This window comes from Nelumbo nucifera, chromosome 1 (assembly GCF_055504915.1).
Source record: "Nelumbo nucifera cultivar China Antique chromosome 1, China Antique-T2T, whole genome shotgun sequence".
Classification (NCBI taxonomy): Eukaryota; Viridiplantae; Streptophyta; class Magnoliopsida; order Proteales; family Nelumbonaceae; genus Nelumbo; species Nelumbo nucifera.
The window spans coordinates 79728925-79801013 of NC_142649.1; the positions used below are offsets into that span (position 1 = coordinate 79728925).

Here is a 72089-nt window from a genome sequence, read left to right on the forward strand (position 1 = left end):
GTGTGGTGTGCCTTTGGGATCTTCCATGGGTATCCATTTGTTTTGTAACGATGTTATCATTCCTTGCAAGCCTTTTTTCGGGATCTTCGAGTTATCTCCGATGACATTCAAGCTCCAAATGTATTGGCTTCTATAATGACATGGATGGGTGTTTTTTTTTCTTTTTTTGCACATTTTACGTCCCTACAGTTAAAAGTTACAACTTCTTTTGTGCATTTTTGGCTTTTTGTGGGGCCCATTCCTTGAATGTTTGGATGGTGGAGCATTAGGGAGAGTTTTGTAATAGGAGACGATCTTGGGCCTCTCCTGCTTTCACGTTTTCAATTATGCCATGGATTGGGTGCCATGGTCCTGTTTTCTCTATACCCCTTGAGGGTTTTGTGTAGTTGATTGCACGCCGTCGCACGTTTGGTGCATAGGGATTTCGCTGGTGATCTGGTCACTAGGTAAGGTTAGGGCTTGGATGAGAGAGCATGGGAGGGGAGTTTGAATGAAGCTTCCAAATCTTGTTTTGGAAGTTCATGGGCTGTGCCAAACCCTAGGCCCAACACGATGCACCGTGTCGTGCTGGTGGGCCTAGGGTTCGAAGTCCATGGGCCGGCATAGCATGTAAGCCCATAGAGGGTCGCGCTTGGCCTGCCTGAGAACTAGTCATTGGGGACCCTCCCAACATGCTAGTTTCAACTTTTTGGGTTTTTTTTTTATAGAAATATCCCTCCAACAGCTATATAACAACTATTTTAGGGGGCATTTTGGGTAAAATAATAAATAAGTTTACAGTAGTTAAAATACCCCTCCCAATAACTAAAAAAACGACTAGTTTTGAGGGTATTCCGGGCAATTGAATTATTTTCAATTCCTATAAATAGCTCTATCCTCCACCATTCTCATCACACCAATTCAACAATTCTCTTAATCTCTTTTCTAGTTGTCATACTCTCTCAAGTTTCAATCTCTCAACCTCTCAAATTCTCAATCTCTCATACTAATTATCTGAACTCTGATTGACTGAATCTCCAATTCTTAATTTTATTGAAGTTTCAACAAGAAGGCTTGCTCAACTGGCTCAAGTATATCAAGTTAGCAATTTGGGAGGCTTGGACTCTTGGAGTTGAAAGGCTTCGACTGTTGAAATTAAGTTGGTATTCCGAACCGACAATACGAGTAAGTCCAATTAAATTAATTTTTATTTTTTTAGAATTAAAAAAAATGGCCCGCTCCTCCTGAAACCAATTCTGCAACAAGTTCAATGTCGATGATATTTAGCCACATCATGATAATGTTAGCACCGATATGGATGCTATTGATATTGATGGAACTTCCACCCCTAGTACTGATACTAGGGGAAAGAAAAAGAGGGCCTCTAAGTTGATTAGCTTGGTTTGGAAAATATTTAAAGCAGAGATGTTGAAGGGAAGGAAAAAAGAGTTATTTGCCAAAAATGTAGGAAAGACTTTAGCTATTGTAGCAATGGTGGTATTGTAGAAGGGAGAGAAAGAACATAAATACAAATTAGGCGGGGGGTTGGTACATTTAAATATTCCCAAGAAAAAATGAGGCAAGAATTAGCAAAATACATTGTACATGCTGAACAACTATTTTTGTTAGTTGAAGATACTAAACTTGAAAAATTGTTACGTAGTTCTGTAAATCCACAATATAAAAAAGTTTCTAAGAATACTATTAGATTAGATACTTTAAAAACAATTTTATTCATATAAACAAAATTTAATTCATATGTTATCAAATCTTAATTCTAAAGTTGCAATTGCTTCTGATGTTTGGACTTCTAAATTTAATATAAGTTATATTTGTATTACCGGTCATTTTATTGATAAAAATTGGCTTTTAAATAAAAGAATTTTAAGTTTTACTAGGCATGAATGGCCACATGCTGGCCCAGCTATTACTGCAAGCATTTTAAATACCTTACATGCTTATGGAATTAAAAATAAATTATTTTCTATTAGTTTTGATAATTCTAGTAATAATGATTTAGCAATAAATATTTTAAAATATCAATGAAAACCATGTTTAAATGGTAAATTATTTCATATCAGATGTGCATGTCACATCTTAAATTTATGTATTCATAATGCCTTAAATATTATTTTCACTCATATTTCTAAAATTAGAAAATTGTATTATATATATTAAAAGTTTTGGAGTAAGAAAATAAGAATTTAAATATTTATTTCAAAATTATGGTTTAAAATATAAACATTTTATATTAGATGTTAAACATAGACGGAATTTTACCTATGCTAGGTTAGAAAGTTGTATTTCTCACAAACAAATTCTTAGTGATTTTTATAATGCAAAAATGCCTAATTATATTATATTTAAGGAAGAATGAGAAATGACAATTTGTATAAGAGATTTTCTAAAACATTTTTATGATGCAACTGATGAATTATCGGGTATTTATTATCCAACTAGTTGTAATTTACCTTACCAATTAATGGTGATTAGTGATTGTTTTGCAAAATATAGAAATAATTCACAAGTTAAAAGTATTGTTGAAATAATGGAAAATAAATTTAAAAATATTAGGAAACATTTCTCTTATTTTTTTATGGTTTAGATATTTTACTTGGAACATGTTGTGAAAATATGAATATTGAAATTGAAAATAAAAAAAGAAGAAATTAATAGTTTATTATTTGAAATATGTAGTTTACATGAATCTAAGTAATAGAAAATAATTTTACAAGTTATATAGTTGCATCTTCTACTTCTAAACTTGAGCCTATTAGCAGAAGAGAAAAATTTTTTTATTTAATAAGTAGAAGGTAGAAATCTCCTACCTCAACAACAAGTTTATTTACTAAACTTAATTTTTATTTATAAGCATTTTTTTTTCTACTTTAGGTGAGGGAACAAATAATTTTGATATTTTAGCTTGGTGTAGTGAACATTCAAAAAATTATCCAGTTTTGCTACCATGACATGTGATCAACTAACCTCTCTGGTGTCTACAATTCCATTAGTCTTGTTTTAGTGTAGGTACTAGGGTGTTGGACGACAAAAGAAGATCTATGAATGATGAAAGTATAGAGATGTGCATTTGCTTTAAAGATTGGTTGGATGCTAAAGACAGATTACAAGACAAAGGAGAGCATAACACTACACTCGATATTTCACTTGAAGCAGATGATGAAAGTCATGAACAAAAGGAGAAAATAAAAAAATGATGAAGTCAATATTTTTTGTATACTCACTCAATAGTTATATAGCATTTTTTTAAATTATTGTAAATTTTGTTTTAATTTTATTTAATTTATTTGTATTTTTTTAACCATGTAATTTTGTATTTTCAATTTGTAACTATATTGTATTTTTTATATTTTATTAATTTATTCCATTTTCCAATTTTCATATTTCTTTCATCCAAGTATCCAACCATTTTATGCTTTGTAATTTGTATCATTCAAATTTAAATGAAATAAAATTCTTATTTTTCTTCTAGTTTGTCATTCCATTCTTGTTTGGTTAAGTATTTTTTTTTCATTTATTTGTTAGATTTCTCATTTCTTATTTTTTCAAATAGTTCCCTAAGCCCAAAGGAAAGTTAAATATTTTAGTTTTACACTTTTACTTAGCAAAGAAATAAAAAAATAAAAAATGTCAAAAAAATAAACAAAAAATGAAAAAGATAAAAAACCAATCTGGCCTGGTTCAGCCCATGCCCAATGTCCAACATATGACCTAGCCTTACACGGCCCCGGTCCAACTTGGCCTAGACCCGCGGCACGGCACGGGCCCGCGCGGGCTTGAGCTGTAAGCCATGTCAAACCGATCCCCCAAGTTACCACAGGAAAAAGCGACACGACCGGTAGGCCAGCACGGCATGGCCCACACTTTGCACGGGCCACCCACGGCCCGTTTTAGACCTCTTATAATATGTAGTATCAAATTTAGTCACGGAAAGTCAAAGCATTTGAAAGACTCATTTTAACGAGAGATGTAACCCCTTATCTTTTCTTATTGTAATCAAGTTATCAATAGTTTCAACCATTCGATATTTCTTTGTAAACATCACAACTTAGTGTTAATTCCCGAAAAGTGGGCCATGGATTCATTGAATGGTACATTGATGAATGTTAAGTATCCATCTATATATACATATATAGAAATGTATAAATAAAGCCTCCAATCTATAAATAAACATGTATATCATATTTACTTATATATATGTGTGTATTTTATACTTGTATTAAATAAAATTTAGTGAAAACTTACAGATGAACCGGAAACTTCCTCCATACAAGATGAAAGATGAGGATGATATAGTGGATTTCATTGTTTTGTTATCTTTTCCAAAATAAATCATAAATGATATGAAATCTTCTAAAGTCCTTTTGTTCTCTTTCCTAAGAAAGGAAAAGTGATTAGAGGTATTAATTGGTAGGGTTTAAGATATGATTCCTTTTTGTAGAGATGGTCCCAATAGTCAACAAGGGACACCATTGTGAGGTAGCCCTTGTTGTCAACTTGTATGACCTGGGTCCGGAATATACTTTGTAAGGTCCTATCACTTCATCAAAGAAAATGACACTCCCATCTCCTCCACAAATATCTAAATTTTGGAGAAAATCAAGGTAAGTGTGGAATTGGGATTAAAGAAAACCAGATTTTTATTAAACCCAATCACATTTCTCTATAAGTATGGCATCTTCTACGACCCCAGATTGTGAATTACCGAAAAAAGAAACACTGTAAGCAACAATCCACAAAAGACATGCAACTGAGTAACAATTTGAATGTTTAGGTTCCATGAAATTATAAACTTTCATCTAGCTCCCACTTTACTTTTAAGCTTATAGCCTTTATAAAAAGATTTTTTTGCTTTGTTGTCATAGAAAAGGAAATAGTTAAGAAGATGAAATGAGAATAATACAGGAAGGGATTTGAGATTAATGCCAAAATGGGAAAAAGAAGAGTGAGGAGGATGGAATGGAATATGGAAAATCGTAATTAGGGATTAGTTCTATATTTCTCAGCTTGTTAAATCACAAAATGACATTGAATACCACATTGCCAATTGATCAAAAAATTATAAAAAAAAGTAACAATTTTCTGCTCTATACTTTCTTAAAGCAAGAATACCGTGGAATCTCAGGACGACCATCAATCGTGCAACAGAATCAATTATGCCATTTTGCGACCCTTGATTTCGTCTTTACAAATAACAAGACATAATATGATGCATAAGAATTTCACACAAGCTAATTTTTAATATTTTGTCCTTTTATTTTCATAGCATTTATCTTTTTTTTTTTTTTTTTGATTCATCTGAGAGAGTCTAAGAAAATATATATGTAGCTTCTTTGAAAACCAATCCATCGTGCAACAGAATCCATGTATATATGTCATTTTGCCGCCCTAGATTTGTCTTTATAAATAACTAGACAATGCGATGACTAGGAAATTAAGATAATTTAATCAACATAAATATATATAGCTTCTTCAGAAACCAAGCTTTAATTCGGCATGTAATTCGTAAATGGAAAGCATATTATTCGTTAGTAGATATATTTGAATTGTTCATGAATTAACACTACTGTTGTGTAGCCCCATGAACACCCCCCCCCCCCCCAAAAAAAAAAAAAAAATCACCCATACTAAAAAGATGTTCCCAACAGAATAAGGGGGCGTTTTTTTTTTGGTTGCCGGCTGTTTCAAAAACAAAACAAAATCGGTTGATTTGAAAACAAATTGGTTTATTAAAAAAACATGGAAAGCATGTTCTTGATTATATAATGTTATTTTTGTTTCCAAAACTGAAATCAAACATGCGTTCTTGAATTTATGGTTTAAACTTTAAACAACATGTTTTCATCTGATTATTTAATATCATATTTCATGAATCATACAATTTTTTTACATCACAAAATTTGTTTTTATTTTAAAACCCATTATTAAAACATGTATTGTTTTGAAACAAAACCAACTTATTTTTTCCTCTCAAAACAAAAAACAGAGTTCAAGAAAATCTTTTTGTTTGTTGTTTTTTTTTGTTGATGTGGCAAATTCAAAAACAAATGGTAACAATCTAATTAAAACGTAATAGATTAAATGTCTTAGGTGAAAGAAACATCATACCTTTCTCTTGTTATTTTGTAAAACATTGTATACTTGGTATATGATTGTTTATAGACAATGAATACTAAATACCCATAAATTGAACTAAACTGGGTGCTTGCTACTGGTATGCAATATAGCCAATAAAAACAAAAGTCAATATAAACATATATGTTGATGCAAATAGACTAGTCTTACAGATAACCATGCATCACTTATTACCTGAATTAGTGCCCTTACCATCCCAAGTTGTTTTACCAAAAGATCAACCATCACTTTGAATAAAAGAGAAGTATAGATAATTACACAATACAAGTAGTAGTTGATACTGTGATTGCTGCATTATGCATCTGTGGAGAAGAACTATACATACTAGAAGTGCAGCTCTCTTAGCTTCTCCTCCTCCCTAAAGCCTTCAAAGAATCTTCATATTAAGTATTACTAATTAATAACAGTAGTAATATAATAATTAATAAATAAATATGTATAAAGTACAAGCCTAAGTGTGATGTTTATGACCTCACCTGGATTTTGCTGCAACAGACCAACAGTTACAGTAACACAACCTAAGAGCTAGCCTACTTCCTTTCTTTTAATTTCCTTTTCCTTTGTTTCCTTCTAACAAGTCTTGTATCTGACAGACAGAATCTATGACACTCAATCAAACGGTACTTAACTAAAAAGCTCAGTTGTTTGATATCTATTATCAGTTTATGGCTCTGACATATAACACTCTCCTACATACAGGGGGGGGAGGCGGGGTGTCTCCCACTTGATCAGTTTGTCTTGATTCAAGCTTGCGTATCTAGAATTCGAGTGGATTAATATCGAACTCACCACGGTAAACCAAACTAGGAGTTCCAATTCATGCCTGAGAACTGGTACGGTTGCCGGAAAACGCCATCACCCATAGGCCCAAGAAGCGGGCTGTGGAACGGAGTGGCTTGTGGGAGCTGATTGAGTAGCAGCGTGGTGATGGGACTGTTGGCATTGGTGGTGTCGCTGCCACTGTTGTTGTGATTATTAGCGTGGAATCTCTTGGCTGATGAGGGCCCAACAGCAGACACGTCGTTCCAATATGGAGATGGGAGGGTGCGTTTGAGAGGTGGGAGGGAAGCAGCTGGAACCATGGAGAGCTCTGTCTTTGAACTTGCTGAGCCTAACTGGGTAATGGAGGTGCTGTTGACACCATCATCAGTCAATAGACCTTCAAAGAAATTTTCGTCAGTTTCAAGCAACGAGCCATAGGTGGCGGTCCTCTGGGTCGGCTGCTTGGAACTCTGCTGCACTTCCATAAATGATGTTGAGGTTGGCAGACCCAGCATGTCATCCATAGAATCTTCCTTGTCCCGTTCCATGGGCCTGTTGGAGTTGTTCTTCTTGTAGATTCGGCATAAGACCCAGTCATCAAGCTACACCCAGAAAGAATTATTACAACCTCCCCTTGTTAATTAGTCTGATGTGTTAATTGTGGCCTTTTAATAAAGAACAATGGCTGTTTTGTTTTAATTTTGAGCTAGATTTTCAGGCTAAAAGACCTTAATTGAGACTAGCGAGTGCAGTTAATTACCCGTAAGGAGCTCTTTTTGTTGGACGTGTCGGCGCCGGGAGGCTTATTGGAGGTGGTATTATTGTTATCGGCTAGCCTGTATTCATGCATGATCCAATTGGTTTTGATCCCTTTGGGTGGCCTTCCTCCATAGAAGACGAGGGCCTTCTTCACTCCCACCTTCTGGGTTCCACCGGAGGTTAATATAGGTTTATCCGTTCCGGTAGCTTTCCAGTAGCCAGACGTCGCTGCTCGGTTAGGCCGGGCGCCATTCGGATACTTGCGGTCTCTGGGACTGAAGAAATACCATTCCTGATCACCGAAAGTCGCCTTGCCTGAAAAGTATTTCCAATTCAAGATGAATACTGGAATTTAATTAGAGAGTTATTCCATCAAAAGGATAGATAATTGATATGAGATTCAACAATTGAATATATATTTATATGGAGAAATAATTGTGTACATATATATATAATATACCTGGGAGTTCCCATGGATCGAACTTGTAGAGGTCAACTTCAGCGATGATCGTAACAGGGAGGGGTGCAGAGGAGGCCTTCTTTTTGAGATAATGGACTACCAACTCTTCATCGGTTGGATGGAAGCGAAAGCCGGGTGGGAGCTGGGGCTGCTGCTGTGAGCCCGACGAGGAATCGGTGCTCTCCATGGATATATGTTTGCAGAGATACTGAAGGAACTCAAGGTTGTAGTATTATTGGTTCTGGGTTTTGTAGAGATTGAGAACTGATCATGGAGAGGAAGAGAGAAAGATAAAAAGGCAGAGAGAAGGAGATGGGGTGGTTGGAGGCGTGGAGGTGAAATTCTGGGGAGTCCAGAATGGTTTGCAAATGTTGCAGAGAGGTGTGTAGGCTATTTTCAACAAGGGGAAGGAGAGGTGGGGATGCTGACGTAGGGTAGAGTCGCGGATACCGCTAATGCACCAAACTATCAGTTCTGATCATCGTACACTTGTAATTCCCAAGCATAAGAGATGTTGACACGTGGCAGTCTAAGTATGGGGACCACACCCAGCACAAGCCAACAACAAAAAGCAGGGCTGGACTGTTAAGTCTGAGGGTCGGAAATCGGAACTACCTCTACGGTTTTGATGTCACGCTTTTCTTATGCCATGCCATTCCTCCCTCGCCCTTCCCCTCCAATCGTTCATTCATATACAATCGAAAAAGATGGCCCCGCACGTGCGGAATCTCTCTCTCTCTCTCTCCATTTTTTTCACAGAACCAAACAAATTAATGGGGGAGGAGGCCGTTTCGCGTCTACATCTAATAAGAATTGACCAAAATGTGTAAAAAGTAAATGGATTTTACTGGAAGGATCGGGAAAAAATCGTTTCCTTAACATGAGGAGAGAGAGAGAGAGATATGACATCACCAACTTTAATCGGCAGTAAATCCTGTAAAACCATTGTTATGGCTTATGGTCCTTATGAAACCCCAAAAAAAATTCAGACTGAAACTAGCTAAGACCCATAGAGGTGGGGTTCCAATTCCTTGAATGTAGGCCCATTCCCGTCGCCACCACTCACCAGCACCCTGATTCACTACTTTCCGTGTCTTTTCACATACCCTGTACTTACCCAAACTCGTTGAGTCGACTCGACCCAGTTCTCCATTGACCTTGATCACTAATCAGTAATCACCTATGTTAGGAATTAATAATAAATAAGGACATTTCCATATCTGTTAAAGGATCAATTATTCTTGTAGCTTTTTTCTTTTTTTTCTTTTCTTCCAGTTGGTTGGATGTGAAGACGAATCCAGATCAATTTCTCCCAGAATCATGACTTTGCCATAATAAAAACCGATCCCTCACAATTCACAAATATATTGCAAGGAGTGGCCCATCAAGTTTGTTTCTATTCAAAACGTTATATATTATATATATGTCAATTGCTGGACAATTGGTTTCAGATTTAACCAATTGTCTGAAACAGACTGCATCTGTGCCCTCTCCTCTCCTTTCCTCCCCATCCATTATTAGGAATTGCCAACTTGAAATTAAGTGTTTTTTTCTAAGGTACCACAACATTGACATATTCCTAGCAACTATCAGCCCATTGCTAAGGTACCAATACAGCCCAATCGACGTGTATGGCTATATATATCTTGTGTCATCTACATATCGATACTTTGAACCCTGTATATATTGAACTACTTGGGAATAAAAACTAATAAAAACAGGCATTAATTCATCATTTTGAGCCCATATGGAACTATATGGTTAATTAGCCAAATTAGAGAATTAGAGAAGATAGAACCACAACATATGTCAGCATGGCATTTGCAACAGTTGCTTACGTGGTTCCAACTAAGAGATACTAGGATAAAGGCGAGGGATGGTTGTTTAATGCATTCAGGTGCCTTACATTAATTTGAGACAAAGTTTTGATATAATATCCTTCAAGTATGGTATCAGTCTATTTCTATGCTCAAGGACATATCACTTTGGAAAACCTAATTTACACTTTATCTTTTTGCTGAAATGGGAAGGAATAAATGATCCATGCATTTCTACCTTGTATTTCTTTCTTGCACTTTACCTATTAAAGGATGCCCTCAACACATGTTGTAGCCTCTTTTTGCTATTTAGTTTTATTAAGGTGTAAAACCCTTCCCCACCCCCATTTATTCATGGCTTCTGCATGCGGCTGTGGTCACAGCATTTTCTTGCAACTGCCAATAAAACACTAACATGATCTCTTTTTATTAGAAATCAAAACATTGACTCATCTACTTCTGGATTGGTCGGTAGCATGCTTATATTTTATTGGACGATCACAAGAAAGTCTACAACCATGGTTGCAGTACATATCGATGCCCTTTCCTTTATGTTTTACTAGCAGGGGTAAAATTTAAAAATGCCATTTGGAGGGATACAATATTTTTTTCTGCCTATTTGGAGATACAATAATAAATTAGGTTATATTTTTTAAAATAAAATAACTATATTATTATGAATAATAAATAACCACGTGGAACTAGTCTTGAACTGATTATTTAATTGGGATCAAATCATAGACCTCATTATATTGAAAACAATAGTCAAAATAATACTAATTTATTTTTATGTTAATAAGTTAAACATTTTTAACTAATATTATCTTATTTATTATTTATCAAATTTACTATTTCAAACATGAAACATGATAAAAAAATACAAGAAAGATAAAAAATTATATATTTCATAAAAATGTTTGGTTTCAGACCTGAATCAATTTTGGACAAGTAAGAATGAGAATCAATCCAATAATTAATCAAGATAAAATCATGGAACCAAAACTGTTATAATTATATTCAGTCAATTTAGCTCCATCAGGATAAACCCAACCCATTGGTTCAACCCTAGTTTTTCTTAGATAAATTAAATAAATAAATAAAAGTCTACTGGGATGGGACTAGTATGTGCTATCTTGAACCAGACCCAACTCGTTGACAACACTAAATATTAGGCTCAACGGGAGAGAATAATTTGTTAGAAAATTATTTCTAAATAATTAAATAATTTAGTAAAATAAATAAATAAATGTTTATTGAAATCTATCTCTTAATGTTACATCTCTTTTATTCTACCGATTTGTTTTATTAAAATAAATAATTTATTTAATTTTATTAAGTAAATAAATGTTTAGATAATAATAACAAAATAAATAAATGAACTAATAAAAGTTGAGATAGAGAATAGGAGAGAGAGAGAGAGAGTTGAGAAAGAAAATGAATGCCATTTTATTTATAGGATGTCATAATCATAAATAATTGCATGTGACATTACTGTAGCTTCCGAATGCCATTAAATAAATTATATAAGGAGATTTATCTTGTATGTGATATTGTTGTAATTTTTGAATATTATAGAGGCAATTATATAGGGAGGTTTGTGTTATATGTGGCATTATTGTAGTTTTCCAAACAAAAAGAAGTAGAAGAAAAGAGAGAATAAAGAAGAAAAGGGAGAGAGACACGCGTCAATAATTTAGAGAACAAAAAACATATAAGTATCAACCTCACAATGCTGCATACACCCTCCCAATGCTTTAAATATATAGATAGATTTGGTTTCATAGAAAATAAGTGGAAAATAGAAAGTTGAGAGAAAGTTCAAAAAATAGGTGCCAATCAGCTGGTTCTCCATATGGTTGTAGTGGAGATTTGGGATTGCCTACACCTGGGTTGGGGGATGGAAGGTTGTATAGCCCTTAAAAAGAAAAAAAAAAAAAGACAACAAGAAAAAGTTCATAAAAAATTTTGCAAGATTTCTTAAGAACTTTTTCTCAACTTTATGATCTATTATTTTATAATTGTCATCCTATCAGAATTGTTGGGCTTTTATCTCAATTTTTTATATATGTTCTCATTGGTTTGATTATGATACCAGAAAAACTTGTTACCAATCAATAGGTATCAAAAAAAATTATAACTAATTAGGTGGTATTCATCAAAATTCACAGGGAGTTTTAATTGGTTAAAACTCTTCAATTATCATACCTTTCCAGCATCATAGCATCATAAATTTATCATTTCATTACCATTTGTAACTACGTACATATATTTACAAGCTAAATCGGTTGAGAAAATATTTAAACCACATGGGAAAACTCTTGGGTATACAAAAAGACAAAAATAAAATAAAGAAATAACCTCATAAGAAGTTAATCCAATGTGGTTCTTCAGCTTCATAACAAATACCCTTTTAAAGCATCATAATTAGTTCATGCATCTCTTCAGCAGTTAATATAAGCATAGGGGTGTTCATTAAAAACAAAAAAAACCAAAAAATCAAGCCGAATCGATGGAATTGAACCAAAAATTCTGGTAAATAAAACCAGTTGATTCGGTATTTTTGAAATATATATAAAATTGTATTTATATATATTACATATATTTTATATTATTTATATATTATAAATATATATGCATTATATATAAAAATTTAATATATTATTTATTATTTACAATGTAATATACTATATGTATTTCTAATATTTATAATATATATTATTGATATCAAAACCCAAAAAACTGAAGAATCAAACTAATGGAAAACTGAACTGATCAACTAGTTAATCAATTATTTTTGGTTTACGATTTTCCAAAAGTCAGTGGTACAAATTCGGTTTGGGCAATAGGCTCACAGTTTATTAACCAAACCATAATCCCTACTTTAGAATTGTTTGATTTGACTATTGTGATTTACTACTACACTGAAAAACACTTGCATAGAAGCATGGAAATAATCCACTCTGGATTAGCAAGATCTCTTATTGGGTGCCTAATGAAAATGCATTTTTGAGCGTAAATATAATGCCCATTTGGGAGGGTTTTCATGCAAAGGCTTCTGATGTTGTATGAGCAAAGAAAACATCAAAAGTTGTGAAGTCCTATTCAAAATAGACTTGCAAAAGATGAAGTTACAAAATCATTCAAACCTAATTGAAAGAACTGCAAATCAAGTACGTACCATGCGTTTAGAAGGTAAATTGCCCCTTTTGACTTTTCAACTAAAAGAATCTGAAAATGACATCTCACCCTCTTGTTACACTTCTTTTTTAACTTTTTAACATGGTTCAGCATTATTTTCAATCAATTAATGAATTAAATATGGTTATGAGTAGAAGGTGTTGGATCTTCTAAGGTTAGGCAAATCTGTGGTACATTTTATGGAAATTGTTGTAATATAATTCAAATGTGAATGAATTAATCAGTGATAAAACCTACAAATTAAAGTCTCATCTTTGACATTGTTAAAATCTTTAATGATAATTATACCTGCAAAATGTAAATTAATTAAAAGTAAATAACCCATGTGATGTTTTCAACATGTTGAAACTTTGATGTAATATGCCAATAACAAATTTGAAAATACACTGTTGTTGTTGGATTTCTAATCTTAAAACCTTAATAGAACTAGTTGGAAATAAAAAAAAAAAAAAAAAACATTTCTAAAATTTTTAATAAATTTTAAAGAGTCTATATATATATATATATTGTTGTAATTGGGAAACCCAGTTGTGAGCTAATACCTCATCATGATCCATCTAGTTCAAACCGGTCATACACTCATATTTATCTATTCAGTCTGTTGAATTTCTTGTCTAGCTACTTATTTAATGGGAGAGATATCTGAATGATCAAAACGATTGGAGAATCTAAAGCACCCAATCAACAAAAGAAAAGAACAAAACCTAAAAGAATTTTTATATATTATAACAACAAAACGAATTGAACAATAAACAATTCTCTCTGAATAATATATGCATATACCGCGTTTTGAATGGTCCAATCCAAGACTGATGAAACTGCATCAGTTGAAGTAACTTGGACCTTGCAACCAGTATCACAAATAATATATTCCATTGGTAGTCTTTAGACTTCGTAAATGTTGACCCACAAATTATCTCTCTCTGTTCAAGTTTTTACTTTTTTTTCTCAATTCAAATCTCTCTCTCTCTCTCTCTAAGAGAGAGAGAAAAACAGGTTATGCATACAAACACGACAAGCACGCCATCCGGAATAGAAGGCCAATCATAAAACGCATGACCCATTCCACATACTGAGATGGGTGTTTGCCACCTGTCATCTACAATGAGAGATTTTTCAAAAGTCAAATGCATAGCTCTAACTTCTAAGTACTGTTTGGTGGCAGCAGATCCGGTTCCGACGGAGAACTCCTCCCTCTCTCCAAGGCAGTTGGACGTAATTTTTCATGTGTACACGCAATCATTAGTTCGGTACAGTACAGTGATACCACGCGTGGGGCCTCTACAGTCACGTGTGAAAACCCTTAATTAGTTGAAGAATTGTCACCAACTTCTGTCCTTGTCATCCACCCCTCCTTCATTCTTTCTGTTGATCGATATATACTTGTAACAGAAGGAGAGCCTCAGGCTTACGTCTCTCTTATAAGAAGACCACGTACAAAACAAATACGTGGACAGAGGCTGAGGCTCTTCTGAAACAAGATTGGTTGACATCACCTATCAACACCATCTGACGTGTTGTCCTACGTCAGCATCATTCTACATCAACTCACACGGGGTTCATTCACTTGGATTGGTCTTTGTTATAAAATGCTTATTAGCCTCCTTTACGCAAGCTAAAATTTAAGCCTGTTTCTAATTCAGCTCTTCCAAAGCTTTAGAGTCAAACTATATGGTTGATGCTAACAATAACAAATTCTCACCATGCACTCTTCTGGTTGATGACATGGCCCCCTACGTGTCAAATATTTACACATGCATACGTTGTTCTTATTACACACTCAAACTGAAATGAAACTATACTACTCGTGTTGTGTATTCATAAAATTATAAATATATATATATATATATATATATATATATATATACATATTCGTGAGCTCAAAATTTGACTTGAGTCCAATTGAAATTTGAGTTTCATATTCAAATTTGACTCGAATTGATACTCGTGAATTATTCGAGAATTCGATTTGGCTCGAACCAATTATAAATAAATTACTAGTAAAAATATAAATAAATTAATATTTTAAATATTATAAACAAAATACATATTAGAAAACTTGATTATAAATTTATTTATTTATATTATAAATAAAAATACATTAAAAATGATATTTTACTAGAAATAAAAGTTGGCTCGGCTCACTTACACCCCACCCTACTATATATGTACCTATTGGATGGGGTTGTAGTGATAAGAGTTCTCCAATTGGGATTAATATTTAACATGCGTTGATGATTTTATTGTAGACTACTTCTTGGTAATGTTTTAACCCTGGCCCCTTGATTTATTACACTACTTGTCAAATCTGGTTAAAAACAAGAGTCCTACTAGCTTGTGAAATGAACAGTATTTCATACGAGGGAGAAACTTCAGCCTCTCATTTGCCAATTCAAGGGAGGTGGTCACTATTCACTTCTTCACATCATATAAAGTGAACAATCGTTTTACAGACTAGCATCCGCTTAAAAATCAACTTAAGAACAAAAGTCGGACATAGTCATTGTTAGAAATTTAGGCCATGTTTGATTCATTACTCTATGATTCATTCTTTTAATTCTTGTTTATTGTAGGCAAGAATGAGCAAAAATGAATAATATTAGAGTGTTCGGTTATAAAATTTTTGTTGTGGACCACATTATTTTTAAAATGAATAACATTAGCCTGCAACATAAAAAATAATCATGCTCCATCTTCCTCATTTTCATTCTTTATAGAAACTTTGTTTATAAAACTGTTGCCATAGATGTTTACTTTTACGAAAGCACTTTTATAAAAACACTTTTATGGAAGTACTTTAACGAAAGCACTTTTACAGAAATACTTTTATAAAACATCTATTTCAACTGGTAAACATTGACTGGCATAGACCTAGGCTGATAGTTTATGAATACTGTCATAATGTTTATTGAAGAATGAAAATGAGCAACATAGGACACTTATTAGTCTGAAAAGAATTCATTTTTAGGAAAAAAGTGGTTGGTTCATAGCAATATTTTCTCATTCTGCCTATTTTTATCCATTCTTGTCCATTTTAGAATTTCATCTTGGATAAGAATGATAAAGAATGAGAATTGAACCAAGCATGGCCTTAATACCATGGTTCTCAGGAATTCCTCTCATAATTTCTGTTTTGCTAGATCTATCAAGGTGCAGTTTGGAAATCCTTTGATAGTTGAAGCCCAACCGGCTCTTATAATTGGAATTTGGCTTTGGTCAGTACAAGTCTACGCTCACACCGTTTCAGCATCCTCTTGCAACCTTGCATTGAAAATATCTCCCCATGAAATAAAGCACATAAGTACGGAAACATTTCCAATGCAAAACTATAAAGGCTGTTCGAACGGACTTTGCACTGCCTGAAATTCAACTCTTATAATTGACTTCTGGTTCTCCCCCTCTATGGAAAATTAGACACATCATTGCGTTCCTTGATAAGTTAATTGGGCAGCTCATAAGTTATGGATTGTAATTCCGAGCAGTCTTCTAATTAATGAATGTTGTCTGTCATCCTTTGGACAGACCTATTGCCTTGAAAAAAATTGCTATAGAAGTTCCATCTTACTCCAAGCTTATAATATATATATATATATATATATATAATATTGGTTCAGGCATTTAATGATTTTATCAGCCTAGACCATGGCTACTGATTAATGATTGATCTGATAAAATGTTATGGATACATTCACACCATTTCGTCCCTCTCTCTCTCACTAAATATATAAGATCTTTTAGGAATATCACTCTTAAGGCCTCATTCTTTTGGTGGTAAGTTTTTCTTCTTTTTTTTTTTTGTGTGTGTATATGTGGAGGGTGGGGGTGGGGAGGGAGGAGTTTTATTTTACTAGTGAAATGTGAGTTTTATGGAAATAAATTTTTTTCTTGGATAAGTTTTTGACAATTTATCCACCTACGATGTAAGTAAAAATATCTTTACAGAATAAAAAATAAAAAATCTTTTATGAAACTCGTTTACTTACCTATTTGACAAAAGAGCATGGGTAAATATACTTGTATGAAATTATGAATAACATTTTTCAAGTGACATTTTCCCAAATATCTATCACAAGGATCCTTTTGGGGTGCAAAGAACAGTCCAAGTAAATCAATCATTTGGAACACTCTCCTTAGATGTCGACCTCTGCTGTTGAAAGGAATTAGGATTTTAATCAACTCAGGGTGGGATACCCATGTCCTTTTGGACCCTTGGACTTTTCCCCCAATGAATTGTGGCCACATGGTGAACAATGTTAAGGCTGAAAGTTTAAAGGCTGCTGAGCTTATCAATCCTCTTACTGAAATATGGCGTTTTAACCTTGTTGAAAACCTGTTTAAAAGTGAAGTTATACATTCATTTCTTCAAATTCCATTATCACAAGGTCATGAGCTCATCTCAGATAGACTGATTTGGACTTGCACGCCTTTTGGGATTTTTACAGCTGCTTCAGCTTATAAACTTCTATCCTCAGAGGATCTAGGCACTTCTTCCCAAACCGAAGCCTTCCCTGAGGTAAGATGGAAAGTATTTTGGAAGTACACGAAGCTCCCACGACGGGTTCATGTTTTTTTGTGGCGTTGTATTAAGAACACCTTACCTCTTAGCGCAACCCTTGCAAAGTACTGTCAGGGAGTAAACTGAACTTGTTGTGTGTGTATGGAAGCTAATGAAACAATGTCACAGATTCTTTCATTGCCCTGCCATGAGAGCAGTTTGGTTTGGTCTCAAAGTCCAGTTGATTGATGTTAACTCCCAGCATGAAGTCAAGGATTGGTTAGCAACTTGGTGGACTGCAAACAACAATCACCCACTTCCAGGGCTTGACAAATTCATTCTGGGGTCTTTGGTATTATGGTATGCCTGGAAAGCTCGCAATAAAATGGTTTTTGAGGGTAAAAAGTTTAACCCCATTCTAGTCTTGCAAGAAGCAACAGTGCACTATGAAGAAATCTGGAATTTATAGTGCATGGACCAAAAAGAGACCCCTTCTCTCCCCATGTCCCACCCAAGGTCATGGCTCCCCCTCCCCCCAATGTATTAAAAGTGAAGTTTTACGTGGCTAAAGCCATAAACAATGAACGTAGTACCTCAGAACAGATCGAAGCTCTAGCTTTCCTTGAGGGCATCAAGCTGGCCATTGAATTACATATCTCTTCCATTGTCCTAGAATGAGATGCGCAAAAGATAGTCTCTCTCCTGTTGAACCCCTCCTTAGTGGTTCCCTGGCGCATTCACCACTTCATAGCCGAGTGCACGAGTCTTTTGCAAATGTTCTCTCACTTTTCTACCTCATTTGTCTATCGTACGGATAATCGTGTGGCTCATTCATTGCAAAAAGGACTTGTTCTTTGTCTAAGCCAAAGACTAGGTTTACCCCACCTGATTTTCTAATACCTGTACTATTGAAAGATGCAATGAGATGATTCGGCCTACGAACTTTTCAAAAAAAAAAAAAAACATTTTCCCAAATAAATACATTTATCTAAATAAATAACTGTCAAACAAATAAGGCCTTAGAAACAATCAATACTTTCATGACGTCTATTCTCACACTGGTTGCCTGTGTTGATGACAGCAATTGCAAACCCTCTATCTGTGCGAAGGATCACAGAGTAATTTTAGGCCCAACAGACCTTTTACAAGATGCAACATAATTTACTGCACCTACTGTTCCTATAAAGAGTCAAAATCATCAGCATAAATTAATGTACAAAATAAAATAAGTAAAGAAACTTGTGCGACACTGATATCAGTTGCAGATGGTCATTGAACCACTGTTAAGAGGATGGAAATTCTCTCACATGGTTCGGCAATTATCTTTTTTCCTTGTTCAAAATTAAAGAATTATTTTGCATATATATAAATATATAAAATTTATTAATTTCTGGTGCTGATTCTTCCTCATGCCACGGGCCACGGGATTATTTTGACCTAAACTCTTATTTTTTCTTCTTAAAAAAATATTTAGTAACGTGAAGAAGAAGTAACAGAGAACGTAGTTCGTAGTACACAAAAATATAATCCCATGGTATTAACAAAAACATGACATTTTTTCTACTGTTTCCTCGTACTGTTCAAATGTTAATTATTTCTGAAACATTTCTTGCTAAAATATACCATAAAAAACTTATTTTAAGAAGGAAAGAAAGAAAAAGCTTTGTATATTAACCCAAACAATAAACCAGATTTTTCCGATTGAAAAGTCACAATCGCACTACTAAAAAGAATGCTTGCAAGAAATATAAATAGGATATAATCTAACTAGAATTTTTTTTACGCCAAACGGCCGGCAATATCTAGTTCGTTTTTTGAGTTTTTATAAATTCGGGTGTTTATAAATTTTAATTTAGGGAAAATTCTCAATAGGTATCTTGTACTTTTGGCTGAGTGCCAATTTAATATCCCAATTTTAAAATGCAACAATTTAGTACCCAAACTTTTGAAATGCGACAATTTAGTACCTATCATTAATGGGCTGTCAGTTATGTATATCACATGACCTCATGTGCCATTTAATATTTTTAAAATGTCAAGATTACCCTTAAAATAAAATACAATGTTCATTTATCTTCTTTTTCACGAAAATAAAACAGATCTCAAGCTCTCAATAGTCTAGACGAAAACCAAAGAGTTTGCTTATGCTTGTCGCTCGCTATCTTCCGCTTGAACTGTAAACCGTCGGCATGGAATGAAGAAACGATGGCCATTAGAGATAAACATTAAGGTTCTGAACTGGAAGCATGTCAATGAATTGGTTGACAGAGATCTTGGTGTGAGAAAAGGTGGTGCCTTTCTGCACAGATGATGAAGGCTTGAAGAACAAAAGGTGACCTTTGGTGCACTGGCCATTGTCTATTAGACTCCCACCTCTGTATCGCAACACAACAAATTCTTCCCTTCCCTGTTATAGATTTTGGATGGATATCTTATTTGTTGGCATCGACCCCATTATCATCACAGTAAACGCTGACTTTAGGGTCGATAGAGGGAAATAGTTTTGGTGGGTCATCTGGATTTTGCTTAAGGTTGAATGAGCTAAAACATAGATTGTATGACAATATCGTATGTCATCAGTATGATTTCTGGGCTATGATTGACTATACATATTGATAAGTATACCTACAGCAAAATAATGTGAACCTACCGGGAGTAAGTGGTTGCACATGATGTCAAGAGTAACCATGATTGATTGACTCAATAAAGTTATAACCTGCCCCGTTTCTCATTTCACTCATTTCCTTGTATTCTCTAATTTTCATGGACATCTCTGTATCACCAATTTCATAATAGAAGCTCGGTGCTTGCAACAACACCGTAGGATTGTCTGGGTTGAGCTCCAACAAAGCTATTGCAGCACTTCTTCCTACCTTCTCATTTCGATGTACTATACAACTACGCAACAGGGAACTCCACGTTATTGAATCACCCTTAACTGGTGAGCATTTTAACAACACTTATGCTTCCTCTAACAAGCCTACTCGCCCCAGAAGATCAACCATGCATGAATAGTGCCTCATGTCTGGGTAAACAACATGGATGGTTTCCATTGATTCAAATATTAATTGCCCTTCTCTCACCAAACCTGAGTGACTGCAACCCATTAACACAGACAAGAATGTTACAGCATCTGGCTTCAGATCCTCCTGGATCATGGTCTCAAGCATCTTGAGGCCCTCTCTACCCATTCTATGTCAAGCACAGGCATATATCAAATAGTAGAAAGTAACACCATTTGGATCAACCCCAACATCTGATTTCATCTTCAAGTAGAATCCTAGCACGTCATATGATCGACCCAGTTGACAAAACCCACAAAGAACCAAATTCCACGTTGCTAAACTTCTACTAGGTAATTCATCGAACAACTGCATAGCAAGGTTAAGATTTGAAGCTTGCGGGTACATGTCAATCAGTGTAGACCCAACAAACAAGTTTGCGTTGAACCCAAGCAAAACCACTCTACAATGAACTTGAAGGCCTTCTCAATAGAACCCAACATCACTACAAATACCCAAAACTGAAGAACATGTGGATGGGCTTTCTCTAAGGCTTCGAGAAACCATTTCTTTGATGATCAAGGGCTAACTCTGGAAACCCATGGCGAGCATGATCAACTATTACCAAGTTACAGGAGACGACGTCACGGATAGGCATTGCTTCAAACATCTCAACGACTGAATCAAGACGGCCACATTTGATCAAGTTATTGATCGTTTGGTTGCAGGAGAATACACCTGCGTGATAACTTCCATCCAGCTCCAATAAAGCAGAAGAGAAAGAAACTCTGGTTGTTGTTTTTGGTATAACAACAGCGACAATCGATCGGGCAAAGCTTAATAGACTTCTTGTTTGCAATCACATTGCTTGCAATTGCAAGTGTCTTTGGTTTTGATTTTAGCAGATAGGTTGATAAAGAAAATTAGATTATATTTTAAAGGTATTTTTGTTTTTTCACATGTCATTTAACCACTGATTAATGGTGGGTACTAGATTGTCGTGTTTTGAAAGTTCGAATACTAGACTGTCGCATTTTAAAATTCAGGTACTAAATTGACACTAGGCCTAAAGTACAAGATATCTATTGAGAATTTTTCTTTTAATTTATTTTATTGCTTATGCTTTTTAGGATATAATCCTGTCGCGTCATATGATGTAGTCTGAAAGTGTGAACGTCGACATGGGAATTTTCCAGTGGGAGTATGGTTTAATTGGGAGGCAAAATGGGCCACAATGTTGTTGCTGCGTGGAGGATTGCTGGTCCCTACTTAACAAACAAATTAAATTAATGAAGATTTGACACCCACCAAGCTAATGGGTAAGTGGGTATCTTAATCTTTATACACGGATAAGCGAAGATATTTGCAATATTATTGGACACTGCCCACTGATGTACCATACTTGATGAGACTTCACTAGAGGTAGAGGATGCCATGCCAGTCTAACTCCCCAAGCCATTCACATTTCACAACCTATTTAATTTTTCTCCATTTGGACATTTGGGGGATAGGGACGATGGTTGACAATCAGCAAAAATTAATGTTAACGTTGTCCTCTCCTCTCCTCTCCGCATTTAGATTGTGTTTGGTTTGGTGGAAAATTAGAAAGCAACAGAAATTAAAATTGAGGGAGATTACCTACATAAATGCATTTACTTAGGTAAATTTTTTCTAGGAAACATTTAATCGGCTAAGTGCATTTATTCATGTTCTTTTATTTCTTATGTAAATAAATCAATAACCATTTTAGTCATAAAAATCTATTATTAAAAAGGGCATTTTTGTCCCGTTCAAGTGTTGGCAACTTTCCCCCTAGGTGGGAAAATTATTTACCCCCGGGTAAGTGGTATCCAGAAAAATAAACTTTCCTTAGTCTCCACATAAATTTGAAAAAAGAACATAGAATTCTTGGTCAATGAGAATCAAAATCCCACTGACCAACTTTCCCTCTCTGAAATCTGAAAAAAGAACACCCCCTAAAGGAATTTTGAGAAGGTTTTTCCATCTTTCTCTTTTATTCTATATCAAACCAAATATAGCATTAGGGTTAAAATATCTCTAGAGGCTTATTACCCTCTTTCTCCGGTGAATCCTTTTTTTTTTCTGTTGTTGAGGTAAAACCCTAAAATTGCTTTCTTTTACCCTTTTAAGAGATGTAACCACATAGACAAAAGTTCTAACTTTCTCTTCTTCTTCTTTTTTTTTTTTTTTGAATTTTTCTGAGGAGAATCCTCCCTTCTATACGATCACATCTTGGTATAAAGTTAACAATTGATGGCAACGGACAAAATAAAATAGAATAAAAGTAATAACAATGAGAAGACTAGATATAAAGGGAGGAAGGAAAAAGAGTACCTTAGACCTCTATTTCAAAGTAGGTCACTATAAAGATAAACATCTTTATTCTAATTATACTTTTTTGAAGTACTCTAACTAGTCTTATCAAGATAAAGTTGTACTTAAAGTGAGCCCAAAACCATATGGCTTTGTCATTACCACTTAAGCCAATTCAGTGTTGCATTGACAGAACCACACCATTAAAGAAAACATGAAACTGCATGCCTACACTATAGTTACATCTCAACGGACTTTTGCAACTGCTTTTTTTTTTTTAACTTTTAACTTTGTATAGATATAGATATATATATTAGAGAGAGAATATGTGGCGTATAGTGGGGGAAGGATCATCCTTTGAACTTTGAAGCGTGACGAAGGTAGATTCAATCACACAGGTCGTGGGAAACTGCATCCGCTCACTTTAATTACAAGTTGAGTTAATTGTTTGCAAGTTAATTTAGTTGGAAAAAAGGTGGTCTAGTCCTATCTTCTCTGTACAGCCACCAGCTACCTCCTCTCTCTATCATTTGCAACAATTTAAGCGGTGTTTGGCAAATTTTTTTGTGTAATTTTTGGGTTTCAATAAATTTGAATTATTGAAAATCAGTCTTTTCTTATTTGATAATTAAAATATGGAATGATGAAAAGGTATATGCGTAGAAAGACTCGAAAATATCAAAAACATCGAATTTTGGGAAACTTCAAATGAAGCTTATAGTCTTTTGCATGACAGATAGCCTCTAAACGTGTTTTTAAAAAGTTTGGTAGACTGAGCCACTTACCAAACGGTCTGTCTTTAAAGACAAAACCCCCAAAAAGATAAGACCCTAAAAGCTCAATAGGTCTTTTGGCCATCTAGGCTGTTAGAATATCTTTCTAAAAAGACATGCCAAAATGCACCTTAGGCTGTGTTTGGTTGCAATGTAAATTAATTTGTATTGATGCAAAACCATAACAGTGCAAATGATTTGAGTGTAAATTTTGACATATTTTTGTTTCAAATTTTAGATTGTTTTGTTTTATTAAAGTACAAGTGAAATAAATTAAGACATGAAGCAGAATAAAGTAAAATCCAAAAGAAAAATAAACAAAAAATGTATTTTTACATTTGTACTAGTGCAAATAAATTTGCACTGCAACCAAACATAGCCTTAGTTTTTTTTTTTCTTTTGCTTTTATGCCAGTTGGGCTGGGTTACTGCACCCGGGCTTGGCCCAAGCCCATTCCAAGCTAAACCCAACATAACTCAGAGTGTGCCCTGCTCAGCTTGGTCCACACATATCATATGAGTCTTGGCCTGGGTTGATCATCTATATTATGAATATGATCTGGTATACATAATAATGTTGATATATGGTATTTATACACACATATATACATACATACACACACACATATATATATATATCATGAATCACAATTTACTTTTTCTTTTTGCTTAAATTGCTGAAACCTCCCCTAAACTTTCAGACACAATAGCAAGTAGATTCCCTCTGTTGGAATCCTCTAACAAGGGGCACAAAATGTCAAAAATAGCCATGCAGTACCATTGAAGCTGGTTTCTACAGAATTTGGAAAAAAAATTGACAGGATTTGAGATAAAAATTGATATGAATAGAAAATTTGAAAAATAAGCATTTTGGTCAAAAGTAATTGCATGGGTATTTTACACATTTTCATGCCTCTTTTTAGAAGATTCTAACAGAAAAGATCTACTTGTAACTGTGTCAAAAAATTCAAAAGAAATAATTTCAATTACCAAATTTCAGAAGAGGTTTCAACAAATGTCAGAAGCTTTAGGGGAGGTTTTAACAATTTACCCTTTCTTGGTCTAAGCTAAGACTTCTTGAGATGTCAACTCAAGTGCCAAGGCTAATCCTAATCCGAATCAAGGTGAAGATGACTTTCAAATCCAGGCCCATCTCCGAACCCGAGCATTCAAGCCCAAGTAGTTCAAAAGCTTGGGTTGGACCTGCCCCAGGTTGCAGCCCTACTTCATTATTTTACCTGTATCAGACCTTTAAACCACCTTGTATGAAAGCTTTCTCATTCCTCCTGTGGTGCTAAATGAAAGAAAGCCGCACCATGCCCTTCAATAGAAAATCAGGATTCAACTTATGATACTACTAAGAAACTGATAACTATTGTAAGAAAAACGAAATGTTTTTGAAATAATTAATCTTTATTTTAGTGATTTGTTATAAAAATAATTTAATAATTTAGTAATTTAGATTAATTATATTAATAATTTTTAACAAAAATAATAAATTACTGCTAATTACTTAATAAAATAATTATGTTTTCCATATGATTTTAGTGTTCTATTTTATTTATTTTATTTTATTAGTGATTAAATGTTATGATTTTTTATAAATATTTCTTAAATATTTAAAATACTTAAATGTTAATAAATGGGTTCGACTATGATATGGAAAATATATGATATCTCATTAGGCTACATTTGTTCATGGTGTAAATCTAAATTTACATCGAGGATTATTACACAGATGGGTTCATGAAAGTGTAAAATGGGAACCGGATGTTTGTCCCATTTAACACTCTTCTTGTTTGATAATAAATCATTGAGGTAAAAGTCCACTGCAACCAAGAGATTGTAGTCCTTGCCGATCGGCCAAGAAACAGAGCATCGCGAGCGGCGGTGAGTGGTTTATCAGACCCTGAAACTGGTGATCGGGTGTTGCAACAGGAGAGGCTCTCGTACGTGAGCGGTGGTGAGTGACATATTAGACCCATTTCTTACGCTTGGCTGCTTCTGTTGAAGCTCCATCCGAGAATATAATGGGAGCTTGCAATCGCACCAGTGGATGATCTTGAGTTCCGGTCGAGATATGACTGCTGCTTCTTTTGGCTGGACGCGTGCTTGCCTGTGCTCCACTCGTTTGTGTCCAAGCAAGTGGACCGCATGGTTGAGGCCAAGTTGGTGGATGAGGTGTAGAGGTTCTTTGAACCGGAAGGCGACTATTCTGGGGGAATCAGGCGGGCCATTGGGGTGCCAGAGATGGACAGGTTCCTCTGAGTAGAAGCTGCAGCACCGGCGGACGAAGAAACCTTGATGATACTCCTCAAGGAGGAGATCGAGGAGATCAAGGTGAACACCTACACGTTAGCCCGTTGCCAGTTGCAGAAATTTATCGGTTGAAAGAGCTGCTGCGGGGGAAAATGCACTGCCTTAACGCCACCGAAGTGTTCTTAAAGCACAGCAAGGAAGCGAAGGAGGCTTGGGAAAAGCTGGTGGCAGGGCCAGGCACCAACATCGTCAGGCATTTCTTCTACAAAGCCGAAGACCATGCTCCCACTGCCTCTGCCGCTGCGGAAACCATCAAAGTGGCGGTCATGGGGAAGGCAACCACTGCTGTTATCGTCGCCACCTCCCTATTCTCGTCGGAGGAAGATGATGAACAGATAATCACTACTGTCGCCGCCTCTTTGTTCTCTATTCTTTGTTCTCATCGGAGGAAGATGATGAATAGATAATCACTACTGTCACCACCTCTTTGTTTTTTATTCTCTGTTCTCGTTGACGATCAACCTTGCCTCGACAACCACTGTTGTCGCCGCCTCTTTGTTCTCGTCAGAGGAAGAGAGAAGGAGGAGAGAGAGAGAGCGAGTGAGTGAGCGAGAGACAAGGAGAAGAAGAAGAAGAGAGAGAGAACGAGATGTAATAAATACATCGATAATTTTGATGTATTTATTGCATCGATTATCGATATAATTAAACGTTAAAATGTAATTTTATACCAATTTTTGGTGTAAAATTACATGTTTATCAAATGCCTGCAAACTCGAATCGGAGTGCAAAATTTACCCCGGTTCTATTTTATTCCTCTATCAGACGCAGCCTTAAGAAAATTATGTCGTAGTCATAATTAAATGGACTAAAGTTTCATTTAGGCTATGTTTGTTTGGGGTGAAAAATCGAATCAAGGTAAATTTGACACCCCGGTTTGGTAAGCATATAATTTTACACTATAAAACTCCACCTTCATTTTTCTTTACACCGATAATCGATGCAAATTATACATCGAAATTATCGATGTAAAACTCATCATCATCGAGGTAAACTCCACTCACTCTACCGGGCTGTTTCGTGCGTCTCTCTCCTCCCTTCTTCGTCTACTCTGTTAGCTCTCTCGCCAGTGCCACTGCTTCTCCGCTGAACATCCGGTAATCTCACTCACTCATTCTCACTCTCTTTCACCTTCAATCTACCAATTCCTAGGGTGGAACTCTCTTCTCCCCTTCAATCTACCAATTCAGCAACAGAGTTTGAAGGAACAACCGTGTGATTCATTGATCCATCATCTTCTTCCTCTAAAAACAATTGTTCTATGTTAAAGCTCTCAGGATCTCATTCACATAGACACTTCCCAAAGAAACACTACTAATACTTGAAGTTTCAGCACTTCGCCGATCCTCTCTCTCACCGTCGAGCACCTCGCCAGCACCTTACCGCCGTTCTGCTGGTACCCCTTCCCTTCCACTCCTTCCCTCTCTCTCGCTATTTCTCTCTCTCTCTCTTTTTTTTTCACAGTATACTCTCTTTTTTTCATAAGTTCGAACGCCCTCATCTCTCAGAACACAGAGGACGCCCTCAGATCTGCAACTTGGTTCTGATCGGTTTATACTTTTTTCACAGGTTTGAACGCCCTCGTCTCAAAACACAGAAGACACTCTCAGATCTGCAACTTGGTTCTAATCAGTTTACATTTTTCTCACAGGTTCAAATGCCCTCCCTCCCTCTCTCTCCCTCCTCTGTGATTTATTTTTATGCTTATGGTCTACGATTTTTGTATAGTTCTTAGATCTACAGCTTATTTTTCTTAGATCTACAACTTTGAACTATGTTTTGTTTCACCTAAATTATTGTATGAAAGTCACTGTATTATTTGACTATTTCAATAAGTTAAACTAGTGGATTTTTACCAAATAAAAAATATAATAAAATCACATTGTCAAAACATGTTTCAACGAGGTCATTGAGTGTTGTATTTATGGTTTTAATTAGTTGAGAAATTCAAATAGTTCATGTTTCATGCTTGCTTCAGTGGAATCTATATCAGAGTTTTTCTGTCCATCTTTTTACAATTTTGGTATGTCTTTAGTCATTACATTACAGCATTTCAGAGAAAACAAAAATCAGAAGACGCCCCAAATTTCAAAGAATACTGAGGTAGGTATTGTTTTGGCTATTCATATAGCAATAGTTGATTTCAAATGTAAGCCAGTTTAGATTTGTAGAACATGGCAGATTGCTTCAACATGATTGTTACTGTTGGTCAGAACTCAGAAGAGGTGAAATGAAACCCCTTTCAACAGGACTACACACTAAGTATATGTGATTGTGAAGGGAATATGTATCTCTTGGCTCTAAATTCATGGTCATTTATGTGCTGGGAAGTGGGAATACCCTTTTGGATTTTGTAGCAAATCTGTTTACTCGTGAAGCTCATCAAGAATTTACACTCACTTCCATGGTCCAAGTTGTCATCACCTGGGCTGGGCCAATCTCCCTTCATGGGTGTTCTTTTATTTATTTATATATATTTGCTTCACTTAATGGGTCCAATAAAATGTTTTAAGTTGATGATGAAATCTGATCAAACCTTCCGAAAACTAGTTTGGATATTAAAACAATCAAAACCCCATGTCAGGAGACTCGGGACTCAGGACAAGCAGGAGGCTATAGATTTGACAGAGAAATTAACCCAATGCAAGGAATTTCAGTTTATAGTCATCTTATAGTACTGTTATTTTTTCTTTCCTTCACGTTCATGCAAGTTGAGACTTGAGAGTATCTTCTATCATTTCTCTAGTTGTGTATGGTAGAACATCCTGTAATGTCTTGAAAGCACTTGAAGTTGGAGAAATATCTAATCTAATGTCTTGAGTGGAATTCTTAAGGGATTTTGATCACATGCCTATATTCAAAATAAATTCGTTTCTTTTCAACTTTTATGATAGTATTTAGAAGGGCATTTTTGAGATATATCAGAATATTTTTGGGTTTGATTTGACTAGATTTGTAGCAGAGGGGGAGTTGAGGTGGCAGTTTAGAAGTCTGGGTAAGAGGTATTGATCATAGGAGGGTGTTGATAAGATTGGATGATGATGATGGAGAGTGGACCATGGCGTTTGCTGCTGAGATGGAAATGACTAAATGAGGGGTATGGTGGGGATGAGGAAAACCCCTCCCTTAACTCTTGCTAGTCATTTAGATTTGGGAAAATGTCAACATGAATAGCTTTTGTTGTATGTGAATGTATGATCAGAAAACCCAAATGGATACTGACTTATAACTAATTCCAAGGTTTTATCCTATGGAAGACTGGGTTTGTCAAACTCAGATCATGACTGCGTAGGATAACAAGCACCATTGGAATTTAGTAATTAGAAATAGAACTGAATATAAAATCTGATTTTTTTAATAGACAATTACAAATTATGAACTTTGAATCGCTACCCAGTTAAAATGCAACAATAACCAAGACCCCAATTCAATTGCCAATACATCAAAATCAAGACAAGTAAGGTGAATTAGCTGGAACCAGTAAATCCTCCTTTCTGCAAATGAATAGCTAGGGAGAAGAAAAGTGAAACCAACAGAAGAAGAAATCTCCCTCCCTCCCTCTCTCTCTCAAACAAGCACAAGAACAAGTAGAAATAACAGAGTGGAAACTTGAACTTATAAGAATTCAAACCAAAGCATATAGGTCGAGAACAAAGGATTACCATAACGGGTCAACAGGTCGACGGGTTGACGGTTCAACGGCTCGGGTCAATGGGTTGTTGCTTTTTCAACGGTTTTTGGCCAAAAACTGGGTTTGGGGTAAAACGGAACCGCTTGCCTAGATGGTTCCCAATCCCAACAGCCCCTGTCAAGTTGGAAGTAGATGTCAAGCATTCCTAACTTGTCAAATGTCAAGTGTATCTGTAACTTCAGTCGAGATATTCCTTTGGTAAACACATCTACTAGTTATTGATCAGTCTAAACATAAGGTAGACAAACCTTGCTTAATAACACCTTCTCCCTAACAAAGTGAATATCCACCTCAGTGTATTTGGTGTGATTGTGCTGAACTTGATTATGAGCACTGTTAATAGCAGCCTTGTTGTTGCAATATAGCACTAGTGGCATCTCCAATTGAATAAAATATAGAACTGACTTTGCAAACCTGATATACAAGTAATATTACACTAAATTCACTTGAAAAAATGCAGCAAAGTAAGGCTTTTCTGTTTCTGTTTTTTTTGTTCATATCTCTCCTGATTAGATTTTTCCTTTTCTTTCTGATGATTTGCAGACTTGGAACTCTGGTGTTTATGGTATTATTTAGTTTGAGATAGTTTCTATAGTTTGTAGGGTAGTTAGCAATCTAGTTTTCTCTTTGTTAGTTTGTTGTTTTCTATCTTTTAGTTATAGTTGTGTTTGTGTTTGGTTACTTTGGTGGTTGTTTCAGGTTTCTTTTTCTAATGAAATTCATTTTCCTTGCTTTCAGATGTGTGGGGTAGTCAGTAGTCTAGAAATGGAAAGACTTGCTTGAGATTCTCTCCAAAGCTTGAGACCACTGATAACAAATTCCAAAAACAGGGGGTGCATCGATTCTACCAGGAGAAAATGGAACTATTCCATCAGAGGTCACTTCCAGTTCATAGAAAAGATATTTCAGGAGCCAACCATTCAAGGAATTAACAAAACCCTTCTGTTCACTGATCCACTTAGAAAAATTTGAAATCCAGTTTAGAAGCTCTTGTTGGAACTGTATTGTGGCTGCAAGATGAGCAGAGCCAAGCTTTCTGTTGGATGCAATAACATCTAAATTTTTGGCCTTTGCTATGGCGTGTTCAAAGCTCCCAGATTTAGCAGGCCTATGGCGTGTTCAAAGCTCCCCTGAAACCAGGCCTCTTATAAGCACCATGGTGAAGATGTTGGAGGGATGCACCTGTGGTCTGCTTATCCCACGTGGGTAGGGGCTATGAAATATTGTAGTCTAAATTCAAATGTCCTATGAACCGTTGGAAATAAGATACTCCAGTCCAAATTAACGCAAGAGATATCCATGTAAAATTTACACCGATGTGTATTCCAAACACCAACAAAATTTTCATCAAATTTCACACATCGACAACCAAACACAATCGGAGTAAATATTTTATTTCAACCGGTTCCAATTTACATGTATCACCAAACCGGTTTACATTTTTCCATGGGTGTAAATTTTCTTTTCCACCCCAAACAAACGCAGCCTTATTGACAAATTCAGTGATGCTTTTAAAATAATTGAAAAAGTAGTGAGCGGGATGACTATTTCTGTTTACTGAACCAAATTGCCCTTAATTAACAACCACCGAAGTTTTCTTTCTTTCTTCTGATATCCCTTTGATCAAAATTTTAGAGCTTCTTTCTGATCTCATCTTGGTCCTTGATGTTTTATCTTCGATCAGAAATTTTCTTTTTACTGATCAAATGGTTTATTCATCTCTTTGGTTCTAGGTTCTGATAAATAAATATCTTGGAAGAAAAAGAACAAAATAATAGAGACAAGGACTGAACTTTGTTATTTCTCAAATAATTTCACAACAAGAAGCTGCTCTATTTATAGAGCTAAAACCAAACGGATAAGTGCTTGAAACTAGGAAGTGGAACCACCAACTTCTAAAAACATGCAACTTACTCCTAAAGCTACGTATTCTCCTATAGACCAGGTAACAGTAAAACAAACTAAACCACTTAAACAAACTCCTATTGACGAGGACAACTAGGAGACTTAACAGAAAAACAAACTACAACCACTTAAACAAACTCCTATTGACGAGGACAACTAGGAGACTTAGTAAATATTTCAACAATTATCCTTCCCTTAAACTGAATGTTTCAATTTAAAAAAAACAACGAACTCTCTTCAAGCTGGGCCGTGCAAAGTGGAGACACCTAGCAGTTTTCTAAACTTCACAAACGACGCCAATTTGAGAGGTTTGGTCATTATATTAGCAATCTGGTCTTCACTCTTGCAGTAAACGAGATCAATGACCCCTTCATTTGTCAGGTTCCTTAGGAAGTGAAACTTCACATCTATATGCTTGCTTCTTTCATGTAGAACAAGATTTTTGGAGAGTTTGATGGAAGAACTGTTGTCACGAAAAATTGTTATAGACCCTTGTCGTTCAAAGTTTAGCTCTTCTAGAATTTTCTTCAGCCAAATAGCTTGACAGGCGCAGCCTGTTGCAGGTACAAACTCTGCTTCAGTTGTTGACAAAGTGACAATTGATTGCTTTTTTGAAGACCACGAAACAGCTCCAGAACCAAGCATGAAAACATATCCTGAAGTGCTTTTCCGATTATCTAAATCTCCGGCATAATCACTGTCAATGAAACCGAACAAATCTGACTTTTCTCCTTTCTTATAGAACAGCCCATAACTAGCAGTCCCTTGCAAGTATCGAAAGATTCTTTTTGCAGCTAAGAGATGAATCTCTTTCGGACACTCCATGAACCTGCTTATGAGACTCACAACATGCATTATGTCAGGTCTTGTAGCTGTTAAATACATTAGACTTCCTACAATTTGCTTGTAAGGAGTGCTATCAATCTTCCTTCCTTCAGGATTTCGAACAAGCTTCAAACCCACTTCAGTTGGCGTGTTAACAGAATTGCAAATTTTCATTTGAAACCTATCCAAAATTTCTTGCACATACTTCCTTTGTGAAATAAAAATTTCAGCTGCAGATTGCACCACTTCAATACCCAAAAAATAATGCATCTTTCCAAGGTCAGATATATCAAACTCAATCATCATGGACTTCTTAAAACTTTCAAGCATGGCACTATCATTTCCAGTGAAAATAAGATCGTCAACATATAAGCAAACAATGAGCAATTTTCCTCCATCTTCAATCTTTGTAAAAAGTGTGTGCTCATATGGACATTTCTTAAATCCCTCTTTAGAAAAATAAGCATCTATACGTTGCAAAAATAAGCATTCTTGCAGTTCACCATGCAAGAATGCTGATTTCACATCCAATTGGAAGATAGGCCATGAATGTTGAGCTGCCAATGCAATCACCAATTTGATTGTATCATGTCTTGCGACAGGAGCAAAGACTTCTCTATAATCCACTCCAAATTCTTGCTTATAGCCTTTAGCTACTAGGCATGCCTTGTATTTGTCAACTTCTCCATTCTCCTTCAATTTTGTCTTGTACACCCACTTGACACCAATTATCTTGTGCCCTCTTGGAAGATCAGTCAACTCCCAACTGTTGTTCCGTTCAATGGCTGCAATTTCTTCGTCCATTGCCTTCCACCATTTGGATTCTTTGACAGCCTCTTCGAGAACTGTAGGATCAAAATCCGAAAATAAAGCAAAATATGTAAGTGGGTCCTCAGATTGGTCAATTTCAGTTACCTCATAATCAGTCATCCATGCAGACCTTCTTCTAACACGTTGAGGCCGTTCTATTGCTGTTGGCGAGCTTGGAACATCTACCGGACCATCTGGTGGAATTTGTTGATCATTTTCTATTGGCTGCTACCTCTCCTCTTTGTTGTCTCCATCAAAGTTGACGGGTATTTGCTGTTTAACAACATTGTTGTTCCATGGTCAAAAACTTTCTTCATAAAAAACGACATCACGACTAATAACAATTTTCTTAGTGATAGGATTGTAAAGCTTATAGGCTTTTGATTGATCACTAACACTAAGAAAAATGCATTTTTCTCCCTTGTCATCTAGCTTTGTTCTCTTCTGGTATGGAATATGAGCATAGCCAACACACCCAAAAATTCTGAAATGATCTACTCCCGGTCTCCGTCTGCTCCATTCTTCCTCTGGAGTCATATTTTGAACAGCGAGTGTGGGACACCTATTCAAAATATGAATGCTCCAGTTAATTGCTTCGGGCTAGAAGGTTTTTGGAATGCCGCTCCTCTGCAACAGACTTCGCACCATATTCAAAATAGTGCGATTTTTCTGCTCACAAACTCCATTTTGTTGAGGCGTGTAAGCTGCCGTAAGTTGCCTCTTGATTCCATGGGTCTCACAAAATTTTGCGAATTCAAGGGAGTTGTATTCTCCACCACGATCAGTGCGAAGAACCTTTATTGGGATGCCAACTTCTTTCTCAACAAGCACTTTATAATTTTTAAATGATGCAAAAGCTTCAGATTTTTCTTGCAAAAAATAGACCCATACTTTTCAATTATAATCATCAATGAAGGTAATTATGTACCTCTTACCTCCATTGGAAGATGGATCAATTGGCCCGCAAAGATTAGAATGAACCAACTCCAACCCCTTTTTCGCTCTCCATGATTTTCCTTTCGGAAATTGATTACGGTGCTGTTTGCTAACAACACATTCTTCACAAACTTCAGATGGAGCTGTAATTTGAGGAAGACCAGTCACCATATTTTTCTGTTGTAGAGTCTTCAGTCCACCAAAGTTTAGGTGACCATAGCGAAAATGCCATAGCCATGCTGCATCCTTCAATTTGGTTGAGAAGCATGAATGAGTGATGTTGTGGAGATAAAGCAGAAACATACGATTCGCTATCATGTTAACTTGAGCAATTAAGCCTAACTTTGCATCTTGAATTCGACAAACCCCATCTTTGATAGAAACCTCGTATCCCTTTTCTTGCAACTGACCCATACTAAGCAGATTGGTTTTCAAGTTTGGAACGAAGAGCACATTGGAGATTATTTGAGAAGAATCCCCCTTGGTTTGGATTGTCACCCTTCCTTTTCCCATAACTGAGACTCTAGAATTGTCACCAAACTTCACATTATCACGAAATGACTCATCCAAATAAGAGAATGCCGACTTGTCTCCACACATATGATTGCTGCAGCCTGTGTCTAAGTACCACAAATTCTTGTTGGTTTCCTCCTTTACATGACAAACCATTAACAAGGATACTTCTTTTTCCTTCTCTGCAAGATTAGACATTTCTCCATGTTGTCTATTTAAATTAGTTCGGCATTCAAACTTGTAGTGGCCATACCTATGACATCTGTAGCACTCGACATTGGACTTGTCCGCTGACCTTGGTCTATATGTAGTCGAGTGGTGGTCTCCTCGTCCTCTTCCTCTTCCTTGAACTTGTTTGTCTTGATGTTGATGTTGTTGTTGGTTTCCACAATCATTGCTTTCTCTGCCTCTGCCACTACCTCTACCTCGTCCTCTTCCTCGTCCTCTATCTCTCCTTGGGGCCGGATGATTTTCTGTGGAGGCTTTCAAAGCTTGCTCCTCTTTCTCCTACTGGTTGATTTTATGCTCATAAACCATCAAAGAACTTTGTAATTCGTCAATTGAAAGTTCATCAATATCATGAGATTCTTCTATGGAACAAACAACAAAATTAAATTTTGGTGTCATGGATCGAAGGATCTTCTCTACTATGGTGACGTCCTCCGTCTTGTTGCCATGGATCCACATCTTATTGATGATTGCCATTGTCCGTGAAAAGTAATTTGTGACCAACTCTCCCGATTTCATTCGTAGTGTATCGAACTCCGAACGAAGTGCTTGAAGCTGCTGCCTCTTTGCCCTTGCCGAACCTTGATACTTTTTCTTCATGGAATCCCAGATGTGCTTGGACGTATCCTTGCAAAGAATGGTTTCCAAGATTGAACAATCAATGGCTTGGAAAAGATCATTTTTCGCTTTGAGATCCTTGAAACATTGTCCTTCTAATTCTGTTTTCTGTGCATCTGTCACTGCTGTGCCTGCTGCTGGTTCTACTATTCCGTTGGAGACGACCTGCCAATATTCTTTGGACCTCAAGAAGTTCTCCATCAACATACTCCAATGGTCATAGTGACCATCAAAGCGCAGGATGGCAGGTTGAACGAAGTTATCAGTAGCCATACGGGATGAAATTTGTGACACTTCCACACTTTTCTCTCTGTAATACAAAAGACAGGAAGAAAGCTACTGCTATACTCTCCCATTTTTTTCGTGACTCTCTCTTAACCCGCTCTGATACCACTGATAAATAAATATCTTGGAAGAAAAAGGACAAAATAATAGAGACAAGGACTGAACTTTGTTATTTCTCAAAATTTGATAATTTTCACAACAATAAGCTGCTCTATTTATAGAGCTAAAACCAAACGGATAAGTGCTTGAAACTAGGAAGTGCAACCACCAACTCCTAAAGCTACTTATTCTCCTATAGACCAGGTAAGAGAAAAACAAACTAAACCACTTAAACAAACTCCTATTGACGAGGACAACTAGGAGACTTAACAAAAAAACAAACTACAACCACTTAAACAAACTCCTATTGACGAGGACAACTAGGAGACTTAGTAAATATTTCAACAGGTTCAAATTAAAAGCAACGAACAGGGTGGGTGATCTGTAGAGCAGTGTTTGTGGAGTTAATCCTCTGGTTTTATGTTTTTCTTTCTTTTTTTACTCTGATGAGAGGTGACGTCCTAATCAAGTGATCCATGGCGGTTTCTTCTAGTTTTTGAAGGCTGCGTTTGGTTGAAGTACAATTTTATTTGCACTAGTATAAATGTATGAGAGTGCAAATGAAAAAAATGAAAATTCTCATTAAATTTTATTTTGGGTTTTACTTTATTTTGCTTCACGTCTTAATTTACTTTACTTGTACTGCAATCAAACAAAATAAGTTAAAATTTGAAATCATTTGCACTGCTATGTATTTTGTGAAAATGCAAATTTATTTGTATTGCAACCAAACACAGCCTAATGGATTCAATTTTACCGTGTCTTTTTTGCATGGCATGCAATATTTGATTTCTAACCCAGATTGGAGTCCAACATTTCACCAGCAGCAATGTTTCCCTCAACTATAATCGGTATTGGAATCCAACATTTCTAACCCAGATTTGATTTTTATTGATGATTGAAAATAGATAATCAGTAATGGTTGCACGACAGTTATCAAAAGAGTTCACATCTCTGCCCCATAATGTCCCTCCCCACAACACTCCACAGCACATCCTTGCTGTGTATTGAGAGCATTGTGGGGTGGGGATGTTCCGAATACAAGGCGGGGATTGTTAGACAGTTTTGTATGCCCTTAGCTTCAATCAGAATGATGTACACTATGAGTTTATTGTAAATGAATAAAAGTACATATTTGATTCATGTTCCCTTGGTATGTTTCTGTGTAATACCCTTAAACTGGACACTTAATGAGACTTGTTTTAGTTTAGAACGTTCACAGCTAGTGGGTCGGTCTGGGGAGATCTATCCTGATAAGGCTGACACTGTGGTGCCACAAAGTCGGTTGGGGTGGCCTGTCTCAGCTGCCAGGGTGAGACCCTAGGCACATACAGTGTAGGATTAATTGAATCTTTGAACTAGACCAGATTTCCAGTATTACCCTGGACCTTGGAGATTGATGGGAAAAATTGGAAAGTTACACCCGATCCCTAGACTCGATTATGATACTACACTAGGTGTCGGATTGAGCTGTCTTTGATGTACCAATCAGTGAGATCCTTAGCGGGGGTCAAAAGCTGGGTATGTTGGGACAGTCTGAGAATTCATCTAAGTGGGTGATCATAGTGATAGGATCAGCCCCTTTGTCGGACAAAGGTAATGATCGGGGGTGCACTCTCACTGATGGAAACCAAGACTGCAGGCAGCCGATTTCAATCGTTGTGATTTGTTTTGCAAAGTATATTTTATATGAGATATAAAAGTATATATATTATGGTTTCTAAAATGTTTGCAAGAAGGTTTTAATTCCCGGGATCCATAGAAGTAGAGAGTGCAATACTGTTCCTTGCAGCCGAGGGAGAGGTCCTCTCTTGTCGAGTAGTGTATGATCATTATGGGCTGAGAGATTAAGTGTAAGACCATTGAGGATAATACCTGATGGGCTAATCTTGCATCTGCCCACAGTCCCTGGGTGTTACAAGGTGGCTTGGCCCAGGGACCACTTAGGGTAAGTGTTGGGCCCATAGAGCCCATTTGATGGGTTTCAGGGGGTGCACTGTCCATAATAGTGTATTCGGCCAGGTCTTATAACAAAGGCTGGGCCGAACCCATGTGGCTGATGTGTAGATCAATGCTTGGGTCTCACGCCATACAAGGAAGCCCAACTGGGCAGCAGTTAGGAAGGTTAAGTGAGCACATAAGCTTAATGGGCCTAAAGCCCATTTCGAACTGGACTTATTTAATAAGTTAAATATGGGCGAATTCTGAGATGGATCAGCAGATAGGATAGGGTCTTAACCCTATCTACTCAGAGAGTCCAGATCTAAATGCGATTCAGATCTAGAAACCTCCTAATGAGATTAGGAGAAATCTAATCTAATCTGCATATAAGATAAGGGTTTATCCTTATCACCTAAAGAGAGGGCTGATCCAAATATAATTTGGATAAGCAGCTCTGATCCTTTGGGTTTACAAAAGAAGGAAGGGGCGACAGCCTTTAGATGAATGAGATATTCACATCCTCTTTAGTGCTGAAAAACACAGAAGAAAGAATTAAGCAACCCTATAGAATTCTTTCTTGCCGCCTCCTTGTTCTTGCCGCCCTGTTTGCCAGTTCGATCTCCAGTTGTGGGAGAAGTCAAGATTCGATCTTGACATCAGTTCTTCAAGAAAGAATTGATAGAAAGCTGTGCTCACGTGCCATCCTGCTGTTTCTTGCAAAGGACAAAGTTCTTGGAGAAGAACACTGCTGATTCTGCTCCATCCTACACTACGCCATCTTCAGTGGGAGCAGTCTTTGGATCCTTCCTTGGGCGTGAACACCTTCGTTGGGAGATATTATTTCTCCGTATCAGGTATAATCATCTCCTACTCCTTTTGGTTCAGATCTGGTTCAGTTTATGGTAAAAGATTGATCCTTGAAAATATGATTTTCTAAACAGGGAATGCGATTCCCAGTTGAAGGGAGAGAAAAATTTTTGAAATTCACCCCCTTATTCCGCAAGATTTGGGCGTCCATACGATGGATCTCACATCCCCTTCAGGGGTGTGCTGTGGGGCATTGTGGGGCGGGATGTTGTGGGGTGGAGATGTGGTGATGGTGCACGATCCAGTCGATCCTAGCTGCCGGTTACCTCGCCTCTGATGGAATTGGAGGTGCCTGAAACAAGGAAGAAAACGGAGATTTCCGGGGAGGAACCCGATTGGAACACTCTGAAGGTCAAGTTAGTGCTCTTGAGAAGGCAAGGGAAATGAAGAACTTCAAGACTAGAAAGCGCAAGAATCACAAATACCTCCTTCTTTGGGAGATGGGGCGATTTATAATCACCCTATACACTCACTCCCATACCTCTGCCAGATCGGGTGTCATCATCCCTGCCAGACGCCACTTCGGGTGTCAAAACCTCTGTCAGTTGCCAGTTCGGGTGTCATAACCTCTACCAGTTGCCAGTTCGGGTGTCATAACCGCTGCCAATTGCCAGTTTGGGTGTCATAACCGCCACTGTCTTCCTTGTCAGGGTCGTCACTGCCACGTTTGAGATGGTGGTGGCAGGTGGCCGTTGGAGGACGGCTGTCATGTGTCAGACCCCTAATCAGTCAGGTGCGCCACCTCTGTGTACGGGCTTCCTGGGCGTCAGGTACGGTTGTTCAGTCAGGCGACTTGGAGCCGAAGTGGTGTGCGAGGTGAAGTCTTGAGTTCGGATAGAAGTGTGGCCCGAACTGCCCCTGCGTCAGCTCGGGTTTTTGCCTTTTGTGCTCCTTGTAAGGCTCAGGACCTCGAAGGGAGAGCTCGGGTCCTCCTTGGGGAGCTCGGGTTGTGGGTTCCTTTTTTGGGGGAGCTTGGGACTCCTTTTCTCGGAGCTCGGGTTGTGGGCCCGCTGTCGTGCTGATCTAGCACTTCTGCCAGGTCACCCTGGTTGCTTTCACGTGTTGCGTAGCCAAGGGGTCGGGCCAAATCTCCCTCCATCAATTGCCCGCCACTCCCTGTGCCTGGGGTCCTCACTCGGCGTGGGGAGTTCACGGGATGACGGGTGGATTTGCCTAGTGACGCTTTGGCCTTGGTTTAGAACTTCTCCGGTCTGACCTACTTGTGTTCTTGGCCCAATCAAGGTCGGCTTGGTTCGACCAGGGGTCAATCCCGGGTTGCGTGCAGCTCACGCGCGTATGCCAAACGATTTAAAATTTTTGAACGTAAAAAATGCGTGCCAAACTGACTTCTCCTCGGGGGGTGCGTAGCCGGTTTCGCGGGGAGCCGTTGGATGGTTTTGATCTTGGCCGTTGATGCACGAGTACAGTGGCTATAAATAGTGGGGGGCCCCTGGTCACTTTCCTTCGCCATTCTTCAGCATTCGTTCCTTGAGCTCGCGTCCCAGGCTGTCAGATCGCGTAACTTTTCGTAGTCTGGTTACTTTTCCCGGTGAGTCCTCAGCCTTCTCTTTGTTTCGATGTCTAGCTCGGGTAGTTTAGATAGTCCTCTGGGAGGGTCAGATGCTGGTTCTACGAACCGAGCTACTGCCCCTGACAGCCTTAGTGAATCCGAGGCGGGGCCCGAGGTAAAGCTCGAGGAAGAGCTCGAGTTTGAGCCCATAGGCCGAGTCACCTCGGGTAGCTTGGCATCCACCTCCCATCGAGGTCGGGTGCCAGATAAGTTCGGACCTTCCACTATGACGCCTGAGAGGCTTTGGTCCCTTATCGCCCAGTACAACCTGCCCGGGGGGTACACTTATATTATACCCTCGGGCGACTTTCCTTGGGAGCACGGTCCGGACGAGATCATGATATTTCGGGAGCAGCTTGTTGCCGGGCTGCACCTTCCTTTCCATCCTCTCATCGTCGAGGTCATGAACCACTTCGGTGTTACTGTCGGTCAGCTCCACCCGAACTCCATTCGCAATCTTGTTGGGACCATCTCCCTTTGTTGCCAACACTGCCTTCCATTGGACTTGGAAATCTTTTCTGTCATTCTTATGCTTAAGAAGCAAGCGGGTCCTCTGCCCGGGCGTAGGCGGGCCTACTACTTGTCTCCTCGTCTGGGGTTCAAGCTTTTGCACGATCTTCCGAATAAGGTCCCGACATGGAAGCGGGACTACTTCGTGGTCCGAAGTGCTACGGGGTGGCCGTTTCCTACCGAGTGGGGATTGGCTGTTCCTAACCCCGGTGTCGCGTTAGACGAAGATACAGTGAAGGGCCTCCAGGACTGGGCCCAGCTTGGACTCAAATGCGAAGTCTATCTGACGAAGGCCAAGCTTATTCAGGTCGGTCTAAGTTCGGGTAGGTTTCTTGCTCAGAAGCTTGCTTTTGCTTTGTTTTTATTCCCGTCTTTTTACGTCGAGCTCCTTTTTGCAAGTGTTATGGAGGCAGAGAAGATTTGATGTGCGAGTCTGTTCGATGGTATGAAAAGGAGGAAGCGAGCTGCTAAGCGGGTCCGTGCCAATCCTTCCCGGGTTGCGGAGCCCTAGGCACCGAGAATGGAGCCTCCCGGGGAGCCTGAGGTGGCCCCTCCATTTCAGGAAGCGGCAGGGGTCCCCTATGCCAAAACAGCTTATACCCGAGCTGTGCCTTCAGGCTCGGGAAGTCAGGATGAGGTTGGGAGTGTGCTGACACCGAGCTACGCTCTTCAAAAAAGTAAGAAGGCTACTTGCCCTGAGGAAGTCGTGGCATGGGCCGATCTTCCTACGAATCTCATAGGTGCTCGTGCTGCATCTCACGCCATGGTGGTAAGTTGGAGTAGTGTTTGTTTTTTTTTGTTTTTTTTGTTTTTTTTGTTTGTTTATTTTTTTTTACCGAGCTGATTTCTTCTCGTTCTGACAGGTGAACTCCTCTATCCACGCTTTGGCAATCCAGGCGGAGAGGGGCTTGAAGTGAGCGCAAGCTGCTGAAGCGGCTTCCCGTGCTGCGTGAGCCGAGCTAACGAGGTCTCGGAGGGACAAAGAGGTCTTAGGAATGGTGGTGAGACACATGGCGGACCTGAAGTTGGAACTGGAGCATCAGGTCGAGTACCTTCAGGATGATATCAGGGAGAAGACTCAGATCTTCTCTCAGGCCGTCGAGGAGGCGAAGGTGAAAGCCGTCGAGGATTACATCGCTTTGCCGCGCTTTGACGACATGATGGTGGGCTCGTACAGAAGGGGTTTCAAGTTGAGCCGATGGATGATAAGGAATACGTACCCCGAGCTCGACATTAGTGCCATAACCACTTCGCGCATCACTCCGGAAATGGCTGCTACAGCTGATGATGATGCGGATTCCGAAGATGAAGTGGGACCTTCGGGTATTGTCAAAGTCCCTTCTGAAGGTGAGGAAGATGTACCTCCGGGCTTGTGAGCTTGTTTGTGTTTTTGTTTTTTGTTTTTTGGATGAAGTGTAAACAAGTTCATTTTGCAATGAATAGTTCCCCTTTTTTGGCAAAGTGTTGGGCAGTTATTTTCTTTTTTCGCCGAGCTGACTATGTTGCCGAACTGCTAGACTTAGGCCCCGAGGCGAGTTAACATAGTAAGGCTAAGTGCCCGATCTGTTCTTCGCCCGGGTTAGTTAACATAGGCTGAATTGGGCCCTGGGCTATGCACCTCGAGATCCATACTTGTGCAGATTGCTTTCGTTGATGAGGTGCCGAGGTCCTCTTTAGCTCGGTATTCTAGCCCTTACGGTGCGAGGTCCTTGTTAGCTCGGCATTCTGGGCCTTAGGGTGCCGAAGTCTTTGTTAGCTCGGCATTCTGGCCCTTAGGCTCTGGTAGTGGCTCATGGGCCTGCTTAGTTTGATCATTTATAGGTAAAATCGTCTTAAGTTGATGATGTTCCATGCCCGAGGTATCTGTTTACCCTCCAGAGTCTCGAGCTCGTATGCTCCCCCGAGTACTCTCTTTACTCGGTAGGGTCCTTCCCAGTTCGGCCCGAGTTTGCCAACATCGGGCTCAGGTACCATGACCTTGCGGAGAACCAGGTTGCCGACGCAGAAGTTTCGTCTCTTAACTCTGGCGTTGTAGTACCGAGCTACCCTTTGCTGATACGCTGTGGTCTTGATGTATGCGAGGTCTCTCACCTCGTCAAGTAGGTCGAGGTTGGTACGTAGCTCATCGTTATTAGTATTGTCACTGTATGCTTTCAACCGAAGTGAGGGGATTTCGATTTCGGCTGGGATGACTGCCTCCATGCCATAGGTGAGGTTGAAGGGAGTTTCTCCGGTGGCGGTCTTCTCTGTAGTTTGGTATGCCCATAGGACGCTGGGTAGCTCGTCTGCCCATAACCCTTTAGCTCGGTCTAGCCTGGCTTTTAGTCCACGGAGGATAGCTCTGTTCGTGACTTCTGCCTGACCGTTTGCTTATGGGTGCACAACCGACGTGAAGTTTTTCCGGATTCCCATGTCTTGGCACCACTTTTGGAATTTGATGTCCTCAAACTACTTGCCATTGTCGAAGATCGGCGCCCGAGGTAGCCCGTAGCGACACACTATGTTATTCCAGAAGAAGTTCTAGACGTTTCGAGTTGTGATGGTTACGAGAGTTTCAGCTTCAACCCACTTGGTGAAGTAGTCTACTACCACTACTAGGAACTTCCTTCCTCCTGTTGCTGGCGGGAATGGCCCGAGTAGGTTGATACCCCATTATGCGAAGGGCCATGGGCTGGTGAGGTACTTGAGGTCGGCGGCGGGCTGGTGGTGAATATTGGCGTGCTTTTGGCACTTCTCGCACTTTCTTATTAGCCCGACGGCGTCTGCTTTCATTGTTGGCCAATAGTACCCCTATCGTAGTGTCTTCTGAGCGACGGCCCTGCCCCCAGGTGTCCACCACATAGGCCTTTATGAATATCACAGAGTACGAGCTCGGCTTCGGGAGGTCGCAAGCAGCGTAGGTAGGGGAGCGTGTAGGATCTTCGATACAGCCATCCGTCTATCATGACGTACTTGGCTGCCTGGCATTCTACCCTCCTGGCAGTGTTGCATTCTGCGGGGAGGGTTCCATGTAGCAAGAAGCTCGTGAGTGGATCAATCCAGCTCGGTTCTTCTTGGGCGGCAGGAGTGACCTCCTCTGCCCCCCGGAGAATGCTAGGCCGAGGTAAGTCCTCTATGTACACAATTCTCATGGTGTTGTCACTAGTGCTGGCTAGCCGGGATAGGGCATCGGCCTCAACGTTCTCTGACATCGGGATTTGCTTGATGAAGTGTGACTGGAAGCTAAGCAGAGCTTCTTTTACCTTTGCCAAGTAAGCGATCATAGTTGGCTCGCGGGCTTCGTATTCCCCTGTAACTTGGTTGACCACGAGCTGGGAATCGCTACAGATAACTATGTGTTTTGCCTTTACTTCTTGCGCCAGAGCTAGCCCGGCTATCAACGCCTCGTATTCTGCCTTGTTGTTGGATGCCGCGAACTCAAAGCGTAGCGCGTACTCTAGTTTCGTGCCACTCGGACCGTGGATAACTACACTGGCTCTGCTGCCCTGCTGATTTAAGGAGCCATCCACGTGAAGGATCCAGGGCTCTTCATCCCAGTTCGCGCTCAGCCTAACCAGGAGAGATATCGAACTGGGTGTGACCTCACGGGGCTCGGACTCAACCGGCCTGGGAGCACCGAGCTCACCCAAACTGGGGGTCTCATGCTCAACCGGGCTGAGGGCCTCGGAGCTGAGCATGCATTCAGCAACAAAATCTGCCAAGGCTTGAGCTTTGATAGCGGTTCGTGGCTTGTACTGGAGGTCGTATTCACTGAGTTCAATGGCCCACTTTGTCAATCGACTAGAGACCTCGGGCCTGAGTAATACTTGCCTCAAGGGTTTGTCAGTGAGGACGATGATGGTATGGGCTTGGAAATACGGACGGAGTTTGCGAGCCGCAATGACCAGCGCATAGGCTAGCTTTTCTATCTCTGGATATCTTGTTTCTACTCCTTGCAATATTTTACTAACATAGTAGATGGGCCGTTGGACCCGATCTGCTTCCTTTACCAGTACCGAACTGACCACTTCGTCGCTTGCCGAGAGGTATAGTTTAAAACATCGCCCTCTTCAGGTCGGGTCAAAACCGGGATACTGGCGAGGTATCTTTTGAGCTCGTCAAACGCGAGCTGGCATCCTGGGTTCCACTTGAACCCTTTGCTTTTCATTGCCTTGAAGAAGGGCAGGCAACGGTCTGCTGACTTAGACATGAAACGACTCAGAGCGGCTATTCTGTCGTTCAGCCTCTGAACCTCTTTCACTTTTCAGGGTGGTCTCATATCTAGTATGGCTTTTATCTTGTCTGGGTTGGCCTCGATACCGTGCCGGTTGACAATGTACCCTAGGAACTTACCCGAGGTGACACCGAAGACACACTTGTTTGGGTTTAGTTTCATGCTAAATTGACGTACAATTTGAAAGACAGAATGCAAGTCTTGTATTAATTCATGCAAAAACTGTGTCTTAACGACCATGTCGTCTACATAACATTCTATCTTTGTGCCAATTAAGGGTTGAAATAGCTTATTCACAAGCCTTTGAAAAGTTGCCCCAGCATTTTTCAGTCCGAAGGGCATAACCTTATAGCAGTACAGGCCGAACTCGGTTATGAAGGCAATTTTTTCCTCGTCGGATGGGTCCATCCTGATTTGGTTGTAGCCCGAGTAGGCATCCAGGAAGCTTAGCAACTCGTGTCCTGAGGTCCCGTCTACTAGGTGGTCAATCCTGGGGAGGGGTAGCAATCTTTTGGGCAAGCTCGGTTCAGGTCGGTGTAGTCGACACACATGCGCCACTTGCCGTTTGCCTTTTTTACCAGAACGGGGTTGAATACCCAGCTCGGGTAATGAACTTCCCTTATGAAGTCTGCTGCGATGAGCTTCGCGACCTCCTCATCGACCGCCCTCCAGCGTTTTGGGGCTATGTTGCATTTCTTCTGTCTAATGGGCCTAACTACAGGGTCAGTATTGAGCTTGTGAGTTATAAGCTTTGGGTCTATGCCGGGCATTTCTGCAGCGGACCAAGCAAAAACATCTAAGTTATTGAGTAAGAAGCGTACCAGTTCAGATCGCAAGGGTTCTTCCAGGGATGCTCCGACGTGAAGTGATCTGGCGGGGTCTTTTGTCGAGACAGGGATGGGAACAGTTTCCTCTGTTCTGTTCTACTGGTCGCTCCAGTTCGAGGTCGCCGGTTACCTTGGCCTTTACCTTGAGGGCGGCAACGTAGCACTACGGAACTCGACCTGGTCGCCCCGCACTACCCCGATGCCGAAGTCCGTTGAGAACTTCATGGCCAAATAGTAAGTTGACACCACGGCTTTTAAAGCGTGGGTGATCGGCCGACCTACAATGGCATTGTAGGGGGAGGGGGTCGCGACCACCAAGAAATCATTACTAAGTCTTACCGTGCTAGGCCACGTGCCGACTTCCACAGGTATTGTGACCTTTCCCAGGGGTCTGACCTCTTCTCCGTTGAAACCGACCAGCGGGGTGTTCGTGGGCTTCAAGTCACTCTCTCGGAACTAGAGCTTGTTGAAGGCCGCTTTAAAAAGGATGTCTGCCGAACTGCCAGAGTCAATGAGTACCCGTCGGACTTCGAAGTCGTTGATCTTCATCTTTATGACAAGTGCGTCGCCATGGGGGTAGTGAACCTCGCATGCATCGTCTTCAGTGAAGAATATGGGGTCTTCCATCCTAGGCCGCTTTGGGGGATTTTGTTCTTCTCTGGCGGCCTCCCGGGTTGATGCTCGGGCTGCTGCCGAGGTGCAACCTGCTACGGTCGATCCTCCAACGATCACGTGGATTGTTCCCCGAACTGGTCTTTCCTCCGGGGGCTGCTTCTACGGTTCTGCTGGCCGGCTGCTGGACTCGGGAGCGTCTCTGCTGCGCTCTCCCTGCTGTACAAAATTCCGTAGGTACCTGCGACAAATAAGTTCCTCTATCTCGTCGCGGAGATTATTACAATGTTCGGTGCTATGACCGTGGTCCCTATGGAAGCTGCAGTACAAGTTTTTATTCCTCTCGTTCGGGTTTCCCTTCAGACGAGGTGGCCACTTCACATACGAGGCATCTTTGATCCTCATTAAGATCTCGGCCCGCTTTGCGTTTAAGGGCGTGTAGTCCGTCCGACCTATTAAGGGAGCTCGGAACGGCTGGCTTGGCTTCGGCCCCCGAGCTGGGTCTCTCTTTTTCCTGTCATCTGAGTTGGAGGGCTTGCCTTCCCTCTTCCTTTTTTCGATCCCGCCTTCAGTCCTTTGGTTGATCTCCTCCTCTGTTCTTATGAATTTGTCCGCGAGCTTGAGGAATTCAGCCACGGTCGCGGGCTAGTTAACTACGATGTGCCACTTGAACTCCTTATGTGCCACTCCCCTCTTGGCTGCAGCGAGCTGCACCGCGGGGTCTAGGCGCGGTATCTGCAAGCACGCGTCATTAAACCGCTTGATATAGCCTCAGATGGACTCTCCTTCCCTCTGGACTATTCCGAGGAGGCTTTCTTCGGTTTGGGGGCACTGCTTGCTGGTAACAAAGTGCGCGGTGAAAACCTGCATGAACTGGGTCCAGCTTCTTATCGATCCGGGGGCCAGGTTCCTGTACCAGGTGCGGGCGACTCCCCTGAAGTTTGTAGTGAACGCTACACACAAGCAGGATTCACTGGCCCTTGCTAGGTGCATTTGGGACTGGAAGGCATCGACATGGTCATTGGGGTCAAAGGACCCATCATATTTGTCTAGAGAAGGGAGTTTGAAATCCTTGGGAATGGGGACTACAAGGAGTTCTGATGACAAGGGGGAAGGGACTGAAAGAATAGGGGCAACTTTTACCTCATCCAAGCTTGTTTCTTCTTTACCTCGGAGCTCAGGCAGGATACGGGTGGTAGTTCGGTGACTTCGCTGGCGTCTTCGCTGTTGCTTAGAAGGCCTGGTATTGGTGCTACTTGCCTCGGTGTTGCCGAGCTTGATCAGCCCGAACTACTGGTAGTCCGCGGCTAGGACGTCGAACTATTTCTCTGTGAGTGGGAGCTCGAACTTAGAGTACCGAGGTGCTGACTTGATTGGCAAGGAGGTTCCTGATCCGCTGGCGAGCTGCGAGGCAGGGGTAACTAGTCTTTCCCTCCTGCTCGAGGATGAGGCCTGGCTCTTGGAGGGGTTCTAGAGTTGGGAGGCTTCTCCTCGGTGAAGGTGCCTGCCCTGAGGGGAGGGCTTGACCGGCTTCGGAGCAGGGTGCCGGGGCGGGAGTTGTGGTTGGTTCAGAGGCAGTTGGGGGAATTGCTATTGATAGTGGCACAGAGAAATGTGGTGCAGTACTTGCTGCTAATGGTGCTGATGTTGCTAGAACTGCTGCATTTGGGCTTGCATTGCCCGCATGCACTGTATCAAGTCATCAAACTGGTTTTGGCTAGTCGCTAGAGGGACAGCGGCCGGTTCGGCGAAGGTTATCTCGATAGGGAGGGGAAAAGGAACATTCACAGGTGCCACCATGCTTGGTGCATTGAGGCTAGGGATTCCGTCTGTCGAGAAGGGGATGGTGAACTGTCCGATGCATATAGTGGCAGGCTGAGGGTGTTCCCCTACAACATTCAAGTCGGCGTTGTGCCTGTTGCTGCTAGAGGAAGCCATGGAAGCTAAGGTTTCTTTGAGAAAGAGAGTTAGAGGTTAGGGGAGGCTTTTTGAAGTCTTCCCACAGACGGCGCCAAATGATAGTGCGCGATCCGGTCGATCCTAGCTGTCGGTTACCTCGCCTCTGATGGAATTGGAGGTGCCTGAAACAAGGAAGAAAACGGAGACTTCCGGGGAGGAACCCGGTTGGAACACTCCGAAGCTCAAGTTAGTGCTCTTGAGAAGGCAAGGGAAATGAAGAATTTCAAGACCAGAAAGCGCAAGAATCTCACATACCTCCTTCTTTAGGAGATGGGGGCCTTTTATAATCACCCTGTACACTCACTCCCATATCGGACATCATTACCTCTGCCAGATCGGGTGTCATCATCCCTGCCAGATGCCAGTTCGGGTGTCATAACCTCTATCAGTTGCCAGTTCGGGTGTCATAACCTCTGCTAGTTGATGAACTTACAATTTATCTATATTTTTATGAGGTTTTTGCATTAAATTTTTTGCCGGTTTAATTAAATTTTGCCCTATTTTTAGCTTAATTGCAATAAAGATTTCAGGGGCAGTCAACTTGAGAAAAAGAAGGCAAAAGCAAGAAAAGAAAGCCCAAAATTTATCAAGTTCAGCCTAGTCCAGCCTTGAGAGCAAGGGAGTTTTCATTCGGCCCAACTAGTGCAAGCTAACTCTTTGGAAAACTCAAGGGAAGAAGCCTAGCATGAAGGAAATTTTGGCCCAGCCCAGTTTCAGCCCAAAGAATAGCCTAGAGTGCAGCCTACATGTGCTCAAAAACAAGCTAAGTTGCAGCCCAAATAGCAGCCCAAAGGGAGCTAGGGGTGGCAACTCCTAGAAGTTTCTTGAAGAGATGGAGGGAGCACTCTAGAAGGTTCATGAGGGGTGTAATACACCCAATTCTAGAGACTTCAAGAAGAGGCAAGATCTTCCTTGAAAGCCTATATAAGGAGGCCTCTAGAGGGGGAAAAATGGTCCAAACATCTGATTTCAAACTCTCCTTGAGCTTTTGTTCTAAGAGAGAAGAAGAGAGAGAGATAGGCGCAAGAGAGGAGAAGAGAGGAGGAACAAGCAGCATCAAGAGAAGAAGAAGCTGAATTCGAAGAGGGAGAAAGCAATTGGAGATCAAGGTTTCATCCTCACTTGATTTCTGCACAATTTGGTAATCGAATTCAGCTAAGATTTATGTAATTTCTCCATCAAATTTTCCCTTCTTGCTGTAATCAAAGCATGTTTCATGTAAATTCAATTCTGTAATTTTTTTTCTAAGTTCATTCGAGTAAAGTAGATTCAATCTTGAAGCTTCTTGTTTGGAATTTTAATTGTGGATTGTTGGCCGAACTGCTAATCTGAAATCTCAGATCTGACATTTCAGATCATGAATTTACAAGGTCTGAATTGCTATTTTCCAATCTCAGATCTGTAAATTCAGATCATGAAATAGTGAGATCCGAACTGCTATTCTATAAAATCAGATCTGTGATTTCAGATCATGAACTTGTAATACCTGAATTAGTTGAGAAAGAATTCAGGTAGCTTTAATTCAGTCTGGCCGAATTGTTCATCTTTCTTGGAATTCCTAGAGTGCTTGAGAAAGACTCTAAGAATTCAGATATGCCAATCAAGAGTCGAATTGAGTGCAAGGTTAGAGATAACTTGCACAATTCGGTTGGTGTTCATTCAACTGAGTTGATGATCATCCAGCTGAAATGAAGCCCTAGAATTGCTAGATCTGAATGCATGCATGGGGATTAGATTCTTGCTAGAGATAGAAGAATCGTCACTCATGCATAGATTGAACATGTGCTCGAGAAAGGCTGTTCATTGCTTTGGGATTTCACCAAACCTAGGCTGAATCCTATTCTACTCAAATTGCCTAGAAAACTAGTTGCTGAATTTATTTTTCTATGCATCTTTAACTTGTCTCCTTACTTGCATACAAGGTGTTTGGTCCAATGTGTTAGAAATAACTTTGTAATTTTAATTTCAGATTTTCATTAGTTTTACATTTCGGCTGATTAGATAACAGTAGACTGATTTATTACTAGTAGTTGCTACATAAGTCCTCGTGGGAACGATACTCTACTCACTACTCTATTACTTGAGCGGCTAGTGCACTTGCTAGTGTCACCATGAGCCACACATCACTAGATGCCAGTTCGGGTGTCATAACCGCTGCCAGTTGCTAGTTCGGGTGTCATAACCGCCACTATCTTCCTTGTCAGGGCAGCTGTCATGTGTCGGACCCCTAATCAGTTAGGTGCACCGCCTCCGTGTACGGGCTTCCTGTGCGTCAGGTACGGTTGTTCAGTCAGGCGACTTGGAGCCGAAGTGGTGTGCAAGGTGAAGTCTTGAGTTCAGATAGAAGTGTGGCCTGAACTGCCCCTGGGTCAGCTCGGGTTTTTGCCTTTTGTGCTCCTTGTAAGGCTCAGGACCTCGAAGGGAGAGCTTGGGTTCCTCCTTGGGGAGCTCGGGTTGTGGGTTCCTTTTTTGGGGGAGCTTGGGACTCCTTTTCTCAGAGCTCGGGTTGTGGGCCCGCTGTCGTGCCGATCTGGTACTTCTGCCAGGTCACCCTGGTTGCTTCCACGTGTCGCATGGCCAAGGGGTCGGGCCAAATCTCCCTCCATCATGTGGTATCTTATCAAAATGGGTTTCTGGATTACCCTAAGATTAGGAGATGGAGAATGAGTTAAAAGTGGAGTGGAGTTGTTTCAAATCTATATATATACTTATTATGGAATGGGTGCTCTCTGCACTCAGGAAATGAAATCTACTCGTGCGAGAAGATCCCACGTGCGAACACCCATTTCCATTAATTAATTATTAATTAATAATAATAATTACTAATTAATAACAATAATTACTAATTAATTATAGTAATTAATAGTGTAATTATATAATTACTATAATAATAGTTAATGATTATTATAGTACCTAATTAATTACTAATTAATAACAATAATTACTAATTAATTACAGTAATAATAATTACTGATTGTTATAGTAATTTAATAAATATATAATTAGTGATTATAATTAATAATTACTATTATTATAAATATTGTTAATAAATAGACATTTACTTAAATTTTACTTTAAATTAAAATTATAAATACTGTTAATAAATATAGTAATTATTGTTATATTCAAAATAATAAAAAATGTTATTAAGAGTATTGTTATTGATTATTTAAATACTAATAAATACTATTAATTTAATTTAATTTTGGTAATTATTAATGTAATGAATATTGTTAATAAATCCTATTCATAAATTTAATAATTACTGTTATATTAAAAATAACTAAATAATATTATTAAAACTATCATTAATGATTATTTAATTAAATAGTATAATTACTTACTATTATTGATAAATGTGTTCTGACAACCGACGATTCGAATGGAGGGCCCATTCTAACAAAAAAAATTACAAGCAAAAAATTACAGAACCATTCTAGCCACCGGTTTTCGGGTCAATGGTCAATCATCTGGTTTGAATGGATAGTCTATTCTGACAACAAAAGTTATAGGAAAAAAATTGAGTTTGTGAGGTCCATTAAGTAGTATCATATGTGTTATGTCATTTGAGCGTGTGACTCATACAACCGTTGGCCACCGGTTTTTGGATCAATGACTCGGCTGTTCGATTCGAATAGACGACCCATTATGACAACAAAAAATTATAAGCAAAAATTTACGAAACTGTTTTAGCCACCAGTTTTTAGGTCGACAGTTTGATTGTCTAGTTCGAATGGACACTCCGTTCTGACAACAAAACTTATAGGCAAAAAATTGTGTGAGGTCCATTGAACAGTATCATACATGTTATGTCATTCGAGCGTGTGACTCATACGACCCAAAAATGGAATCGTTCTGGCCATCGGTTTTTGGGTCGATGATTTGACCGTCCGGTTCGAATGGATGACCCGTTCTGACAACAAAAATAAAAAAAATAAAAAAAAAGCCAAAAACCATTGAACGGGTCAATGGGTTGACGATTTGACCACTTAGGTCAATGGGTCATTGACTGATTCAATGGTTTTTGGCCAAGGACCAGGATTGGGGTAAAACGGAACTGGTTGCTTGGGCAGTTTCCAATTAAAAAAAAAAAACGGACGATCCATTCTGACAACAAAATTTACATGCAAAAAGTTGAGTGTGTGAGGTCCATTAAGCATTACCATACGTGTTGTGTCATTCGAGCATGTGACTTATACAACCTGAAAATAGAACTGTTCTAGCCACTAGTTTTTGGGTCAACGGTTTGACTGTTCAGTTCAAACAAATGGCCCGTTCTGATAATAGAAATTAAAAAAATAAAAAAACAACCAAAAACCATTAAATGGGTCAACGGTTTGACCACCCGGGTCAATGGATCGTTGATCAATTCAATGATTTTTGGCTACGGACCGAGATTAGGATAAAATGGAACTGGTTGCCTGGATGGCTGATTAAAAAAAATAAAAAACAACCAAAAACCATTGTACATGTCAACAGGTCAATGGGTCATTGAACGATTCAACGATTTTTGGCCAAGGACTGGGTCAACGGGTTGACAGATCGACAGTTCCATCCCAACCCCTATGAAGTAGGGCCCCTCCGCTAGTGTTTTTTTGAAATTAGGAACTTGGAAGGCAGTGAAAACTAAGAACAAAATTGAAAAAAAATCAAAAATAAAAAAAAAAATCCCATTCATTTATTCATGGATTCAGCATCATTTGTGCAGTGCTCCAATCTGGTAATGGAACAGTTTTTATTGTGTTTTTTCATCACCTATAATTGAACCAAACGAGGGAGAGTGAGGGAACAGGAATGGGAGAGAGACAAATAAAAATGATCATTGGTGGGCTTATAACCAAGGGTAATTTGGCCCATAAAAAATAAAGTTTTCCTTGGCTTACTACTTTGAATTTGCCAATAAACCAAAGTTTGTCATTTTTTATGTAAAATGACCTAATTAAATTAATCTAAGTTCAAACTCTAGGTTTAAGACTTCAAGTTGGGCTTTGGATGATCCTCAACCTGATCCAACCCCCAAGTTGCACCCTTAAAAGCACTGTGACATTCGTAATTAGATAAAACCAAACCGAGCACAAGAAATGCATGAATTATTTTTATATGAAAATTATTCTCACACCCCAAACGTATTAACAATTTTTACAGTTGCCTAGTCTAGCTCGGCCCACACCTCTAGCACAATAATATTTGTCTAGGCCTAGGACTGGGATAGATTTGTTTGTGTTAATTATAAAACTATGATTTTTTTATAAATTAACATTTTTATTTAATTTTAATATATTATAAAAGATATATAATGGTTTTTATCAATATATTAATATAAAATTTGTTTTCTAAATGTATATATATATAATTTTCAGGTAAGCTTAGGGGTTACTTAGCTTGGGCCTTACCCGTTAGGGTTGTCAATGGACTCCGAAAGTCCAATACCCAATTCGACTCCAATTCTGATTAATTATCCTACATTTGAATGTTAGAACTTTCCCGATTAATAATTGAAATGGATATGAATTTAACTCCATCCAGTTCAACTAAAATTTGAGTCCAATAACAAATTATTATTTTATGTATACATGTAGTGTAATTATGTAAACATGTAGTATAATTATGTGTACATATAGATTTTTTTTGTATAATTATATAAAGTTTATAATCGAGAAATTTAATATTTTATATTTATATACATTTATTATTCATAAATACTATAAAAAGTATTAGTTTTTTTTTACTTTTTAATTTTTTTTGTCATTTTAAACACAATAAGGTGGTTGCAGATTAAATCCAAATCTGATGCAAAATCTGACATGATAATCAAATGCAGATGCTAATCTAAAGTTTTTATAATTGAATGCAGATGCAAATGCAATTGAATCCAATATGAATATGATCTATTTATAACCCTATTACCCGCATTATGTGTGAACTTGTTGCATATCTAAGATAAAGTACATATCTTAGAAGAAAATAGTTGCTTGAGTCTGAAAATTTGTAGGTCTATAGGAATGACAATGGGGCAAGTTCAGGGTAAGGACCATACTCTTTGTCCTTGACCCCAACTTTGAAACTAATCCATGTTCCCAACCTCAACTGTCAAAGGGGATAAGAATGACCCTCCATTCAAACAAAATTCAAATGAATTTTAATTTTTAATTCATGAACTACTAATTTTATTAATTTCTTAATGTTTAATAGTTGTTAGATAAAAACTTGCTAAAATTTAATATTTTTATTAATGTTAGTTATTAAGTTTCAAAATTATAATTTTATGAATATCAACCAATTAAATAGAATTTAAATATGAAATAAATAAATGGAATTCATATGAGAGTAAAATTTCTATCTTTGAAACACAATAGGCTAATAATAGTAGATGTCTATAGAAATATGCTAAAATAGGTTAATGATGGAAGGGTGGGATCTATGTCTTAGAATTCTCTCTCTCTCTCTCTCTCTCTCTCTCTCTCTCTCTCTCTAGGTGATTTAACTATTTCTGATATTTTTGTTAATTGATTTTTAAACTATTATTTGTTTATGGACTGGGCTAGTGTTTGCCTTGAAATTTGAGGCTTGATGTGTACTCAGGCCTAGGCCAAATTGAAATGATCACCCCTAAGCAAATTGCTTCTTGTTTATTAGATTAATGAGGTGATGAGAGGGAACAAAATTAAAAAAGAAAAAAGAAAAATAAAAATAAAAATGAGTAATTGAGAGGAGAGAGAATTAGTAGAGTGAGTTATTGGAAGAAAGAAAGTTGATGGAATGGTTAATGAGGAGAGATAATCAAAAGAGTTAATGAGAAGAGAAGAAATAGTTAATGTTGAGTTAATAAGGAGAGATGAAAGTCTTAATATAAAGACTTAAAATTGATTGGCTACTTAAGTATTTTAGTTTTAAATAGATTATAAGATAAAGCTAATTTAATTCTTACTATGTTTTATTACTAATTTTTATTTTTAAGTGAAAGTTTAGTGGATTTTGAATTACCTCAACCTATTTATATTATTTAATTTATTAATATTTTATGGTTTGTTCGGTTCATAGACAAGACAGGAATCGGAATTCTCAAGAATCAAAATCACCTATTCCTAATGCCTATTTGGTTCAATTGAGAATCAGAATCAGATTCCAATTGTTGTTTGGTTCATTTGAAATTGGAATCAAAATCAACTAAAAATTTTGAATTTTGTATTAGTTTATTTATTAATATTTTAAGAATATATAATTATTATTAGGGTAAATCTCTTAAACTACCTCTACTGTTCACGAAATTGACACGTGGTACCTTACTGTTTAGCTATTGTCTAGAGGTACTCTTAAATTTTCTAACAATTGTCATTGCCGTTAGTACTAATGGAAGGAAACGAAGCGTTAAATTTGCCCTCCACTATTCCTCAAATTTCATCCCTTCTTCTTAACAGAGAACTACCATTGGCGCCATCTAGCCGAAAATGACAGCAGCCATTGCTGTTTTGCCCAGAGACTGTGGTGTTTCAGGAGAACTGGTTCAATGGAGACCTCAGAAGTGGTTCTGAGAGGATAAACTCTGGTTGCAACTCGTTGAGAGTAACTTGAGATAGAGGGTTTTCTACCTAAGTAGCACGGAGAGAACTGGAAGGGGGAAGTGAGAAAAACCAATCCTGCAACGACCAACTATTCAGCGCCCACCAAGACTGCAAGATCTGTACTTATCCATTTTACAGTAATCCAGCAATCGCCAAATTCGCCATCACCATCGGGAGCGGAACCTAACCTCGCTCCTGTGAGTTGTGAGTCACTGAGTTGAGTTGTGAGTCACTGAGTTGAGTTGTGGCGTTCGGACTTGGTAGTTGGCAGCACTAAGGTAAAGAGAGATGCTTTGTGGTGCGAGAACGGTCACTCTCCTCCACTACTCCCTCCTACTTGTTCTTCAAGCCCAAGCCCCTTCCCTCTTTTCCTGTCAAAACCATCTATTGTTCGTGTTCAATTCTTCCTGCCAAAATGACCATTGAACACATAATTCTCTTCAAAGTCAAGGACGACACCAATTCCAATATCAACGCCATGATCGGTGGTTTGAACGCCCTCACCTCTCTCGACCAGGTTCTTCACCTGTCCGCCGGACCCATCTATAGAAACCGATCTTCGGCCCTTAACTTCACCCATATGTTGCACAGTAGGTACAACGTACAGAACCAAGGAGGATCTCACCGGCTATTCTGCGCATCCCAAGCATTTGAGCATCGTGAAAGACTCCGTTTTGCCCATATGCGAAGACGTCATGGCTTTTGATTGGGTGGCCGATGATCTCGATGGCCCGATTGTTCCCTCGCCTGGCGCTGCCATGCGGGTGACTTTTCTAAAGTTGAGGAATAGGGCTTGGGAGACGGAGTGAAGGGAGAGGTTTTGGGAGCTGTTGGAGCTGCTAAGGACTATGTTGGTTCGGTTGACCAGTTTAGTTTCGGCGAGAATTTCTCCCCTGCGAGGGCAAAGGGGTTTTCGATTGCTTCGCTTTCTATTTTTCCTGGATCAAGTGAATTGGTTGCTCTGGATTCGAACGAGGCGGCGGCGAAAGTGCACAAGGAGAAGGTTGGGGATTCACTGGATTCAACCCGCCTGTACCTGTACTTGCCTTGGTGGGTCTCCTCGTTATAAATTCTCCATACAGATCTTGCAGTCCTGGTGGGTGCTGCACTGAATAGTTGGTCGTTGGAGACCACAAGAGACTTAACTGCGCCCTTGCAGACAGCAACCACATTGATGGTCGGAGACGGCTCTTGGGCATCAGCGTCAGCTTCTTGTATGGGTGAGTACCGTGGCAAAGCCTCACGCTGCTCGCTGCTCTTGGCACCTTCCATCTCTTTCCCAAACAATGATGAAATCTGATTCAAATTCCGATGGGTCTCACCGCCACCGCTGTAACTTCAGTGGTGGTGAACAATAAGGGAACAGTTGCAGAGTGTTTCGCTGTAGCTGTCACCGGGGAGAGGGATGGTAGAGAAGAAAGGAGAGAGACGAAGGAAAAAATTGGGTTTTGAAGAAAATTTATACATCACGTGGTGTCAAGTGTGAATGAATTTTGACGGAACATTAATGGATATTAAGGGTAGGGGTAGAGCTAGTTGTCACAAAACTTAAGGGTACTACAAGAAAATAGCTAAACAGTAAGGGTACCGCGTGTCAATTTCGTGAACAGTAGGGGTAGTTTAAGAGATTTATCCTTATTATTATTATTATTATTAATTTGTTATTATTATTTTATTAGCACTTTTTATTATTTTATATATTAATAGTTTATTATTTTTTAATATTCTATTATTTTAAAAATAATATATTATTATTTAATTATTAATAACATTACTATTACTTTAGTATTATTTTTTATCTTATTATTAATTTTATAATATTTTATTATTTCATTAATATTAGGGTTTGGGGTTTTTTTTGTCTTGAGTTTTTTATTCCTTAAGAATGAGAATTCTATTCCCTAAGGAGGCCCAATTGTCTCTATTTCTATACCATTTATGAAAATGAGGATGGTCACAATGTTTCATCAAAAAGCTTTATTTTCACTTTCCATTTTCCCCTAATATTTTTTATTTTTTTAATTTTTTTTAATTAATAATTAACACTTGTAATTGGATAAAACAAATAAAATAATAATAAAATCAATGTGGAACCTACTCCTCTTTCCCCTTAGGCCTTATTTGATCTTCTCACGAATCACTACCTAGTGAACCTCTTCATTGATTAGAACCAAGACGTGTCAAGTATTGAATGGTTTGCCCAAACCATGAATTTAAATTGAAGGGAGGAATGCATTTTTTTTACCCTTCTGTTTTCATCATTGAACAATCAATTAGATGATTAAGTGAAGCTTTTTTTGGGTTTTTTCCCTATTTGTTAAAGTATTTTTCCCATTTCCCCTCTATTTCGTTTGTCTCTATTAACGTAATAACTTGTATTTGATCGGAAAATGCTTTCAGGTTCATTATATTGATTCGTTTTAGGGTGTTTTTTCTCGATGATCATTGGGTCAGTCTGATAATCTAACACCCTACAAATATAAGTCGAACGAATGTTTGATTCAAGGGTGTATTTGATCAGAGATCCAGACTCTTCTATATAAATCGGATGGATGTTTGATTCAAATCCAAATATAAACAAATTAGGATCAACCTATATCCAGATGCTAGCTGTTAGATATGAAAATAACGGCCCCACCATTGATGAGCAGAACGATAGGAGACAAAAGGCCAAATGTCATCGTTCACACATGAAGCGAAGACATAAATTCTAAAACCCCAGTTCTCTCCTTTAAACCCCTCTCTATATAGTGTATATCTTATCTATTCCCCCTACTTCTCATTAGAAAGGAGGAAGTGGAAATGGCATCTCTCTTATCCTACGCAATTTTCTCCTTTGAATGAAGAAAACAATATAAATTACAAAAAAAAAACAAAGAAATACACAAAAAGTTTACAAAAAAATATAGAAGATCATAAACATTTCTATACCATACTAAACAAATGAGAATGTAACAATTGGTTTGCTCAAAACACCCTGATTTTACTTTCCAAATTTACGCTCAACTTTCTATTTTTTTCCCATTGTACATATTGTCGTTGCAAAATAATTATAAAAAACATAAAATGAAGAAAATAATATAAATTACAAAAAAACAAAGAAATACAAAGAAAATTTACAAAAACATAGAAAATCATAGAAATTTCTATACCATACTAACAAATGAGAATGTTGGTCAAAACCCTTGATTTACTTTCCAACATTACCCCCAACTTTATATTTTTTTCCATTGTATATATGTCATTGCAAAATAATTATGAAAAAAACACATAAAATGAAGAAAATAATATAAATTACAAAAAACAATGGAATACATAGAAATTTTATAAAAAATATAGAAAACCATAAAAATTAAAGAAAAATAACATAAATTACAAATCTAGATCATACTGAAAAATGAGAATGTTGCAATTGGTTTGGTCAAAAGACCCCGATTTTACTTTCCAACTTTGCCTGCAACTTTCTATTTGTTCCCATTGTATATATTGTCATTGCAAAATAATTGTGAAAAAATACATAAAATGAATAAAATAATATAAATTACAAAAAAAACAAAGAAATACAAAGAGAATTTACAAAAAATATAGAAAATCATAAAAATTGAAGAAAAAAACATAAATTACAGAAAATTTGTAGAATAAAATAAAAATTTATATCTACTACCATATATAAAAAATGAGAATGATAAAGTTAGTGTGATCGAAAAACCCTAATGTTTCATACTAATTCTACCCCCTTAGTTGTTTAGTCATTCCAACATATCCCAATTCTATATAAGGGTGCATGATAGTTGTTGGCAAAGAAAAAAAAAGAGCCATTGGGTGGGTTAGGTACATGGGTTTGGGTTGAGGTTCAACCCAACCCACCTAACTCATCCATCAACTCGCTAATGACCCATTTTGGGTTCAACCCAAACCCACTATAACCCAACCCTTTAATTTTTCACATAATACATAAATTCTAGAAAAAAATATAACTATAAAAAATACATAAAATATAAATAAAGAAAGAAAATGTAGAAAATAACATAAACTAAAGAAAAAATAAAATTCAAAAATAATTACGAAAAAACACAAAAAATGAAGAAAATAATATAAAATACAAAAAAAACAAAGAAATACACAAAAAAATTACAAAAAATGTAGAAATCATAAAAATTGATAAAAAATAATAGAAATTACAAATAACAAAGAAAAACCATAAATTATAGAAAAATGAAAATATAGAAATTTCATTCCATGGGCCCTAGACATGTTTGTCAATTAGGCCCAGGTCTTATAAGGGCATTTGGTCATTGGAACTATATGTTATCATGTGTGCGGTTGTTAAGTAGGGCTTGCAAGTCATGTACTTAGTCCTATGCGACACTGTGACACATTATGAATTGCTCGATTGTTTTATTCTTGGACAAATGTGCGGAGGTGCTCAGCATGCCTGGAAGGTGTTTGCATACATGTTACTTTAGTGGTTGGTTGATAAATTTTGCTTTCAACTAATTTTTCTTTTTTTATCTCTTAGGTAAAAAGTTAGAAGAAAATGTTTTTACGCTTAAGTATAAGTTATTTAATAATCATCTTAGATAATGACTTCTACTATTCAATGGTCACTTAAGTAAATTAGCATAATAGCTTTGTTTACTTCTAACCATTAATAGTAATTATTTTCATAGGTTTTAGGTTATCACAAAACAGGAGATCGGTGAAGAGTGGTATCTCCTATTCTCTATAAATTTTGTGTTTCATTGGAATGAACTATATTTGTATATAATGTTGTTGAATGTAATTTTATCATTGATTTGGTGCATTAATGTTTCAGTCTGATGCATTTGCAACCAACATTATATGCATATTACAAACTTCAAATGTTGGAATTTTGTGAGGATAGTCTTTTTTATGTATTATATAATTGTCTTAAAACTTGAGTGGTATGTGAAATTTCATCTATGCTTGAGATATAAAATAAGCATAGTCAAGCATTACCATCAATATCCAATATCTCGTGCATTGCATGGGTTATTCCACTAGTAATAATATAATTGCTCTTTCTTATTAACACTCTCTCTTAATTGTCTCTATTTAATAATATAACTAGCGGGGACCCGTGAAATGCATGGGATTTGTTAAGCGAAAGCTAAACAATAGAAACACACAAGAGTATACAATTGTTTTATATTTTAAAATTTTTAAATAATTAATAATTGTTTATATTTTATATACTATTTTAATCATTTTTTATAATACAAAAACAACAATAATTAATTTCATCTAGGGTTGTTCATAAAACTGATGAAACCAACCAACGTGACCAACTTGACCCGAGTTGGTCAGTTTTCTAGTATTTTCGGTCAGCTTTGGATCAACAATTTCCCAACCCGACCAAAATGGATCAGTTTCGCTTTAGCTATTTGTAAACCAACCAAAATCAAACGACCTGACCATAAATATATATTAATGTTTTTATAATTTTAATATAATTTTTTAACATAAGAAAATGGGAAAATTCCCATATTTCTTAGTCTTAAATATTTTATATCATAAATTTAATTTTTACATTTATTTTTAATAATGACACTATAATTTTTTTTAATTTAAATTTAAGTATTAAGTTTAAATCTTTTGACCAACCAAACCAAAAATCAGCCCAAATCGATACAACCCAAGTTGGTCAGTTTCACTAATGGTTAGTTGGTTTCGGGTTACTAACTCCCCAACCTAACCAAGTCGATTTGGTTGGCCAAACATCCTACAACCAAGCTGAACCAACTCGTGAGCACTCCTAATTTCAACTAAATTAATATTATAATCTCTAATAAATAATAATTGTTTAATCTCAAATAACTATTGAAAATTTATAGCAAAAATAGACAATTATTGAAAATATATTGATAATGAAAATACAATAAATATAATAATTATAAAAATACAATAGATACTAAAAAATATATTAAATTAGTCAATAAATAGTAGGGGTGCAACTTAGGCGGGCCCAACCCAAAATTTTACACGAGCTAGGCTTGGACTTTCGGTCTTTGGAATGGGCTCAGGCCCAACAAGTTAGGATTTTTTTATTATTCGGGTTGGGCCTGGTCCTAGCCCTCTTAGATAACTCGAACGCAGCCTGAGCCGAACCCAACTAGACACATTCATATAAATACATATTTGTATATATACACATTTGTATACATGTTTACCTATATATACTTATTTTGCATGCATATTTACATATATACATAAATATATGTATACATATTTGCATAAATACATATATATGTATAATTTTAGAGTGGGTTCATTGACCGACCCGAGGCCAAGCCCAACCCGAGTGCATCAAATTACAGTGTGGGATGGGCTTGGGTTAGGAAGATCGAGCTTGACCTTGGGCTTAGTTCGGGCTCAGGCCTTAAGCCCAAATTTTAGGGTCAGGCCTAGGTTGACCATAAACGCAACCCAACCTTCCTGAGTTACACCCCTAATAAATAGTTTGATCTCTAACAAATATTAACCGAAAAATTATAACAAAAATACAATAAGTAAAATATATTAAATTTAAAAAGTGAAATAACATTAGTTTAATCTCCAATAATTAATGAAAATTTTGTATTAAATAACAAAACAAAAATTAATTTATACCTAAATATTCAAAATATATTTATCACAAAAAACAATAAATATTAATTTTAGTATAGATAAATATATAATAAATATAGATTAAGATTTTAAAATTATTATTAATAAATATTAATTTTTTGAAAGTTATTTTCTAGAATTATTAATTGATATAAGTGAGATTAGTTATTTACAATATTATTTAGTTATCTAAATAATATCATTATTTAAATTTTAAAATATTAATTATTTATTGAATTTAATAATCCATAAAATTATAACTTAGACTATTATTATGTAACCTTGTTGTTAATTTTGTAAATTATAAAATTATTATTAATTTGTATATTATGTTATAATTATTTTTCTACTATTAGGAATTTTTTTATTTATTACATAATTTCGTTATTTTAACTATTTAAAATGTAGTTATGTTAAATATTTTGTTATTCAAAATAATTATTTTTTAAATATTTAAATAATATAAAAATATATTTTTTGTTTTTTTATTTTTGTTAAAGTTATTATATAATATTAAATATTTTTTATATAATTATTTAGCTAATTTTAATATTTATTTATTTAAGATGTTTAGTTATTGAAATATTTAAAATATTATTTTATTTTTTATTGTTTAAATAACATTTAAATTGAATAATCTGGAAAATCATAAATTATTAGTACATAATTTTGTGATGAATTTTGTAAAATCATAAAATTATTAATAATATGAATATTATTAAATCTATTATAATTATTTTTTTGCGTTTTAATAAATATTTTAAATTTATTATTTAATTTTGTTGGAATATTTAGATAATTTTAAAATCTTTTAATTCAATCTTTCTTCAGATAGATATAGATAAAAAGTGGGGGAGAGGATAAATAGGAATTAGAGATAATTTAGGAGAAAGTGGGGATGGTAGTTTAGGAAAAATTTTAGGTGGGGAAGAAGAGCATCTCATTGGTTGTTTCTAAATATCTCTCTCTGTAATAATGATAATGATTATCTTTTATATTTTTAAAATAAAAAAAATATAGAAAAAGGAGAAAATAGATGATGCGGCACGATCCAGGCACTCCTAGCTGGCTGCTAACTGACTCCTTGCTGGCAACGGACAGTACCTGAGAAGACGAAGGTGAAGGATTCCCGGGGGATTTGCCCGGCGGGAATACTCCGAAGCTTAAGTTAGAACGCTGGGGAGAAAGAAAAGAGTGTAAGATGCTAAGAGTGTAGGTCGCGCTGGAACACTGAGTTCTCAAGACTAGCTTGAGAGCAAGTAAGATAATTCAAGTTCAGATGATAATCTGAGAGCCCTCTCCCTTCCGACTAAAGGGCTTTTATAGGGGCATTCTTGTCAAATCGGGCATAACCGCCACTGAGCTTCTGTCGCAGCCGTTACCTGCTAGGGCTGCGCACGTGATCGTGGCAGGGTACCATCCTCTTGGGTGAGTGACATGTCCCGAAGGGACAAGCACGCCACCATCTGTCGAGAGACGTGGGTGCAGACTGTTGAAAAGGCAGGGACTGCACCGCCAGTTGAGAGACGTGGCGCAGTCTGACGGGTACAGTCTTGTCAGATAAAAGCTTCCTGAGAGCATCGCATTGCTTAGTCGCGAGCTACCTTGTTGCGTAGCGAGCTATCCTTGCCGTGAGCTACTTTGTAGCGAGCTCTTAGGGATACTTCGAGGTGGCCCTTATCAAGATTGTCATTAGGGTAGTTCTTCCGCCTGAGTGTTGGAGCGAGCTGGTTACCCTAGCTCGCGAGCTGGGATAGTCTTGGAGTATTCCCTTTCAGTAGCTTGGGGGATCTTGAGCTCGCGTTGTAGCGAGCTCCCCCTACAGTGAGCTATGACGTAGCAAGCTATTCTACAGGCTCGCTACTTAGTCGCAGTCAAGCTACGGTGCTGAGCTGTTGCTCGTGCTGAGTCAGGTCCACGTGTCATCGTCTCAATGGGTCGGGTCAAATCATCCTCCATCAATTGTCCTCCACTCCTCAGGCTAAGAGTGTCATCTTAGTGTGAGGAGTTCATGAAGTGTGACGGGTTGATTTGACCGTAGTTCAAACTTGATTGACTGCTCATATTAAATGCGTGCGCAGAAGTCAGGAGATTTCTGACATTTCGGATGCTGAGAAATGCGCCGAAGCGGCTCTTAACTCTGGGTGTCGTGCAGCCGTCATTACCTCAATCATGGGAGATGTGCAGCCAGTCACATTTCGATTTCAGAAGACGTGCGATCAGCTTGACTGCGAACCGTCAGATCTGTCTCAATCTGGGTCGTTGATTTGGAGGCACGGTGACTATAAATAGGAGGGCCTCTCAAGCCTCATTTTCTTTCATGCTATCTTGTTGTCTTCAGGTTCTGAGGTCGTGCATCCATCTAGTCTACCCGAGCTCTTCCGTTCACACCGTTTTGTCTTTTCTGGGGAGTCTCAATCATCCTGTCAATCATGTCTGGGTATCCGTACCATGTTTATTCCGGGGACGGTAACCAGGACGACGACGGCCTCTCGAGCTCAGGGGGAGCTTGAGAGCAGGTTCCGAAGGCTTGCAAGGCCTCCGGTGACGTAGCTTCTACTTCTCGAGGGAGGGAGCCCGACACTTTTGGTCCCTCCTCTATGACGGCGGAGAGACTCAGGTCTCTAATCCGCTACTTTCACCTCCCTGGGGACCTCGTCTACAGTCTCCCCACCGGTAACTTTCCTTGGGAGCATGGTCCCAACGACATAGTAATTTTCTAGGAACAGCTCGAGGCTGGCCTGTGTCTTCCCCTGCACCCCCTAATAGTGGAGGTGCTAAACCATTTCAATGTTACCATTGACCAGCTCCACCCCAACGCTATCCGGAACATGGTTGGGACCATTTCTTTGTGCTACGAGTACTGTCTTCCCCTTAACCTTGATATTTTTGCTTCTATTCTCTACATCAAGAATGCCACTCCCGGAGCTCCTCCGAAAAGGCATTTTTACTACCTCTCTCCCCGTCGTGGCTATAAGCTCCTGTACGAGCTGCCAAACAAGATTCCCGGCTAGAAGCGGGACTATTTTGTGGTTCGTAACCCCGAGGGGTGGCCCTTCCCAACTTCTTGGAGGGGCGCCATCCAAGACCCCGGGGCCGAGTTGGACTCTGAAACTCGGAAAACGATGCTGTCCTGGGCATCGGTAGGCTTCCTCTGTTCGGACTACTTGACCGAGGAGAAGCTCGCACAGGCTGGCCTGAGTCCAGGTAGGTTGCCTTTTTAGGTCGCGTAATGCCTTGTAAAAATATATCATGTGTATACATATATCTTCTTTTTTACTGGACTAATACCTTGTGGTTTTTTGGCAGCCATCATGTCTAGTGTTAACGTGCGCCGCCTTCTTTCGAGCAACCAGAAGCGCAAGGCGAAGAGGTTGCACCCTGACCAGACTCCCACCTCTGGGGGCACTGAGTTCGAGTCTGCTGAGCCAGACTTTGTTTCTCCACCGCCTGAAGTTCCACCGGCCCCATCTGAAGGAGGCGCCGGAGAAGGTGGCCTCGAGGAGGGCGAGCTCCCGAGGCAAGGGGTGATTCCTCCTGGTCCCTCCCGCCCATTTCCCTACCCGCAGTTCCCGGTAGGGAACTGGGAAGGTGTCAATGACTATATCGTGGCTGGCTGAAAGAGCCGAAGGGCAATCTGCCACGAGGAGGTCGCTAGGTGGGGGGAGATGGAGCCCAAGGCACTCGCCACGTTTTCCGCCTCCCACTATATGGTGGTAAGTGGTCCTTCTTTTCTTCTCATTATTTCCTTTCTTTTGCTATTTTCTGACCTTAGTCCCTTGTTTGGCAGGTGAACACCGTCATCCGCACCATGGCCCTCCAGACTAACATCCACTTTGGCGACGCTTGTAATCAGAGGGCTCTCGTTTAGAAGCTCCAGGGCAAGCTCGACCAAGCCCAGGGCGAGCTCCTTCACACTCGCAAGGAGAGCGAGGCCCAGGAGCTACTCGTCTGTGACCAAGAGGCGCAGATCGCCAGGCTTTCCGAGGAGAGCGCGCACTACAGGGAGGAGTCGTCGAGGGTGGCAGCGGAGAGGGAGCTCCTGCACCAACAGGTTCGGGACTTGGAGTCTACACTTCTGGACCAAACTCGGAACTTCAACACCATGGTGGAGGCCGAGCGAGAGAAGGTAGTCTGGGACTTCAAGGACTCCCAGGAGTATCACGACCTCCAAGTGGAGTATGGCTCGCGCTCATACCGCTCCGGATTCAAGCTCTGTCGCTGGTTGGTCCGAAAGAAGTTCTCTGGGCTCAACCTTGACGGTATCACCATGAAGGGCTGGCTCCCGAGATGGTGGACCAGGCGGAGGAGGAAGAGCCTAACTCTCCGGAGGACGAGGACGAGGTGGAGGAGGTGGACCCCTGAGGTTGGTAGCTCTATTTTTCTGCTTTTCCGACTGACTTCTGATGGTTCCCGGGTGCCAGAACCCGGTCTTCAAAGATCTTCTTGGGCGGTTGCGCCCTTTTTTATCTCTTGTTGAACTTTCTCGAGCTGTTTAGCTCGGTTTTTTTTTTATGAAGTAGTAATGGAATTTTTCTTTTTCTTCTAAGTATGGTATGCTCTTTTTATTTTTTTGCTAAAGCGATCTCGTCACTCGAGCTTTTAGAGCTGCATACTCAAAGTAGAATTTTTCGGTAATCGTTATCCCGAGCTATCCCTTAGCATTTAAGGCATCTCTATGGTATACCGCGAAGTGATTACCATGTATGCTCAAACTATATGTTTGTAGGTTATTCCTTAGTTCAACCAATGTACTGAGACGAGCTATGCTTCGTAGGGTTCAAACCCGAGCTGCTTACGCCTCTGATACTTCATACTTTGCCTTCACCACTGAAGTGGCCAAGTATTTCTCGATGCCGAGGTCTTAGTTAGCTCGGTGTCTTAGCCCTTAGGCTGAGAGGGTGACTTATAGTCTTCCCTTTGAGTTTTCCCATGCCATGGAGGCGACTGGGTCTTATTGCGCTGAGGTCGTGTTAGCTCGGCATTTTGGCCCTTAGGCTCTGGGAGTGACTCATGGTCTACTCAGTAGTTTGCTCATGCCATAGAGGCGACTAGGTCTTATTGCGTCGAGATCGTGTTAGCTCGACATTTTGGCCCTTAGGCTCTGGGAGTGACTCGTGGTCTACTCAGTGGTTACAGGTAATACTGCCTTAAGTTGACAATATTCCATGCCTGAGGTACTCGTTTCCCTTCAAGGGTTTCGAGCTCATATGTTCCTTCCCTGAGAACTCGTTTCACTCGGTAAGGTCCTTCCCAATTCGGTCTGAGCTTGCCAACACCGGGCTCAGGTACCATAACTTTATGAAGGACCATGTCACCGACGCGGAGGTTCCGCTTCTTCACCCTGGCGTTATAGTATCGAGCTACTCTTTGCTGGTAAGTTGCGGTCCTGATATATGCGAGGTCCCTTACTTCGTCGAGTAGGTTGAGGTTGGTATGTAGCTCATCTTCATTTGCCTTGTCATCATATCCTTCCAGTCGTAGCGAGGGAACTTCGATCTCAGCTGGGATGACTACTTTGGTGTCGTAGGTGAGGTTGAAGGGAGTCTCTCCTGTGGCGGTCTTCTCTGTTGTTCGGTAAGCCCATAGGATGCTAGGTAGCTCGTCTGCCCATAGTCCTTTAGCTCGGTCTAGGCGTGCCTTTAGTCCGCGGAGAATAGCTCTGTTCATGACCTCTGCCTGACCGTTTGCTTGAGGGTGCGCGACTGAAGTGAAGTTCTGTCGGATCCCCATGTCTTGGCACCAGTTCTGGAATTTGATGTCCTCGAACTGTTTACCGTTATCAGAAATCAATACCCGAGGTAACCCGAAGCGGCACACTATATTCTTCCAAAAGAAGTTCTGGACGTTTCGAGCTGTGATCGTTACAAGAGGTTTGACTTTTACCCACTTGGTGAAATAATCCACTGCTACCACTAGAAACTTCCTCTGGCCTGTCGCTGGTGGAAACGGTCCAAGTATACCGATGCCCCATTGCGCGAAAGGCCACGGGCTGGTGAGATACTTGAGATCGGCAGCGGGCTGATGGTGGATATTGGCATGTTTCTGGCACTTGTCACACTTTCTGACGAGCTCAATAGCGTCTACTTTCATCGTTGGCCAGTAGTATCCCTGTCGTAGTGCTTTTTGGGCAAGGGCACTGCCCCCCAAGTGTCCGCCGCACAAGCCCTCATGAGTGTTGCAGAGTAAGAGCTCGTTTTCGGAAGGTCACAAGCAACGCAGGTAGGGGAGTGTGTAGGATCTTCGGTACAGTCGTTCGTCTATCATGACGTATTTGACCGCCTGATGCTCTACCCTTCTGGCGGCATTGCGATTTGCAGGGAGGGTCCTGTGTAGCAGGAAGCTCGCGAGCGGATCAATCCAGCCTGGCTCTGCTTGAACGACAGGAGCGACCTCCTCTGCCCCCCCCCCCTCCCCCCGAGAATGCTAGGCTGAGGCAGGTTCTCTATGTACACGGTTCACGGTTCTCATGGTGTTATCACTGGTGCTGGCTAACCGGGACAACGCGTCGGCCTCAGCGTTCTCCGACCTCAGGACTTGCCTGATAAAGTGTGACTGGAAGTTGAGCAGAACCTCTCTTACTTTGGCTAGGTAGGCAATCATAGTCGGTTCGCGAGCTTCATATTCGCTTGTGACCTGATTAACCACGAGCTGGGAATCACTGCAGATGACGATATGCTTGGCTTTCACTTCTTTGGCTAGAGTTAGCCTGGATATCAATGCTTTGTACTCTGCCTCATTGTTGGATGCCGCGAACTCGAGGCGTAGTGCGTACTCCGGTTTTGTGCCACTTGGGCCGTGCAGAACTATTCTGGCTCCGCTGCCCTGCTGGTTCGAGGAGCCATCTACGTGAAGGATCCAGGGCTCCTCATCCTAGTTCGCGCTTGGCGTAACTAGGAGAGATGCTGCACTGGCTGCTACCTCACAGTGCTCGAACTCAACCGGCCTGGGAGCTCCGGGCTCGCCCGAACTGGGGGCCCCGTGCTCGACCGGCCTGGGGACTTCGGAGCTGAAAGTGCACTCCGCGACGAATTCTGCTAAGGTTTGGGCCTTAATAGCAGTTTGTGGCTTGTATTGGAGGTCGTACTCACTGAGCTCAACGGCCCACTTCGTCAGTCGACCAGAGACCTCGGGCTTGAGTAAGACATGCCTCAAAGGTTTGTTGGTGAGGACGATAACAGTGTAAGCTTGAAAGTACGGGCAGAGCTTTTGGGCTGCAATAACCAGTGCATAGGCCAGTTTTTCTATCTCCGGATATCTTGTCTCTGCTCCCTGCAACACTTTACTAACATAGTAGATAGGTCATTGGACCCGATCTACTTCTTTTATTAGTTCCGAGCTGACCTCTTCGTCACTTGCCGAGAGGTACAACTCTAAAACATCGCCCTCTGTAGCACTTTACTAACATAGTAGATAGGTCGTTGGACCCAATCTACTTTTATTAGTACCGAGCTGACCACTTCGTCACTTGCCGAGAGGTACAACTCTAAAACATCGCCCTCTTCGGGCCGGGTTAAAACCGGTATGCTAGCGAGGTACTTTTTGAGCTCGTCAAACACGAGCTGACAGTCATGGGTCCATTCAAACCCTTTGCTTTTAATTGCTTTGAAGAAAGGTAGACAGTGATCTGCTGACTTGGACATGAAGCGGCTTAGAGCGGCTTTTCGGCCATTCAACCTCTGAACCACCTTCATTTTCCGGGGAGGTCTCATATCTAGGATGGCCTTTATTTTGTCAAGGTTGGCTTCAATGCCGCGCCGGTTAACAATGTATCCCAGGAATTTACCCGAGGTGACACCAAAGACACACTTATTCGGGTTTAGCTTCATATTGAATCTACGCAGGATTTTGAAAACTAAATTCAAGTCTTGTATTAGGTCACATGAAAACTGGGTTTTGACAACCATGTCGTCTACATAACATTCTACCTTTTGGCCAATCAATGGCTCAAACAGTTTATTTACAAGTCTTTGTAAGGTTGCCTCGACATTTTTTAGCCCAAAGGGCATGACTTTGTAGGAGTACAGGCCAAGCTCGGTTATGAAGGCAGTCTTTTCTTCATCTGCCGGGTCCATCCTGATCTAATTGTAGCCCGAGTAGGCATCTAGAAAGCTCAGCAATTGATGCCCCGAGGTCACGTCCACCAGACGGTCGATCCTGGGAAGGGGGAAGCAGTCCTTTGGGCAAGCTTGGTTCAAGTCGGTGTAGTCGACGCACATGCGCCATTTACCGTTTGCCTTTTTCACCAGAACGGGGTTGGCCACTCAGCTCGGGTAATGGACTTCCCTGATAAAATCGGCTGCAAGGAGCTTCTCGACCTCCTCGTCGACTGCCCTCCATCGCTCTGGGGCTAGGTTGCATTTCTTCTGTCTAACGGGCCTAACTACAGGATCAGTGTTAAGCTTATGAGTTATGACACTAGGGTCTATGCCGGGCATTTCTATCGCAGACCATGCAAAAACATCTAAATTCTCAAATAAAAAGCGTACTAGTTTAGATCGCAGAGGCTCCTCAATGGAAGCACCGATCTGAAGAGTTCAGGATGGGTCCTCCGTCGAGGCTGAAATAGAGACGGTCTCTTCTGTGGGCGCAGCTCGCTCCTCGCTTTGCTCCGTAGGTCGGTCCAACTCGAGGTTATCGGCCACCTTGGCTTTTCCCTTGAGGGCGGCGACGTAGCATTTGCAAGACTCAAGCTAGTCACCTCGCGCTACCCCGATACCGAAGTCTGTGGGGAAATTCATGGCCAAGTAGTAGGTGGACACCACAACCCGTAAGGCATGGGTAATCGGCCGACCTACTATGGTGTTGTATAGGGAGGGAGTTGCGACTACCAAGAAATCGTGGTTGAGCCTCACTATGCTAGGCTAGGTGCCGACTTCCACAGGTACTGTTATCCTTCCCAGAGGCCGAACTTCCTCTCCGTTGAAGCCTACCAAGGGAGTGTTCGCGGGCTTTAGGTCTCTCTCCTGAAGTTGGATTTGGTCAAAGGCTGCTTTGAAGAGGATGTCCGCTGAGCTGCCTGAATCGACGAGGACGTGCCTGACTTCAAAGTCGTTGATCTTCACCTTTATGACGAGTGTGTCATCATGGTGGTAGTGGACCCCACGCGTGTCATCCTCTGTGAAGAAGATGGGGTCTTCTGTCCTTGGCCGCTTCAGAGGGTTCTGCTCTTCCCTGCCGGCCTCGCGAGCTGATGTGCGAGCTGCTGCTGAGGTGCAGCCCGCCACAATCGAACCTCCAACTATGACATGGTTGGTCCCCCGAACTGGTCTCTGTTCGGGGGGCCGCTTTTGCGATTGTTCCGCTTGCCTGCTGGACTCGGGAGCGTCTCTACTTTGCTCCCCTTGTCGACCTGCTTTATTACTATTTTTATTGCCTTGTACAAAATTTCTCAAATATCTGCGACGGATGAGTTCTTCTATCTCATCGCGGAGGTTTTTA

General features: G+C 39.4%; 2 protein-coding genes and 3 pseudogenes across 3 annotated transcripts; 2 read left to right on the forward strand and 3 right to left on the reverse strand.

Moving 5' to 3' along the window:
• Positions 1–6522: 6522 nt before the first annotated feature.
• Positions 6523–8859, reverse strand: LOC104605624 (NAC transcription factor 56-like). The gene is made up of 3 exons (XM_010270459.3): positions 8114–8859; positions 7655–7968; positions 6523–7496 (listed from the first exon to the last, which is right to left on the reverse strand). Exons 1-3 carry the CDS (start codon positions 8298–8300, stop codon positions 6936–6938), a joined length of 1062 nt encoding a protein of 353 aa, XP_010268761.1. The 5' UTR covers positions 8301–8859; the 3' UTR covers positions 6523–6935.
• An 11439-nt stretch (positions 8860–20298) lies between these two features.
• Positions 20299–21490, reverse strand: LOC148803479 (pentatricopeptide repeat-containing protein At2g37320-like; annotated as a pseudogene).
• A 3979-nt stretch (positions 21491–25469) lies between these two features.
• On the forward strand, positions 25470–31142 carry LOC104605745 (adenylate isopentenyltransferase 5, chloroplastic-like; annotated as a pseudogene). Its single transcript, XR_016081105.1, has 5 exons — positions 25470–25473; positions 25557–25694; positions 25785–27147; positions 27620–27701; positions 30480–31142. The product of XR_016081105.1 is annotated as an adenylate isopentenyltransferase 5, chloroplastic-like (transcript).
• Positions 31143–35237: 4095 nt separating this feature from the next.
• Positions 35238–35849, reverse strand: LOC104605744 (uncharacterized). Its single transcript, XM_010270633.1, has one exon. It carries the CDS (start codon positions 35847–35849, stop codon positions 35238–35240), a length of 612 nt encoding a protein of 203 aa, XP_010268935.1.
• A 19741-nt stretch (positions 35850–55590) lies between these two features.
• LOC148803480 (stress-response A/B barrel domain-containing protein UP3 pseudogene) lies at positions 55591–57663 on the forward strand (annotated as a pseudogene).
• Positions 57664–72089: the final 14426 nt, after the last annotated feature.

What these genes read in the sequence shown, in the direction of transcription:
- LOC104605624 (XM_010270459.3), bottom strand. Translation starts at nt 8,300, where the DNA reads ATGGAGAGCACCGATTCCTCGTCGGGCTCACAGCAGCAGCCCCAGCTC. An exon ending in CGATCCATGGGAACTCCCAG is followed by an intron (nt 7,969 to 8,113) that starts GTATATTATATA and finishes AATACTTTTCAG; the next exon opens with GCAAGGCGACTTTCGGTGAT. An exon ending in ACAAAAAGAGCTCCTTACGG is followed by an intron (nt 7,497 to 7,654) that starts GTAATTAACTGC and finishes TTCTGGGTGTAG; the next exon opens with CTTGATGACTGGGTCTTATG.
- LOC104605744 (XM_010270633.1), bottom strand. Translation starts at nt 35,849, where the DNA reads ATGGCTACTGATAACTTCGTTCAACCTGCCATCCTGCGCTTTGATGGT.